Below are 59,910 nucleotides of genomic sequence, written 5' to 3' on the forward strand. Positions count from 1 at the left end.
AAGCACAATTGTGGATGTCGACATCCACGCACTTCCCGGTGGATTCGCGTCTGGCCAAGGACCAGGAGAGCAGTACTCCATCTGCCCTGCAAAACATTTTAAATTTTGAACCATCAGCACGGTTAACTTATTTACTATATGATATTTTCAGCTGCACAATAACTGCATTCAAGTTTTACTTGAACGCAACAGATGCTGCATTCCAGATCTACTGCATTCAAGTACGGTCAAGTACAGTTTCTCGTAGTCAAAGCATGGAATTTGAATCCGCGGTTTGGTTTCAGTTTTCACGCAGAAATAGTATACGAGAAAATTTAGGTGCCTCGATTTTCTTTTAGATCGCATAAAAAACAACTTGTTTGGTATTAAAATTCTTGTCATTTTTTTCTCTTTCGTTTGAGATATCGGTGGATAGTTTTCGTTGGGAAATGTGCAAGTTGCAACTGAAAATATCAGCAGGCGATGGCCAGCACGGAATTTGGCTGTTTGAGTACAGGTAAGTTCCTGGTTGCGCGCGTCTTGTGGGTGGGTGGGTTTTGTAACACCTTTTTAAATTCCATTGTATAGAACTTTTGTGACATTCCGTCCAGTAAAACCGGCCAAGGCATCTCCAAAACTGTTTAATTTTGATCGTAATTTTAAAACCGTCCTAATAATGCGTTTCATTATTGGAGCCGCTTAAGTTTTACCTTTCAAATTTTTTCACGCATTTGTTGCTCGAAGCCTGCATTCCGGTAAAATTTTAGACGAAACTAATTGATAACGTTTTCACTGGTTTTGCAGTTTTTGGAGGCTTTTCCGATTATGGTAAGGTGCGTTTCGGCTATGCCTATGAGTACGCAAACGTAGAACGTTTGTTTATTGCTCCGCTCGTGTCGCAGCCGGTGTCGGCTTTGGCGGTGCCTTCCAAGGCTAATGAATGAAACCAGGACAGTGGACAACGTTAGTTTCTAAATTCGAATTTCCTGCTTTCTCAAAAACTGATCTTTACAAAGACGAAATTTCTCATATCGTGACACCTCTGGCGGCTATCAGCTGTGTAGCATTTGGGAGTGATGTGGACGAGCGGTCATTCAGGCTTACGTTGAATACATATCTATCTTATCTGAATGAGCCAAGGAACAGATATTTGATGGCAAAAGGTGACTGCTGTATGGTCAAGGCCTCTAGGTATGTGTCATTGGTGTTTTCTCACCTCTGAATAACCATCGATTAGTCCTGATGTCATATGCTTCCATGGGGTTTACTACGGATCCTGAGGTATTCTGACCTGTAGGAGTAGATTGTTGAGCATCGGGCATACTTAAACGATACTGTATATCCGAGTACAGCATAGAATGTCTGAGTTAGGACATTAAGGGTTCAATGGGTTTAAACCAGTACTTAGGCCATGACTGGTTCTCTTGGTTTGAACCAAGTAAACCAAGTGAAGACAGCAAGCTGCCGTTCAACCACTCCCATGACAGTGGCCGAACTTTACTCGTTACACCCAAAAGCATCAAACCACCGACCGACAATACCATGCACTGGACATTTCTAACTGCACTCACCCCACTTTGCTTGAATCCAGTAAACCAAGTGAACCACAGTGAACCACCGTTGAACCATCAGTGAACCACCGGTGAACCAACATATTTCATGTACCGCGCATCTCTCCCTGCGCTCACCCCGCTTTGCGTGAACCCAGTAAACCAAGTGAACCACAGTGAACCACCATTGAACCACCAGTGAACCACCGGTGAACCAACATATTTCATGTACCGCGCATCCCTCCCTGCGCTTAACCCACTTTGCTTTACTGTAAAGTGTAAACCAAGTGAAACTTGAACTAGACTTTGAAATTTTACTGAAGTCACTCAACCCATCCGATGCGGGATGCATTGCCCATTTCGTAATTCTTTTAGAAATTGCACTGCTTTTGTAATTCCAAGGCAGATCTCAAAATAGGCAACCCCACTTTGGGCGGGATTTGCATTGACGAAAGCTCTAGTGTACCGCAGACTGCCGAAGAGCACTGTAAAAGTCCGAGTTCTTTAAGCTTTTCAAAGATTATTTGTGTTTCTTTAGTCGTTTTCACTCTTGTATTGCACTTGGGATTTTTTTTAATGTATAATAGTATGCAATGGGAAATGGAAGTACTGTGCTGCAGTTGCAGTTGCAAAAGCGGCTGTTGGCAACTTGATTTCTACCGGTATACGGCTAAATTATTGTTGCAGGAGTGGGTTTCTGTTGATTTATTCCAACGAAACATTTCAAAATCTATGAACGAAACGAATTAGAAGAAACTTGCAAAACGTGCAAAATTAAAGAATTAATAGTTACTAATTTACCGGGAGAATACCAAGCAAGATACAGTCACGCATCGGTGATTTATTATGAACAGTTGCACACAGTACCGCACACTGCACTCGTATGGCGAGATTATTAAAGAAATAGTGAAAAATTGATCTTGAGTACTGCGCATTACACATTTAAGGGTTTTCTATTTTATAAAAAAAAGAATTTAATACGTATGTTTTGCAGCTCGAATCCCATTCAACAGAAACACTAGAAAACCGATTTTCCGCAGCATTTTACTAGTGCCGCACTAATATGCGAACTACTCTAGTGATGACGTAACGAGACACTGGTATTGCCTGTACTGAGACCTGCCCTGGTAATTAGCTGCAGTTAATTTAATCGCTTTTGCCAACTGCTTCTCTTGCGAATAGTGCTAAACATCGTACAACCCTACCTAAGACTGCGTCACCTTTGCAGCCTTCCTGTGGGTACATTCGAAATACTGGATGACCTATTTCGGGAGCTCGCCGTGCAGCCGTGTCTATTGATAAAATATCGTTAAAAGTTCAATAAGCCTCTTTCTTAGGTTATTTATTCCCACACTTATTATTTAGCTTATTTATTGACCAAAGCGTAGCCGAGGTCCTCTATGAGCAGCGGCAATCGAAAAGGGATGTCTGTCCGTCGGTCACCGTCACCAAATGCCCGCATGAACTGGTGTGTTTGATACTCAATGCACACATGTTCGGTGGCCGTACGTACTCAGAACCCTTGTATTAAACTCATGATGCCTGTCCACCGTTCACTACCGCCAAATGCACTTTTGCACTGGGGTTCTGGTACCGAATGAAATACTTACTAAACATGGGTTCATGCATGCGCGTATTGACCAAGGGTTTTCGGTAAGCCCGGAGATGCCCCCTTAAAGTTTCTGCCATACTCCCTATACATAAATAAGATTTCCAGTATGCCATTTGCCTGTTAATGCAGGTCCATACGATAATATAAATTAAATTAATTTATTTTAATTTATATTATCGTATCGCAGGCTTGAAGCGAATCGAAAAACCTTTCATCAGACGCACCGCAGATCTTTCAGTAGAGTAAAGTGGTGCCTCCGCAAAACGCTGAAGGATCTGCTTTTCGTTTGGAGGCTTACTGCACGAGTAAGGAACGAAAAACGAATGTAGCATGTGGATTTATAATGTAGCGAGTCACAACTGGACTGCGGCACTGGCCGCACTGCTACAGTTTGCCCAACCGTGCACTGTAACTAGCAAACCCGTTTGAAGTTGTATACTATATCCGCCCGATAGATCTGCACGACTTTCAGGTCAGGGCGCAATCTTCCCCTTGCCGGGTACTCAGCACTAGCCTTTCCCCCACCGGTGTGCACTGCGCTTGAATTTTTCCTTATACCACACTCTGTGGTGCAAGTCGGGCGGATGCAGTAATTTTCTGCGAAATGACCCTGCGCTTAAACCGGTAAAACTGTTCGCCGGTCCAGAAAAACAATATTCGAAAATTTTGCCGCCTACATTATTTTACTTTGCGACACGGCCAAATGGACTTCACCAAGTCAAACTCCTAACAAAGCAATGTCACACAAAAGTGTGAAAGCGTGAACGAGCAGTTTTCCAAATACACTGGTGTGTCTTAGCGAAATGTGCATTTCCCGCCATGTCACCGTTACGAAAACGTGAACTTTTCGATCAGATGAAAGTATTACATAGGAATGTGGATTTCAGGCTATTCCGGGACCACATCGAAACGGCCACGTGTGTTACATTGCGCCACCACAACTGACAATTAAAAAAAACAACAGTTCAAAAAGGGATCATTGTTCCTCGGTTACCATTTAAATGCGTTCGAAAGGGACATTATTGCCGAAATATCACCACGTGCGTGAAGCATGGCACAGATCGCTGCAGCGTCGTACCAAGTTTCTGGTACATACAAAGAAATTTACATTGCACCTTGACAAAACCGTACGCTAGCGAGTACACTAACAACTGTAAAAAAGCGGTCAAGCAAGATTTACGGAGGTGGTGTTGTAATAACTAGAGCTTCATCCATCTGTACAGTTTTGCCGGTTACATGTGTGAGGCGAGGGATCACTAGCGTTCACGCCTGAGGCGCTAGGCGCTACGCCGATGGATTACGTGTCTGTGTTGTGTCTCGCTTCGGATTGGCTTGCGTTTTGTTAGTGGGCGCGGCATAGCACCGTGCTGCACGGCGTAGAATTGGCTCTACGATTTACGATCGAGCTGCGCCGATCAGTGTTGATTTTCTGTTGTCCAGACTTTCAATATTATTAAAGTCAGCAATTGGCGGTGCGACGTCTTGTGTTTCCACATAGTTCGCAATCCAGATCGCATTGCTCACTCCACAGGATCTACTCCGTTTAGGTCTCTGTCCCTGGATCCATTCTGGATCTAGCATTAAACATGCAAATACTGTACATCCATTTCATAAGCTTTAAGCTCCTAATGAAGGAGCATAAAGTAAAAAGAAAAGCGAACTATCCATGCAACTGAATTGCGCAACCTACAGCAACCCTTTAAAGCGTTTTTTCCATCGTAACCGTTTAATTTTTATTTGTCACAGTTTTTTCAGGAATATGGGGCTTGCAGCCTGATGAGTTAAACGTTGATAAAAATTTAAGCGAAACTAGTTTATTACGGTTTTTCTTATTTTCACAGTACTTTTCCGAATACTGTACTTTAGAAGCTTGCAAAAGCGCGCTTTGTCTCATAAACGGAAACTAAGAATGCTTGACTCGGGCCATGACGGACATGATTTCTGTGCCCTTGCTTTTTATTTTGCATAGCTTTTCTCTTACTTATTATCGGGGCCGTATGTATAGCCGCTCACATATCATTGACGCGAAACCGCTGCGAAGCCGAATAAGGGTACTGTCTGCGTGATCGGTCACCACAGCCATGCAAATGCTCGCAACCGTCAAAAACGTTAAGGCGTTAGAGACGTGTGGTGGATGATTTTGCTCATTAACCGTTCAAAAAGTTCGCCGCAAATGTTGCCCAACAATCGTTTTCTTCTGCTTTTGGGTTGTAAAATAAAATGGAAATGCGTAAAATTTTTTCTACGAATGTTGTGGATTGTTTGTACTCCGTATACGTCGAACTAGGACGTTTCGGCATACATTATTCATAGCAAATTTGTATCAAAAATGTTTGCGTAGCGTCGTACAATTTCGTGAAAATGTATCGAATGGGTGCGTGTTTAGAATTTGGCAGCTACAGATTCACACCTCAACACTCGAAAATTATTCGTTTAGGCGGTGAATTCACATCCCGACATTTTGACATTTAGCCTGTCGGGACATAATATATTTTGGTTCATAGTGGTTCACTAGGTTTATTTGGTACAAGCAAAGTGAGATGAGCGCAGGTAGGGATGGTGTGCACATGAAATATGTTGGTTCACCGGTGGTTCACTGGTGGTTCAATGGTGGTTCACTGTGGTTCACTTGGTTTACTGGGTTCAAGCAAAGTGGGGTGAGCGCAGGGAGAGATGTGCGGTACATGAAATATGTTGGTTCACCGGTGGTTCACTGGTGGTTCTATTGGTTTAAACCAAGTTATCGCTAATGTCCTAACTCGGACATTCTCTCGGAGAGTACAGTATATCCAAGACAGAGAAAGCACTTCAGTTATAGTAGCAAATTTTCCCCATATTTAAGCCTGTAACTGTTTACCGGAATTAATAAGGTAAATCAAGCCGCTCAAGCCAACACATGCGGATAGGGAGGACTGTGGCATCCGCATGCACGCCATTTCTGTCCATAAGTCCACGTGTGGATCGTAACGAAAACCGAATCAATATATCTTTCTGGTGAACTCCCCCCGAAAGTGTACAGACAGCCTTCGTGAGACACCATGGCGAAGGCGTCCATGGGAACAGGTAAATTTCTTACATAATGCCATTGGTCGAAATCTGGATCGTACATCTCCACTGCGTCCGTAAGATGACCAAGAAATCCTCGGCCACCCGCCACGTAGATACGATTGCCGAGTACAGCTGCACCAGCGGATTCGCGTGCTTGATGCAGGGGTGCCATGTCGTCCCATTCGCCTGTTGTCGCATCGAACCGTAACACTCTCTTCAGCACATTTCCAGAGTTGCAATGCGATTTCAACCCGCCACATACGAGAACGGAATCATCATCCATACTCACGACGCCAGGATACCTTAACGCATACGAAAGAGGCTTTATAGGTGACCAGGTAACCGAAACAGGATCGAAAGCGGTCACATCCGCTAAGAACTTGCTTTTAGCAATTCCGCCAATACAAACGATGACCTTTTTAGAATCTGCAGTGAGTTACACACGAAATGAGCTCAAAACAGCTTACATACGAACCAACTTAAAGCACAAATACCGAAAGAATACCGACCTTGCGCTAATTCATTCTGATTTGAGGAGACACAAACTGTCGGAGTTGTGGCAAAGTCAACATGTTGCAAGTTCTCGGCCTCGCTCACAGCATCTGTGCAGACCAGTGCATCGTCGGATTTAGTGGTTCTGATAGTCGCGTTGCGCTGGTTATATGGCGGGGAAGATGCAAAATCAGAACACGGTGGTATAGTCTGACGAGGTTCATGGTCAATGTTGGGCGCGAGGCTTTTCCACCGCGAGTCATTCTGCCCAGGCTCAGAACAGAACTCAGCCCACTGAAAAAAGAAATACTGAGAAAATTGAACATAAACTTAAGTTAATCATAATGCTATATTTAATGTTATGTTCAGCCACAATTTCCGGTTGCTGATAAAGTAAGATACATTTTGCAAAAATTTCTAGTTTAGTAATTCTATCGCCACATGATAAATTCAGCTGCTGATAGACGAGTTAAAATGAAGAACGGATTGCTATGCGTCGACCTTTCCCAGCTGGCCTTGAAACCCGATGAACTTTGGGTGTCGTACGCCTGAAAGATTGCCTTAATTATCGAATAAATGGCCCTGGCCGGATGAGAATGCTCGAATGTCCAGGAGAAATGAGAACTTTTTCAAGGAAGTAGCCGTTATTTCGGAGATGCCATTATTTTCTAATGATTCTTGAAGGGAGTTACTGTATTTTCACGCAGATGTGCTCCACAAATATCAGCAGTTCAAACCAAAAAACCGTGCCCGAGAACAAACATTGCACGTGCACCAACCGTGGAGCTTTTTAGTTACTCAGCACAAAATTTATTATTTAACTGAAACAGGCTTATAATAGCAGCAGAACGCATGTCATCACCACAAGATTACAATTTATTATTTGTGTATGTACGAGCTTTTTTTTAGAATACATACACAGTCAAATGTCTTATATCCAAATCTTTAAAAATTAACTAGACCGCAGGGAACCATGCAGAATTTTAGATAAACCACCAAGAAAATCGTAAACGTAGTTCTCCTGCACCTTGCGAGGGCATTTTTTGATAAAAAAATTTTAAACTCTAAAAACTTGAAAAAACACTTTTAGGGTTTCGATTTTTGTATATAACTTGAGTAAAAACGATTTTTTTTCAAAATCGCTCTCGCAATTGTATTTCCATGGCTTTTCTTAATCCAAGGCATCAAGTTTGAAAATTTTGTTATATCCCCTGAATTATGAGTTAGTTTTCAAACTTCATTTGGTGCATTTTGAACGGTAGCTTTCGAAAGTTCAGGCAAGTTTACATCAGTCAAAGGAACGTTGGCTGTTCCAGCCCACCACACAAACCAAACCATAGTGACTGTTCAGACAGCCGATTGTTCGCTTCCTACCACACTTCGGTGTGATCAAAATCTATTGCCTTCGGTGTTTGCTTTCATTCCACTGATCATTGCTCGGTTTTATGGCTGTCAGTAAAACAAAGGATGTGGATCACAATTCTGCGTTCTCCATTGATTTCATCGCAGGTGCGCTAACTTACATAAGCGTTTGTAATGGTGAGCCGGGCCAGTCACTGCTTGCACCATTATTCAGTTTAGGCATCTAACTTGAAAAATTCATATTTCTTAACCCTGCAGTTTTATAACTTTGATAATGTTGCCATCTAATAGAGCAGTCTGTAATCTATATAGCCGCTTCTTTTTGCAAAATGGCACCTTATGATTAAAGCCGAACTTGCCATGACCTTAAAACTAGCCGATGTACAGACTATCACATTTGCACTATGACAGCACTGCACATTAGTGTCCTGCATTGGACTGGAAAACCGAATCCAATCCGATCCAATCCATTATTTGGATCGGATTGGATCGGAGTAAGCCTTATTGAAATGGATATGGATTGGGTTTGGGATTGCGTTTAAGAATTTGGTATGGATTTGGAGTTTCGGTAGCACTCCTGAAACTCCATTATGAATAAATAAATTAAAATATTAAACCAGTTTTCTAAAAGGAGACAAATCCTTTGAGGCTCTTCTGTTAGCCAGTTTTTACTTTCTATTAAGGTGATAGAGCGCAGACCATCTCGTATTGCGGATGCCGGATACACAATACACATAGGCATTAGGTAACAGATCCGCATTTTCCTTACAGATGCAATTGTCATATAATATATATATGCGTTAAGCCTGATAAACTTGATATCGTTTTAACATTTTAAATGACTGGATTGGATTGGATATGGATTTTTAAAAAATGAATGGACTAGATTGGATTGGTAAAAATAAAACTGAAATGGATTAGGAGTGGTTTTGGTATATTTTCAAAATTTTTGGATCGGAGTGGAGTGCGTTTTTCAGTCCATTGCAGGACACTACTGCACATGTCATGTGATGTGCAGTGCACATCACATCTGTTATATAAATAAGCTTTACCTTCTGTTGTTCCAGTGGTGGTTCCTCTAAACTAGGCTCTGAACATATTTGTATTTTGTGGGGAGATAGGCTTGAATATCTCCATCGCGGCCAGAAATGTTCGTCTCCTCAGCTGAGTGTGTTCACATACGCCAAGAGTGGCCTAAAACTGGATAAAATAAATCATGACACTTGGTAGCACAATATTTTACATGATTGTAGGAGTTTTCAGTGATGACATTAATCACGCCTGTGTTGCTCTCAGCGTGTGCATCGCAGTGGCATGGATTGCCTTATAAACTGCTGAAAATGGGTGTGCTATTGGAATGCACGATTGTACGCCGTACCCTGCGCAGCAGCCACAGGCTCCATATGGCATATGCTCTCTCTGCGTGCTTCTTTACTTGCAAGTGCAACTGATCGTATTGGTTGCGTATAAAAGCTCATCATTCTACAGAATACAGATATAGTACTACTTGGTACAGTAAAACCTCTCGTTACATACACTTCTTTATTAAATACACTTCTCTATAGCATACAACCTGTAAGGAACCGAATTGGCTCGCATGTTATAACCTAGGGGGGATTCTCTTTATAACATTCACCTCTTTATAAGCCTTACATACACTTTCCGCGGAACCGAATGCAGTTTAAGTTAAACTGCATTCGGTTCCGCGGAAGAACCTTTGAACAACCTCTGGTGTAGAGAACCTCTAGTGTGGAGAACCTCTAAACAACATTCAGCTCCGGTTAAATATCGCTGCATAAAGGTAGCCGGATGCAATCTGATGTTATCTTAAGATCCTGAACTAATATGGGACAACAATAACGTTGTTTGTGTAGATGTAATTACAATATGCAGAAGTGTATGGGAATAAAATTATTCTGTTCAGACTGAACAGAATAATTTAATTTTACCACTCTTCAAGTATTAATCATACAGCTTAGGACAAAATGGTCGCATACCCAACATCTCCACATTCAGTACGAATGAAGCGCAGTGCAGTGTACGACTGAGTTCAAAATATCCGTTTCGTACCGGGTGGCCGAACAAAATGGCCGTCTAATTTACCAAGGTGCCCTGGCTCAGTCTACAGTCTGATTGCCAATGGGTTAATTTTATTCGAAAGAGCAGTCTGTAGGACGTACAAAATTTATGTTAAGTAAACCTTACGTCAAGGTCTGATTTTATAGTAAATTGTTTTGGAAAACTAGGTGGAGTTTAAGGATGTCCCGGAAACGAAAATTCTAGTTTCTCTATTTTAGAACAAAAATTCCTGTTATTTATAGAAGTACATTACTTTGTGTCACATTACAATTTTTGGAAGATAAGTTGTTCCTTGGTTTTTTACTGCTAAGAGCTATGACTTTCTTGTGACCGTGTTCGGCCAGGAAACGAGAGGGCTCAGGCCACGCACATGAAATTCTCGTGAAATGGGCAAGTAGCAATTTTGAAGACCAATTTCTTATGAACACTTGGAGAAAATTTTCTAAATTAAACCCGTTTTTGCAAGGCTACCCTACCCTTTTGTCTTAGCTACCCTTATCAGCTAAACCGACATTTTTGAATGCGTCAGGTCGTGCAACAAAAAATTATAGCGAAAATGTATAAAAAAATCAGGTAACAAACTTGCAGCTTTTTCGAAAAGTATCGAAACATTCTAACTGTATAGCACATTTGGCGCAAGGACTATGTCAACCAAGGACTATGTCAACAAATTTTTTTTGAATGGAAAACGATGCCATTCTCTAGATAAAACAGCTGGAAAAATGTAAAAAGCTCTTACGGGAAGGAAATGCCGCAAGATTCTGAATTCTGCGAGCTGGGACACGAGAAATTTTTTTATGATTTTGGTTGGCCCCCTTGTTAACGAGCGTTTCTAAATTTTTCAAAACAAATTTTGTTTTTTCGATAGTGAATAAAATTCTCTATCGAATGAGTTTAAACTGTTAGCGATGTGGTTAACGGTTCGCGAGAAACAAGCCAAAAACGAAGACGGCCATTTTGTTCAGCCACCCGGTACAAGTGCACTGCACCGCTTGCGTACAGAATGCTGGGTATGGGGCTATGCGACCATTTAGTCCTACATTGTACACTATGATGAACTTAAAACGAAGTTTGTATTTTTTAATGTACTCCTACGTAATACAAATTTGTTATGTACTACAGATTCTTGCTAATGCCTTATGTTGCATTTATGAAATACATGTACTGCGACGCCCCCCACCCCAAATTATAGCAGCGCCCCTGGGAGCATTTCCCCTTTATAAAACACACCCCGTTATAACATACGAAACTGATGGAACCGTGCCTGTATTTTATAGAGAGGTTTTACTGTATTGATCGAAGCTTCGGCTGTGCATCTCACTTCAACATTGCAGTATCGAGCGTAGAGACCGAAAACAGTACTAAATTTTTGTACGGCTACGTACGGTTTTGCTTACGGCTCCTACGGGTACGGTACGGTTACGGCAAAAATAACCGGATTGACCGTACCGTATACCGTATACGGCAGTACCGTATACGGCAAGCCCACTGTAAAATCGTGTTTTTGGCTTACGGTTACGGTACGGCAGTTATTTGCCGTAGTCTTTCTATACGGTTACGTACGGCAGACCGTACAGTATGCCGTATACGGCAGTACAGTACTACTGTTTTCGGTCTCTAATCGAGCGGCGTGTTGGGATTCAAGCCGATCAATTATCCCATGCCGCCAGCCAGCAGTTATGCATAGGAGCTACAATGAGCAAATTCTAAAATATCTCTGCACAGTCGCGCATTTCGGAATGTCCAGATATATTTATAGCACCCTTGAACACCGCATAGCGAGTTTTCCACAGAAATTTTTGCTCTGTAATTTGAACGAGCACAAGCCTCAGCTCGGAATTTGCTGGAAAGAAGTCATAGGAGAATTCGAGTATGTAATCCATACATATTTTTTTAATTTCTCACCGTTTTATAAAAACGATGCATACCGTTTTATGAAAACGGTGCTGGGTCTAAATCGGTGACCACCAAATGAAATGAATACGAAACCAATAAAGAAAATTAAAAGGATTGAAAACATGATTAATTTTAAACCTCAATTGTACAACCATTGAGGTACGATTAAGCTACCGACAACTATGTGTTCAAGACTCGAAGACGTGGTCGGCCTTACATATGTATCTGTTACTGCAGTACTTTCGACCACCGCATGCGCGCTCCAGTCACGTCGATACTAAATATCTGGACGGGTCCCGCGGCTGTCAGCTGTGCAGTCCCAACAAAAAAATGCTATTGCTAGTGCGTCAATAAATGCAGTTTACCTGCAGGTAACAGCATTGTAACAGTATGTAATACAATCATTACAATGTACTCATTTATACTGCATCAAGTGCCAAAAAACGTAGTCAACTACCCGTGTTTATAAGTATAAGTGTGAGTCTTCTCTAGACAACTTCGTCTAAAGTGACCCTTTTATGTTTTTCGATTTCTTCTTGGGAATTTTTGTGGATAAATAGTGAGCCCTGCCATTTCTGGTTCGAACCAGATTGGCAGGGACAAATTGTTCATAGGAACTACAGATACACTCTCCAGTATACGAACTGCCCTCGATTCTCGCAGCATCTTTTCGTGACTTTTATTCCTCTCATTATTCCTTACTTAACTTCATACTGCTCGAGTCATACGTGGGAACCCATTCTTGCCTATCTAATGGAGTCGTCAGGACACTGGAGCCTGTGCTGCGGGAGCGACTGCATGCGCCGTGAGGGGGGACATTCTGGGGCGTCTGACTGTTGTGCTTCGAGTGAACTGGGGGCTTGCCCTTATAACGCTTCGCGTTTGACCCTTTTAACCAGTGATCTCATCAGCGCGGCATCCGGTCAACCCCTAAATCCTGCTTTTATGGTAAATGCGGCCGAAGAACGTGGATCTGTGCTGTGGAGCCTTGTTGACTTCTGGAACTCTCACTGCGCGTTGGATCGTTTCATATCATTGTTCATGTCGTTGGGGTATCGTGGAACGAACGTGGATCTCCCAGGCTCTGGAGACGGATGGAGAGAGCGCGGATGTTTGCGGTCAGATGTTTCTGTTGTTACGCCCGAAGCAATCTGGGGGCTTGCCCTTACAACGCTCTGCGTTTGGCCCTTAACCAGCGAGCTCGTTGGTGTGGCACCTGTGGATTTTGGCTGCTTGTTTCTGTAGTTTTTTCTGTCGGTCTCTGTGTTTGCTAGGTTCGCGAATGTCGAAAAATCATCTTAATTGTCAGTTGTTTTCGCTTATGTTGGTTTGAACATTTTCATGTATGATTAGTGCCAATGAAGCACGATATAAGGGGCTGACAGAGTGGCAGTTGCTTAGGCAAGCACACCCTGTACTTGCTGCCGTCACCCGGCTGTTGTTTGACGTTCTAGCTAAACATGGCTACCGTTTCTGGGCTTTATTGACACTTTTACGGTTTATTATAAAACGATATCACACTTGAACATCTTAAAAAAACTCTGTGGTAATTTAAGCATAAAAAAATTTATTCAAAATAAGTAATTACACTATTTCGCACTTCACTCTGTACATGGGCATTATATATATTCCAGGTAAATGACAAACACGCACGTAAGAACTCCGGGTATATTAGCCATCATCATGTAGATTAAAAAATACAAGTGGAAACCATTACTTTACAGCTTTAAAAGTTACGCTTCAGTTTATAATTACAAATCCTTAAACAAACCTCATTTTCTAAACCTACCACTCTCAACGCAGTAAACTGTGTTTTAAAAAGGAAGGCCGTCGCGAAACATTTTTGCGTAACCTTTTTCGTTGTCCGCGGCGTCCACAAACCATTTTCCGTCGAACCTAACACTGAATCTACTGACATGATTAAACGAATTTAAACCCTTTGTGTCGCTTGCCGATGCACGATACTTGCATATGATAATGACGGATGTGCTTCTGTGTAGCATCAGTCGTACCTTGTTTGTAATCTTTATTTTGTATAACCACAAGGGCGAGGTGCAGAGGTGACTTCACCAGCAGCTGCAGCTGCTGCCGTCAGCTGACGGCACCCAGCGCATTTGATATTAGTGTTTGCTATGTTGTAATTTACTTGCCGCAGTAATATTGAAATGAAAGCAATAATTTCGTAAACGTCCACGCAAAAGATACAACAGCGCTAAAAATTCCGAAAATAGTAAAGTGCTTGACGGCATTCTGTTATGCAACGGTTAAAGCCGACGGTTAAGGTTATTTTAAACAGCTTTTCGGGGAAGGTCGATTAGGACGGTGAAGTTTTCGCGGCGGCAAAGGTAATGTTGAAAAAGGCAAAGTGAAAAGGCAAAGGCAAAGAAAAGGCAAAAGGTAAACTTGGCCGACCCTCAAAAACTTGCTCGCCTTCAACTCCGACAATGAGCTATCTGACCTCTGGAAGGTTCAAGCGGCCGAGTTGCTTCAGACGTGCGAACTTGTTTGGGAGTTACGGACATTATAGGCAGTTTAACGTAAAAGGAACGATAAATGTTAAATGATCGGTAATACGGGCGAAAAGTTTTACTGGCAGAAATTTTTTACCGCGACAAGTGACACGAGTTAGCGTAGTTTTTCTCTAATTTAAACCCTTTCATATGAGCATCTGAGCGAAACAGACAGAACACAACAAAAACACAGCAGCAGACAGATCAAACCAAAAAGGGCGTATTGTGGGTCGTAATACCCGGATTCCTCGGTGCCACCGCTTCCATCCCATTCATTTGCATTTCATCGTCGCACAAGCTGCTTCGCAGCCGGCTTCGGCAGCGCCGGCGAACCTGTTGCCACGAATACCGGGTCGGATGCAGTCACTTGTGCAGTCCGACTTCTTCTTCTCACAGTCTTCTTTTTATCCCTCTTCACGCGAAACAACCAACCTTCTGACATTACAGCAGCTTCCGCCGCCCGATTCTCCAGCGTTCTTTCCGCACCAGCCTCTACAAACAGCAAGCAGTCAATGTGGCCTGAATTTTTTCCCTTTTTACCTTTACCTGCAATCTAAAGGTCATAAAAACAGACGACCTACCATCGTCAGAAAGGGATAGTATCACGGGTGCGATGAGAAGAAGAGACAGGATGACTGCAGCGGTGTAGACCATGGTCGATACGTTTAGCTAATCCCACGAATATAAAACTTTGGCAGTTATCACGAAACGAAGCGTTTAAAATCGTTGAATGTCAAACGGCGGGCGAACGATAGTCAAACCGACAGTGTTTGGTGCTTAAATAGACATCTGTCAAGCGCCGACACAACTTGTCAAGGCAGGGCAAATCGGTTTTATAAAGACGCTGTCTGGAATCACGATTGCTGTTGAAATAATTCCCTAACAGACTTTTCCACGTATCTGAACTCGCTGCAGGTGTAATACCATTCACAACACTCGCACTTGTACGATTATCGTAATCGTGCTACACCGAGGCTGATTGAGAAGTCGTATGCAATGCAGTGAATTCAGCCTGGAAATATGTGGTATGTACGACGTACTGCAGTTTGCAAGGAAAATAAAAACAATGTTTTTGTGCTTTTTTTCTCCATTTGTACGGTAAAAACAACCTTACGTCGCGTAAGGCCGATAACACTTTGCTCATGGACGCCTCTGGATATTTTTATCTATGTATGTGGTAAACAAAAACACAGTGGTATTTCCCCGCGCAAACAACGGCGGCGCATGGTCTTTCTGTCACAAATTAGCTAATTGTTCTGCTGTCAGCCAACAACCGTTCCGCATGTAGAAAAGGTGAAAAAGACTACCTGAGACGCTGAGAGAGTAAGTTTTTATGAAGTATTCATAACTGGGGAAACGCGGCTGTATTATGCCTGATACTGGTATATGTACTGGTATATATAAACGCGCCTGTATTATGCCTGATACTGGTATATGTACTTCATGTGCTTTTTTGTTGACAAATCAGAACGAAAAGGTTGCCGGTAAACTGCACTACATCTATCGGCGCTATGTTGAAAGATTTCCGGATGCCGAACCACCCTTGTCGGTAAGAAAAATTGCAACGCGTGTTTATTTCCCTTTGACAAATGCGGTACGTTTTTAGGAGAAGGCTAACAGCTTCCTGAAGGAGCTGCGCATGACCGTTACGGATTCTGCTGACGAAGGAATCAAACTTCCGGCGGAATTGTGGGCGGAGGTCTTCTCCCACTTGACAACTCTAACGCAGACGGCGTTGCGCGCTGTGTGCGCCACGTGGGACCGGATCTTGGATGCGTCAGCCCTGCGTTCCAACATCTTCATCCGATATGAGACGAGCCCGGAGCGTCGATTTGGCTGCTTTCTACACCTGGCAGCGGTGTACAAACGCCTGAACCCTGGTACGCAACGCGTTGCCCTGCGCAGCTTCGAAGACGGATCCTGGACGCTCTCTGACTACGCGATGATGGTTTTCGGTATGATCCGGTATGTGGCCGATCACCAATCCGGCATCCGGCTGCGCACCGTGCATCTACGCCGGGTTCGCTTGGATTTGATTTTTGACTGCGGGCTCGACAAAACCCACGCTGCCGAATGCGGTCTGGCTATGACCAAGCCCAAGGTGGAATTCAAGGGTTTCTGGTGGCTGGAGGATTTCATGGCCCACTGCCGTCGTCTCCCGTGCGATACTCTCCACATAACCGACTGTCTGGTGTCACTGGTCTGGATACGAGATTCCCCTACAACAACAACAACAAGTTTCGAGCGATAACCGAGATCCACATTCGCACCGCTCGTTTGCCGCTGGATGGCGGTTTGGACTGTGCTTTGTGGGACGCACTGGAGGCGGCGCTGCCGATGCCAGATGAGGCTGAGGAGCAGGCGCTGCGCGAGTTATTGCAGCGGCTGAAAGTGGGCGGGGATTTGAAGGAAGAAAAGACACCGAAAAGCGCCGTCACCAAGGTAATGATGACAGCTATGGTTTCTCAAAGCTCTGAATCGTCATTCTACGCATTTGAAACACGCATAGCTGAGGTTAATTTTGCAGGCGCTGTGTCAGGCGCAGTCATCGGATCCGCGTCCGTCGACGCACTACCGCGGGAAGAAGTGGTGTGTGGTCGGGCTGGAAGGTGTGCAGCTGGAGAAGTTGTCGCGCATTGCGCTGAATTTCCTCGTTCACGTGCAAAATTATGGGCTGACTAAGAAAGCATAGTGTTCTTCGTGACAGCCTTTCCCGTTCTGTTCAACGTAAATTCTGCCAGTTGACACGGTCCCGCTGTGTCAAGCTGTAATTCCCGCTTTTCGTGCTGGCTATATAGAATTTGATAGGTTTGCTGTTTCGGTCGTTCATTCTTGTTTCATCACTTTCATTTACTGTAGTTCATCACTTTTGATTGGTTCGGCGCATTATCGACTTTTTTATCTGGATTCTGGGCGTTCGTCAGAGATCCAGCTTTTCTTATATGAAAAACAATACTTTCGTTGATAACATAAATGGCAAACGGTAATGACCATTAAGCGGACTGCAGCAGTCATGGCTGATGACTCTGCTATTGACGACTCTGAATGATTTTCGTTTGGTCAAAAATACAGTGTTGATTATTCCGTGGAAATCTCGGCTTGTGGTCAACTGCGGCAAAATAAACACAGTAAATGCAATTAATTAATGAAAACCTGAATAAAACTAATTACTCTGTAACTTTTATTGCTGAAAGGTTCGTCGTTTATTGTTGTTATTTTTCTTGTGAACGTAATGCCGTTTGATAAGGAACAAATTGGTGGGAAGTTCATCGTTTTATGGCTAGCGCAACCAACGACAAAATTAATGCGAAATCCTCGCTATTTTTGCTTAAAGAGTTACTATTGCGTACATACTTTTAGGCTATATTTTTTTTAGGCTTTTAGGCTATATTTTAGGCTTTTAGGCTATATTTTAGGCTATATTTTTTTATGACTGCGTTGTATAATGGTTAACAGCTATTAGAGATTTTTGCAGAAACAACCGGCTGCTTCGGTGCAGTACGGCCATTTCACCGGGTATTACAGTACCTGAACAACCAAAAACACATAACCAATTTTGACTTCTGCATGTTTCTGGTCCACAAGACGCTATGTGCCAGAATGCTAACCCATAACAGCATTACTAAAAAATGCTTTACCACCAAGTATTTGTTCTTCGCCTCAGATTTGTAGGACTGCACGAACGCATACATCAGCAACAGCCACAACTGCTACACAGCATAACTGAACATCCGGATTCCAGATATCAATAACAGATTCCCGGACCGCCCTGTACTAGCACCGAACGGCCGGCAACACATCCTTCGCCACAGACCATCATTCCAGACGGAGAGCTGCCCTCGCTTCAGCCGCTGCGGCGTGGAACCTGTTCCGCAGTTCCATTATAACAACGCGGCTATCTGGGTCGTTCTCCGGGTGACACTGTTGTCGTCTGGAAGCACCCCTCCCTCACACAGGGCCGCCGCCTCTCCAGCATCCCCTTCACACTCCCGTCCCCCACATCACAGACCGCCGGCCGGTGCACCCCGATACACAGCCGCCGTGAGATCTCCGTTCCGTACGTCACACAGTCCCGTGCTGAACATTTCGACCAATCGGACCATTCCGTCCACACCGCTTGCTGGGCGCCGCTGACGCCGGGGCAGTCCACGCCCAGGCAGTCCTCCCGCTCGAAGGCATCGCCCGGGCAGTAGGCGCCACCGTTGGCCGGTGGGGGATCGCTGCAGCGGCGCACGCGGAAGCGCTCGCCGATGCCGCAGTCGGTGGTGCAGTTGGACCACGCCTCCCACTCCGACCAGCCGCCGTTGATGGGGCAGCCGATGTAGCGCTCCACGCAGTGCATCGACAGCCAGTATTGATCCTTTAAATTAAGTAGTTTAAATTAGTAAATTTAAAAATTTATAAGAACTGTGTAGAACCACTAAATCTCTATAATAGTGAGACTTTATTACATAGTTTAATACTATAATACTATAAACAAAATTACCATAATACTGTCCTGTATAGAACTAATATATTTTAAAACAATCATTAAAGTTATTTATAACAAAATTAGGCAGTAAAAATTATCCCACTGGTTGTCGCAAAGGTCACCATCAATCTGTCACGATAAATTTATTTAGAAATCAATGATACCAGATTTGTACAGTACGTAAATAATACGTAGTAATTACGGTAGTATTATTAATCAGTCAGAAGGCAAGGGTCACATTCGGTTAAGCAAATACGTCTTTACTTTCTGCGAATTCTAACTCAAGAGTTGTTTTTAATTTTCAGTTAATTAGTTAATCGGAACCTACAGCGGCTTCCTGATCGGGGATGAGCTCGTGAACTTCATGGTATGTGCAGTGATCCCGGTGGCAGGCATCGCGGAGACCGGTATTCTGAGATTCAATACTGTGCATCGTGGATAGCGCTTGCTGTTTCAGCGGATCGCCTTCCACCATCGCTAAAGCCAGGAAAAACTCAATAATACTTATCTAGAAATATCATTTAGAGCGCATTAAGTTCACCGTGCTATAAAAATTAAAATTATCAATTTATTGAAAGTACTGTATTAATTAAAGGTCACTTCTATGCGCCAGGAAATTTCATGGCGCATAGTCAATTTTCTATGCGCCAGGAAAAATTCCTGGCGCATAGTCGTTTTGCTATGCGCCCGGAAATTCGCCGCCAAAAATCAAAATTTATTGGTTAGTTGTTAATAACCTGATATTTTCAATTTTGTGAATGCAGGTTTAACATTCCAGCCTAGTAAAACATAAGATTCATTACGAAAAGTACAAACTACGATTTCCAAGAACTCAATGTTTACGAAAAAACTAAGGACTACAGTATCGGCAACAACTGTGTTTTCAACATTGTATTAGCAGCACAGTGGTATTTCAGCTGTTCTGAAAATCGGAAAAAATTCGTACACGATTTTCTTACTTCACCACGAAAGATTTGTTCTTACAGTGGACTTCTTAAATGTGGTTACGCATAGCCACCCGTATGCATAGCGCTATCGGCTTTAAGTGTATCCACATTTATGAAGTCCATTGTAGTTCCTCATTCGTTTTTGTGCACATCATATCTCACTACAACGGAAGATAGTGTTCAAGAGCCAGCGCTGCAATGCAGTTAAAGTCTTACCATTAGAACGAGCTTAAAAATTACATGAAGGCGTGTATATGAAGCAGATTCATCAAATGTTTGGAAATGAGCGTCGCGTCATTGCTTTCTTTGAAAGCAAGATAAGTTGAAAAAAGGCACAAATGTTACTTCATCCAGTACGGCTGCATTCACCGCCCAAGGGAAGTGCTGAATTCCCGCCCAAAAAACCTCTTTTAAGCTGGACTGCCCTGTTACACGAGTGGCAAAGCTGGTAAAAAGTAAACCCCTACGCCGGCATATTAATTTACTTTCACCAATGAATAATCACACAAAGACCGAGCCGCAAAAAATTAGGTGTGTGTTTCCGCCAAAGAGATCGATGCAATTTAAATGCACAGAAACGTCCCGGAGAAAGTCCGTCTTAACAAAAATAACGATATGCCGTATTAACGGTGTGAAGTAAAGTTTTAACAGCTGAAATTACCGCGCATATGATCTAAACATTACAGCTGATAAAACTTCCTACCAGCACCGTTGGTGACTGTATTAAAAAGCGATTTTCGAAGTAGTGATAAAGAAACGGACTGTAGTCGCAATCAGACGTTTTGGTTACAATTAGACTTCGTAAAGTGATATTGACAACTTAAAAACAACCAAATTTTACTTTTGCGGGAAATTTCCTGGCGCATAGCAAATTGACTATGCGCCAAGAATTTTCCTGGCGCATAGCACTTTCGTTAATTAAATTACTGTAATTAGCAATTATAATAGTTATTATAATCAATAATTATTGCATTGATAAAATAGTGTAATCATTAATTTTCACATTTGTTAATTATTAATAAATAAATGTTAAATAATTCTTGTAATTATTGATAATTAAATGTTAAGTAATTATTGTAATTATTAATTATTATACTTGTTAATTATTATAATTATTAATATATTATTATATTATCGTGAGTATACATTTTATGGTGCAGCAATCGATCGTGCCGACCAATACACGAAGTCAACGAAGTGACTCAAGTGAGTTACGTTCTAGCGACACTTAACGGGCTTACCAGTGAAGTTTTTGGGGCAGGTGTGCTCGCAGTGCTCTTTGTCGACGGATTTCCCGGCACACTGCTTCCCATAGTTCGCCGGCTGGGGACTGATGCACTTTCTCCGTCTAACGCGGGTGCCGCGTCCGCATCTCGCGGAGCAGTGTTCCCACGCGCCCCAGGCGCTCCAGCCGCCGTCCACGGGACAAGCCATCGGCCGGTGATGGGCATAACATTCGTACACCTGCCCACAAATCAGCTGCTGCTTATTAAGGAAAATATTATTAAAGATTATATTATTAGAAATTATATTTAAAAGATTATTTATTAAGATTATTTATAGATTATTTATTAAGATTATTAAAGTTTATTGAAGATTATATTTTTATCATAATTCTACGTATTTTTGCCAAAAATTATATGCACAGCCGTACAGTCCTTTTTTTGCATTCACGAAAATCCATATTTGCACGTCAAGTATTTAAGCGTAATTGTCAATTTGTAAATTTTAAATACTTCGATTCCATATGAAAAACAAAACTAAATAACAGAATTGGCTTTCGGTATAATTCTTGACTTTTTCAGTGATTTTATTCATTACATAATAATTATTAAGGTTTAATTTTAGTGTGAGATAACAAAAGAAGTTTGTATATATGCTACTACAACAAACGTAAAAACGTTTATACGTAAAAACTGGTAATTATTTTCCAGCAAAATATTGACTTTTCAGGGGCTTAGAAAACCAACTCAATTTATTTTAATGTCGAGTTGGATTTTATTTTTGAGTGGATTTTCTGTTACGCATTTGAACATTTAGATAGTAAAAATTAAAAACCAACGGAGTCAATCTTGCTTTGCACGTAAAAAATCCTTCCAAGAACAACAAATATCTGTTAAATTTCCCGTACAATTAGCATCTGAACGAATAAAGCATAAATAAATTATTAAGGATAAAACAATTCTCGATAAATCAAAAACCAGTAAATGAAAGCCTGTAGAACGCTGTAACGAAAGATATGCGAAACGAATGTGGAACTATTTGGATGGTCTTGCAAAGGATGACGTACCTGCCAGAAATGCATGAGACTGCGCTGGTGCTTAATCCGCCACTTCCACCGCTTCCCACCGATTCCGTTCAACACCTGCTCGTGACTGCACAGTGCCTTCTTAATGCAGGCCGCCACGAAGGGGCCCACGTCGCTCTTCTCCAGCGTCAGTACAATGGCCCGTCGCAATGGAGGCGGAATGTTCTTAGTAAGGTGCGCAGCAACGGACGGCTGGTTGTCGAAGTGATGACCTTGGGAAAGGTCAGCAAGTTTCTTATGCTTGGCCAAGGTCACTTTAGATAATGATAGCACGCTGACAACCAGTATGAGACAGCATCCTTTCATGGCGCATTTTGTCGGGATTTGCGAGAACCATGCTTTAAAGGGCACTACGTTAATGTATTTCTTTTAAAGTCAGTAGAGTACTTAAGTATCACCTTGCACAGTTTAATAAATGCAAAACGCTTAGCAACTACGATCAATGTTGCAAACGGTCTTTCACCGTTCACGCTCGGTCATTCGCAGATGTTATTCTCCAGTAATACTGAAGCAAACACTTCTTAATAGTTGACTAACAGAAACAGCTTCGGCTTGGCCTCCGCGTTTCTTGTTGTCTTCGGCCAGATTATTCAAATGATTTTCATTATTTTAAGTTTCGGCGAAGCATAATTAATGATATCCATCAATGCAAAAACGAAATTTTTATAGAAGAATTGGTTTCTGGTTTCTGGCGCTCATGCGTATTCCTGATTCTCAATTCCCGAAGCGAAAAGTGACCGAAATCAAACTACTGTCATGGGTCAGGTATTTACAAATTGTGTTCAGAACGGAGAACGCATAAACTCACAGGCAGTGAGTTCATGCGTTCTGCTAGTACTGTATCTTGAACTGAGCAGCGGTGTGGTGGTAGTTTGGTCACCTGCTTTACCTAATGTGTTGTGTGGGATTGTGGTGGTAGGTCAGCCGTTAATCACGAGCGGTTGCGTACAGTGGACAGTAGCTATAATTCGATCACCCGTTGTTGTAGCGAGTGATCGGCAGCCGTTTTGTCATCTAGCGGATTGTGCGCACTTGACCGGAGTGGTATTAAGCACTTAGCTCAGCTACTCACTCACCTAGCCTGTGTGCAGTGGACATAGTAAGGAAAGTATCCCGGAAACGCGACGCCAAAAAGGTGTACTGTACATGCACGCGAACTTTCTATTGCGCTTCCTCCCAAATATTTTTACCTTGTTTTTAGGTATTTTCTGTAGCTATGCATACACCGGCATGAATGCTTGCTACATCCGATTGGAGAGTTATGAGCGAAATGAAATCCAAAAAAAAACAGATAAATGCGCATTTCACGAATATCGTTTTTACAGCGAGCCAACGTTCTAACTTTAAATAAATTTTTGAAATAAATTTCCAAAATTTATTTCAAAATTTGAAAATATTGTCCATGAAGATCGTTTATACACGATCCAGACTTCCACGATTTTTTTCAGATTTTAAAATGAATTTTGAAATTTTTGAAATTCATTATAAAGTATGAAAAACATGCTAGAACAGTGGATCGGTGTAAAACGTTCTTCGTGGTTATGTGCATTTACTTGCAAAATTTTAGGGAGATGGGTCCATAATGAGGCTTTTGGTACACCGGAATGCATTTAAACTTTTTGGAATTTTCTAACAGCCATAACTCCCGAACCGGATGTCGTGCGCACAAACGGTTTTCCCATTAGAGTATTCAAATCGTCTGTCTACAGAATGTCATAAACCGAAACAAAAATGTTTTTGGGATTGCGCGAAAGTGTAAGTTTTGCGCATGTCCACGAATTGGCTACCATGTACCGGCCCACATCCCTTAATTAAGATTGCTAAAACGTTATAGAAGTTGATCATTTCCTTTGCTCTTGAAAAAATGTGCGCGCATATTTTATCGACCAGTGCGTAGCCAAGGAACTCTATATTTTTGACTAATACTTTGGCTGATTTCTGTCCGTTACGAAAATCCGTTACGGACATTTGTTACCGAAGTGTGTTACGGAAGTGCGTTACGGGAGTGAGACTATGACTCATGCAGTTGTATTCGCAGCCAGTGTTTACAACGTCGTAGTTGGCTGCCGTTGCTCATGACGTAGCTAGTGAATATATAGCGGTACTGCAACCCTGATTTGTTTTGGTTAAAAAAATGACTTTACAGGATAACGCTATGACGTCAGGGTATCGAACCTAATGCCATTAGTGATGCCTGTTGTGGGATAAAGGAAATCACGGAGCTCACCAATTTGGCGTCATTGTTGACTGCCGAAATGCAGCGTAGCTTCACTACACAAATATATTCATTCCATCATTTCCATGTATCTGCATCGTAGAGATCGTAATGGTTATGATGATGAAACCAAGGACCGGCATGAGTTTTCGGTTAGTTTATGGCATACACAGTAATTCTGCAACGCATACTTATACGCCTTTGCTCGTCCGTATTTTCTAGAATATTAATCCAGTTTACATTTTTAAGAAAATCACGAAATCTGGTTTGGCGTAAGAATATCTTTATGCCCATGTGCGCTTTCGTACAAAATTCGAAAAATCGGTCCATAATGATCGAGGCTTTTGGCCTGTGCTCAAGCTCGGACTTTGACTCGGACTTGGACTACTAAAACATGGACTTGGACCACAATAAACTCGGACTTGGACCGCTAAAACTTGGACTTTCTTGGGATTTTTAGAACTTGGACTTGTAAACTTCAGCTTGGACTATTCATAGGTTTCTTAGGTATCTCAGGGTTCTTAGGTTTCGTAAGATTCTTAGGTTTCTTAGGTTTCTTGGGTTTCTTAGTTTCTTAGTTTTCTTTGGTTTCTTACACTTACTTTTTTTTTCTAAGCAAAAGTCCAAGTTTTGAAGTCCAAGTCCAAGTTACGAAGTCCAAGTTTTGAAGTCCAAGTCCAAGTTACGAAGTCCAGGTTTTAGTAGTCCAAGTCCGGGTCCAAGTCCGAGCTTGAGCGGGCCGAGGCTTTTGTATACTTAAACACATTCGACCGTTTTGGAATTTACCTGACCGAATGTTGCGCGCAAAAACGGTTTTCACGCCAATCTTTACAAATCCCTACTTATGGTTAGTCTACACATATACAGAATGTACAAGCTTGTCCCGTAATTTCCATCGTAAAGGTACAGCTAGCGCGAAATTTGCGCTTGAAACGATGGCCACGTCACTACACTTATCTGATTGCCTAAATCCGCTCCGTAGTTAGATTGTCCATTACCACACCGACTGTTCCTTAGCCACCTTACGCCAAGCAGTTACTGTTATTCTCATTGAATTACAATCTGACTAAATGAGGAGACTACGGTCTATGTTAAAAAGCCAGCGAACAGCCTTTTTTGCCCGCTGAGGCTGGTTGATCAATGCAGCCTCTCTGTTGTGACTATAAATAGACCGAAGACAGCGCATTCCAGTGCTGTCAAAAAGCGCAAGCGGAGTGCTGCCTTGCTGTATCGATCGATCGGCACATGTGTGTGTGAGTGGGTAAATCCGCTCGCATTCACTTGCACACGTATCAGTGTGGCTGTCTGTGCGCGTACTAGCTGTACAAACCGGTTTTCGCTGTCTTCGCTACAACGCATATCCTAAACCCGTAGCTTCCTTTCTTGCTCGCATTGTATATGGCGTGTACCAAGCCACCAGCCAGCCAAATGCATGTTACGTGTTTAAACAGTGTGGCGTGGCGCGCCGTAGTACGGATTTACGCGCAACACGTAAATTTGTAATGTTCGCTGTTCTGATGCGATGGAAATTACGGGACAAGCTTGTAGATCAATGCAAATGTTTTTTGAGTGCGCGAAGACGGACTGGGACACCTGCCAAAATTGCAATTGCAGTGAAGAAAGCCCATCTGGATTTGAACCGGGAAAATGCCCGCGCGCAAGCGGGTGCGTGGGATATGGATTTGCGCAATATCCTTAACTTAGAGCATCCGAACTTGGTACGTCATCTGGCGCATCAAAATGCCCAGGAGACCGGCTTAGTGGACGTGCCGAATTATGTTATTATCATGGAGTATTGTTCAGGTATATTTGTACAAACTGGGAAAAAGTCTACGGTTAAATTATCCCATGTTATAGATGTATCTATTGTCACTTATACTGGGTGAGCTGACGCGCTGACGTCTGTATGTCTTAATAAAATGCCCACGTTACTGTACACATAAAATTAGGCCTCGTCCCGAATTCAAATCGAATCTCGTTGCGATACAGCTACTCCACCTCGCGAGGTGGCTTCGCGTACCGTATCTGTAGGCGTGGCCACTGCGTACAGCCACCTCGTGCGGTTGAGCAACCGTACCAAAGCGAGATTCGCTTGGAATTCGGAACAAGGCCTTACTCTTCGTTTGGTTACCTTGAAATAGGTTTGTTATATGTGGAAGAATAAGCGTTGCTGGCATTTATGCAAAGCCCAATAAACTTCCCAATTTTATAACCTTTTGTTTTAATTTTATTTCTGTATACGTAATAATAATATGATTTTGTTTCGATTTCAGGTGGGACACTCCATGCGGCGGCAAAATATAAAATTCCCGCCGCACTTTTCCAGAAATGGACCCACCATATTGTGGACGGCTTAACGTATTTGCACTCCAAAAAGATCGTCCACCGCGACATTAAGGGCATCAACATCCTGCTCAGCAGTGCCGACTGGAATACGTGCCAAATCAAGATCGCCGATCTAGGCGCCATCAAGCGTCTGTTGGCCAACATGACCCAAGCGAAGGAGGTCTCGCACGACAAAGGCACGTGGGCCTTCATGTCGCCAGAAATGATCATGGGCAACGACATCGGCTTCAACATCGGTCGCAAGACCGATATCTGGAGCTTCGGCTGTGTGGTGCTGGAGATGATCAGCGGGTTCCCGCGTTTTGTCAAGGAAGTCGACGGGAAGCAGATGGACCTGAAGACCGACTTGGCCGCCATGTATTACATCGGTAGCGGAGGGTCGCCCATTATTCCCAGCGACATACCAAACGAATTGCGGGACTTTGTGGCGGATTGTCTGTCACGTGATCCGGAAAAGCGACCAGGCGCCAGTGAGCTGTTGGTTAAACCGTTCATGACGATGACCAATGCACCGCAGTGGCCGGACATGCGCCCACCAAGAATATGAACGGCTGTTGCCAGGGCGACTTGTTTATCTCGTCTAGTATCTTGCGGACTTTTTATAAGCATCTGTATTGGGTTGGTCCCACTTTTCTAAGTTTTCGAAGACGAAAGCAGTGTGCGCCGACTTTGTGCGCGAGTTCAAAAGGTGCAATCCGCATGGTTAACAACCGGTCGCGAAACGCTTCGTTCAGCTCATTCATAAAACTTAGTAGCAACATCTGTATCTGTATGTACGTAATTAATCATAACGAAAAATCCAGGATAAATTAAAATAATGAACTGGCGTCAGTGAGGTGCTATAACGGCCAGTGTCAGTAAAAATATCCATCACAATACATTCTAAAGCTGGTTGTAACTTTTGTGACCGCGCTGTCGTTGGCTTTTCCCAGATTATCTGGTGCTTCTTTTCCTGAAACCGCAAAAAAGTGTATCCCACGCATTTGGAGTGCACTGCACTCAGTGTAGTACCGCTTCAGCGTTGGGAATAAAGATATAATTAACGACTTAAAAATTCGATGATTTAGCATCCTCTTGCAACGGAACATAATCCATGGAAGGAGGACAACAAAACTTAAAAGAATCACAACAGCAAACGCCGTCCAAAGCACGGTCTAAATACAAAGGCTGTGGTAATTGGTAAATGGGGTATCGCACGCTGACACCAGCATAATCTATAAACCTCGAACAAAAAAAGCAGATCAAAACCAGACACCTTAACAAGGCGCATGGGAAGGCTCCAAATTCAGAGAACTCTAATTCCTGCGAACGCAGGTGGTATACGACTGTGCTTAAAAATTTTCCTTAACCACTGGTCATCTCGATGACCATTACAATACACCCATCTTGAAGTATTCGTTGAGATCTGTCCTCTGAGCTAATGACATATTCTATGCGATGTTTTTATCAGTTGTTATAAACGGCAGTGTATAACATGTCGGCGCAACATGGTTACCATGGCCGACATGGTCATCTCCTGCTTGACCTATGGCCACTAAAATTTTGAAAAAAGTATTTTTCTCTTAATTAAGTTTTTTTGTCCCAGACTGCCAATTTTCAAAACTGTAGTCCTATCCCTTCTAGTACCCGGTTTTCCTGGGTTAACAAGTAATTTTAATCAGCAATGGTCAATATGGGGGTACCAAACAATAATCAGAAATACACAAAGTACTAGGTGTACCACTGTAATACGAATCGTACAACCAGTAATTTGCTGTTAAGGCATGTTAAGAATCATAGGAGACCTAAGAAAACTAAAACTAACCAGAGAAGCATCTTTTCTCAAAAACAGTAGAGTGCCATAAGCATTTTATGTTGGGAGAATATGTGAGGATATATACAAGGCATTAAAATACTAAAATGTCCAAGTTGACAGATTCAGCTGAAGCAGTCCAAGTTAAGAAGTCCACGATTTGAAATCCATCTCCGGTTACGTCAGATTTTCACTGGTTTCAATTTTCTCCTATATTAGTATCGCCCTGAGTCGGCTATCTACAATATGATGTAATGAATACAAATAATATTGAACTAATAACGATATCACCGGCTTAACACAATCAAGAAAGAGATGTGCGCTTATCATCAGATTAACCGTGATCGCGCTTTCCGGCGGTTCTGTACTAAATACACCGGCAGCGCTGTTAGAAAAGCGCTGCGTTTCGAGTTTTCTGAAGGCTAAAACTAGATGGGAATAGTGCTTGGTAAGTTGGTGGTAAATGTATTATGCACAACTAGTTTTGATTGGCTTAAGAGATACTGTATCATGGCCAGCGCAGCAGATCCAACATGGCTGCAAATACCGTATCCGTTCGTAGAAGTTCTTAGTGCCACTCCCGTTGTCTATCTGGCCCACCGTACTGAAGGCCTTGGACCCGGAGAAATTGTGATAAAACAATCCCTTTTGGGATCGAACAGGGAAAAAGCCAATGAGCAGGCGGATGCGTTGGACGCCGATCTGCGGCATCTTCTGAGTTTAAACCATCCATATTTGGTGCGTCACCTGGCGCACTGCCATTCTTGGGAGGGCAGCCCAGTGGACGTGGCAAAATACAGAATTATTATGGAATACTGTTGCGGTAAATAATGAATGCGTGTGTGCTGCAGAACCCTGCAGTAACAATAACTGCGGCTTAGGCAGCGCAAATGGGCATTAAAACTTCGTTCTCCGTAGTTTAAAATTTAAAGCTAGCGTTACGAGCCAGATTACTTAGAAACTGTATGTGGTTCGACGCTCTAAAAAAAATTAGCAATAAAATTTACATATAATATTATGGAAAAAACAGTTAAACAGTAGATTTAGAATACAGTAAAACCTCCTCTTACGTACACTCCCACGTTACGTACACCTCTAAAATAAGTACGAAAAATTTTGTACCGAATTACTCCGTAAGCTAAAGTACAGGGGGAAACCTCTACGTGACGTACACCTCCAGGTAACGTACGATTTTTTTTGAAAGGAGATGTACGTATCTCAGAGGTTTCACTGTACGTAAGTATTCGCTACAATTTCTCAGTTTATGGGTGTTTGTTCTCTTAGGCGGGAATCTGCACGCTGCGGCTCAGTTGCACATTGCCGCGCCCCTCGTACAAAAATGGACGAGCCAGATTCTCGCCGGCTTAGCCTATCTGCACGCCCAACACATTGTGCACCGCGATTTAACGGGAACCAATATTCTGCTAAGCAGCCCGGACTGGGACACCTGCCAAATGAAGATTGGTCGCCTGGACGCCAGTAAACGTCTAGTATACGATACGATTGAGGCGAAGGAAGTCCCGCGCTACAGACGTATGTGTGCTTTCATGTCACCGGAAATGATCAATGACGACGATACCGGCTTCAATATCGGTCGCAAAACCGATATATGGAGTTTTGGCTGCGTCTTATTGGAGATGGTTAGCGGATTCTCGCGCTTCGTTAAGGAAGTGAACGGAAACCAGGTGGACTTGAAGAACGGTCTGAGCATCATGTATTACGTCGGCTGTGGCCGGTCGCCTGTGACCGGCAAAAATGTCCCCCCTGTCCCCCCGGACATTTTTGCCGTGTCCCCCCTGCCACCATCTCCAAAACGGTAACCCTTTGGCCAGAATGGTAACATGGGGGACTTACAACGGAAAGTTGATTTTCAGGTCGATCGGTGACCTTTGAAAATGTGCCACAAGCGTTACCACGGCGTTACCTGTCCAAAACAGTTGAGGAACATCGGTCACCTAAAGACATTACAGCAGAACAGAACTTACTGGTTTCCGGCAAGGGGGTAAACGAAATTACTGGTGTCCGCCATGGGGGACATTATTGCCGGAACAAAATTACTGATGTCCGACAAGGGTTACATTATTGCTGGAACGAAATTACTGGTATCCGGCATGGGGGACATTATTGCCGGGACGAAATTACTGGTATCCGGCATGGGGGACATTATTGCCGGAACGAAATTACTAGTGTCCGGCACGGGGGACATTATTGCCGGAACGAAATTACTAGTGTCCGGCATGGGGGACATTATTGCCTGAAAGAAATTACTGGTGTCCGGCATGGTGGACATTATTGCCGGAACGAAATTACTGGTATCCGGCATGGGGGACATTATTGCCGGACAGAAAATACTGGTATCCGGCATGGGGGAAATTATTGCCGGAATAAAATTACTGGTGTCCGACATGAGGGACATTACTGCCGGAACAACATTACGGGTGTACGACATGGGGGACATTATTGTCGGAACGAAATTACTGGTATCCGGCATGGGGGACATTATTGCCGGGACGAAATTACTAGTGTCCGGCATGGGAACATTATTGCCGGAACGAAATTACTAGTGTCCGGCATGGGGGACATTATTGCCGGAACGAAATTACTAGTGTCCGGCATGGGGGACATTATTGCCGGAACAACATTACGGGTGTACGACATGGGGGACAATATTGTCGGAACAAAATTATTGGAGTCCGACATGGGGGACATTATTGCCGGAACAAAATTACTGGAGTCCGACAAGGGTTAAATAATTGCTGGAACGAAATTACTGGTATCCGGCATGGGGGACATTATTGCCGGAACGAAATTACTAGTGTCCGGCATGGGGGACATTATTGACGGAACGAAATTACTAGTGTCCGGCATGGGGGACATTATTGCCGGAACAACATTACGGGTGTACGACATGGGGGACAATATTGTCGGAACAAAATTATTGGAGTCCGACATGGGGGACATTATTGCCGGAACAAAATTACTGGAGTCCGACAGGGGACATTATTGCCGGAACGACAATATTGGTGTCGAGTGTTGACGTTATCGCAAACATTCGCAATAAAGCGGAAATAAGTGACCGATGTTGCAGAACTGCGGTTAAAATGCTAGACCTTATACTGTACAGTACTCAACGAAAGTCCTGTCAAAGATCCGAGCGCTTTAGTTGATGTTATAATTACTGATTACCTTTAATGCATGCTGCAGAGCGCGTAGTAGCAGCGCATACCGGCTACAACGGCTGATCAAAATTAAGTTACTAATTACGCTTAGTTATTACTAACCCCACTTATTACTAAGCCCTCACCCACTTATAAGTGTGTGAGTAATTACTTTCTTGCCAGGCTATCACAGTAATCCCACCTATAAGAATACATCGCATAAGATGAGCTATGATAATTTTCAGGAATTTTTTGAAAATTCGCTAACGACTTTGTGTTGTCAATTCTAATTACATATACATGTAACTGTTAATTATTCTCATTTAAATCCGCACTACTAGTACTGCCCCGCACATGAATTCTTATTCCTCGCATTAGCTGCAGGAACGATGGAGATCATGGCGTCAGACTAAGAAAAATATTTGGTTAACTTACTGCATTTTTTTAGCTTGAAGAAGCAGCACCCTAGTGTACTTATCAAACACTGCCGTTACAGTATCAATGTACAGCTCATGGGGAATAATATTTCCGAAAATAATGACCAAAAGCCAACGAAAGATTAGCTGCAATTCGAGCTTCTGTAAAGCTATGGAAAGTTACGTAATTTCAGCGATTTTTGGATCAGCGATTTATTGTGGCGCTGGTTCACCATTCGCTTTATTCAATGGGATCCTGTTGTTCAGTCGCCCAATCCGTCTACCGCGCCTACAGTTAATTATGCTACTACTACATTGGAAGTCACACGCAAAGGAGCCCCAGCCGGTCAAAGAGAGATCAAAGCTCCTCCGTATATTCCTAATCGGTCAGCATTCGGTTTTGATATTGATCCGAAGAAGACCCGTGCAACAGCGACGACCGCTCCCTAATCTGTATTTCAACGTTATCCGGCAACTGTTCCGATGTTGCTTCCCTCGGAAGGCTGTTACCTCACCGATGCCACCGTAGAACTATCTGTAATACGCTGTATATAGGCAGTCCAGATTATTTTTAGGCGCTACGGCCAAAATTTTTCTCTATACGTTTTTTCTGGTGTTTGTGCGTTTACTGCGCCTGGTTCAAAATGCATTAGGTGGAAACGCTGCAGTACTTTGAGTTATGCATATGACCATATCTGTGCATACCTGCCGAAATAGAGCTTCAGGTAGCTGCCAATATGTGGAGATTATCAGAGCTGGATACCGGTCTTGATTTCAAATTTAGACATGTTAAATGTTTGACAGGTAGTTCCTACTTGTTCGTTCGTTTGGGAGATACAAACGTTTTTTACCACACACGATTACCTCGTTTGCGGAATCGGAGATCATTAAATAACTGGTTTGGGTTTTTCAAATGGCTTCTAAGCAGCATGTTGATTTGCAAGCAATCAAAGAGTATCTAGAGACTCAGAAGTATCCGGCAGGAGTAACGACGAAAAATCAGAAATGAGTTTTCCGCAGACGCTCCGATGGATTTCATGTGGGCCAGAACAAACTGTACCGCAAGAAATCGAGCGGAAAGGTTGTTGAAGGTGCCACTCAGAGTGCTCCAGACGTAATTGTTGTTTTATGCCCTGAAGAAGCAAAAAAGCTAGTGACTGGGTTGCACAGGTAAAATACAGCTTTTAAAGCTTCTCCTTCCAAATTGTCTTTCTGCTCTCATTAGAAAGGTTCGAAAGAACTAGAGATTTCACGGAATCAGTTAGAAATATTACTTGTATTTAATTACGGGAAGCAAAGTTTATGCGCGCATCTCATACGATTGAGGCTTTTTCATATTCTAACGACGGGTATCTTTTGGCTCCCTGACTACCTTTTACTTTGTCTGAAGTTGCCATTCCCTAGCCTGTTTTTAAATGAGAATTAATTTTTCTGCGGCAAGTCATGAGTTTATCTTGCAGTACACTTGGTCACGCTCGTCGAGATGCACTGGAGGCATCTGTCAACCGGTTGTATTACTGGAATGGAATACGTCAGACGATAGACGAAGTGGTAATACCACTTGGCACAAAATATTAAAACAACCTGATTGCAGCTGCCTAACTGAACATGCATATTTTAGACAAATTCATGTTCAATCTGCAACGAACAAGGGAAAGGTTTAGACGCCGTGAAGGAGCCTTTGGCCTCCACAGCTGTACCCGGCCGACCATGGGCACTTATCGGATACGATCTGATTGAACTGCCGAAAACGAAGCAAGGGAACGTTTACGTGTTGACCGTCGTGGACTATTTCACGAAGTTCAGGATGGCTTTCCCGATTCCGGATAAAAAGGCCGAAACCATCGTAGAAAAGCTCTACCACGTGTACTCTCTTTCTGGGATTCCCGAGAATATAATTTCCGACAACGGTAGGTGCTCACTGAACGGCGAAACGATATTAAATGATCAGCAATCAACAAAATCTCGCTTCTATTAATTTTAAGTGAGATCAGATAATTTAAAATCTATTCCGTTAACTTGCTTGAAATTTCGAATAATAGTAGGTAAAAATAACCGCAAATTATTGAGATGGATATTGTGTTTGCTAGCTCCGCTTAACGCGAGCCTTTTTTAGGCACGGAGTTCAAGAACGATCCCAACAGGAATATGGAAAAAATGTTAGGCATTCGACACCGTTATGCAAAACCGCGCCATCCACGCACATGCGGTCAGATAGAACAGGTCAACAAACAGCTGAAAACGTAAGTATGACTGGTCGCGCATTCGCCAGAAACGTACGGATACACATTGAGACTGATATTAACAGTTGCGTAATCTTGTTTACTGCCGAGCACCATGAAAGATCAGGTTAACTAACTGGCGATTACTGACCACTTGACAGCCGCACACACGCTTATAGCAGTCCCTGTAAAAAATTGGTAAAGCGATACTTTCGCGAGTGCTTTTTATGAAACTAACAACCATGCCAAGTGGTACTCGTAACACGTTCGCAAAAAGGTTTTGCGCGATTAGACCAGGATAAACCCGAAAACAAATTGTTTATCCCATAGACATGTATGTTATAGCGAACCTGCGGAAGAACGTTGTTGCCCATCGCACAGACGCAGCACCTCGACCATAGATACTTTATGGATAAAACGTTGATCACATTAACCAATTTATAAGTTGCGATGGAAATATTTTAGGAGGTTGACAAGATAGAACTGCTGGTAAAATGGCCAAAAAGCCTAGCAAAGCAGTAGGAAGAAAAAGTTACAGTTGCTGTTCGTGTTGTTAAAACGGAAGATATCGGGCTTATCGAGTTACTGAAGGTGTTTAAGTTGGCGTTCATACTTAACTTATGAGCTGTTTTCGACAATGGTCGTTTACAACATGTCGCGGTTGTACGGCGAGCTTGTAGAACAGGGCCACCTGCCCTTTGATAATGTCCGCTGTCACACAGAAGGTGGTGGTGCGAATAGCTAGAAGGCGGCAAAAGGGATGAGAAAAGCCAAAAGGTGGTGTAAGGTGGTGGGAATAGCCACACCCAAAAATATAATGCACTTTAGTTCTTAAAGGGTAACGTGGCTGCAATTTTTGAGAAGAAGCTTTCGATTTTTTCTTGACAGAGCTGTAACATTAAGTCGCTGTTCTCTTCTTCTACATGTTATCTTCGGTTACCGAAATTAGTCTGTAATCCAGGCTTTACACCAACATCGCCTTTTCCTTATGCGAAAATAGGGCTTGTGCGCGCTGTTGAGTGCAAGATCGTGTGTACAGAACGTTTCGTCAGTTCACGTTGGGAGATTTCCTCGTGCTCATGCATGTAAAATAGCCATTGCTAGAAGTACCTGATAACAAGCTTGAATAATTTTGAAATTTTCTTAGTGACCTAACACAATACACCCTGGAGCGTGGCGGTGAATGGGATAAATGGGTGGATGCTGCAGTATTTGCTGCTAATGCAACAGTCCAAAGCACGACTAATTTCCCACCATTTCGCGTCATGTTTGGGCGTGACCCTAAACTGCCAGACAGTTGCACCTACGATGGTGATGGTTCTGAGTCTGATGTTGACTGTCGCGAGTTTGATGAAGAGGATCCATTTTCCGATGCTATGCGCGACGACTTTACGCATTTACGTCAGGCTGACGAGAAAACCTTATTCGCAAAAGTTGCAGAGAACATTGGATTCGGTCAAGCCCGTCAGCAGCGGAAATATATGAACGCAACCAAGAAAGGTCGCGATATGGAGATGGGACTGCAGGTGTGGGTGCGAAGCGCTATGGCACCGAAAGGGTCCTTAAAATCCAAGCAGTTTGGCAAAGCAAAGTACACGGGCCCTTCGAAATTGTCGGGATCCAGCGAAAGGTCACGAGTTGAAAGTCCGTTCGGATGAATTTAGTGCCCCGTTTCCGGTTAATATTCGAGACGTGAAAGCGGTGAAAACGAAACGACACACCGAAAAGGTCACTGGTTACCGATGCAAATCAGACGGCAGGTTCGTGCTCAACGATGACTCAGATTCCATATTTAAGTTTATGTAATTGCCAAATTTTCCGGGGTACGGATTCCGCTAAATTTTAACGTTTTAAATTGTGAATCTCGTTAGAAAATTGCGAACTATTTTAGAAACCAGACATTGTGGTCTGAGTTCATCTTGCAGTTGGAAGAAAAACGCATATGCATTACTCACTTCATGATTTCAGAAGCACGGGTCACGCCAGAATGTCCGCCGGCCATTCCGCGAAATACGAACGGCGCTTCTGGTGCGCATTCACCCGAACCAGGTGCAGCGCACCCCGTAACTGGAAAAAATGAAGTGCATTCCTTCAACAATGAAATTTCAGTTCTTTACGCCACTGATTACCAGTCCATGCTGAAAGGAATTCAAATTCTGCGGCCGCTTTTTACGGAATTATCCATTAGCCTTCTTGAGGCAAATTTGATGCTATTGGACACAGACAATCAAGGATTTGAGTCCCTAACCGGCGCATTGAAATTGCGTGATGTGTTGCCACGACTGAACGCCCTGGACATCAGCCAAAAAAGGAAACTTTTCTACACCGACCTTGCGGCACTTCCTTTGGTGGTATTGCAGTGCATTGAAATGGAAGCCTGGCACGCTATCAGAGACGCGCTGCGAATTTTCGAAAAACTAAGCTCCGAAAACGAAAAGAACGGTGAGAACTTTCACAACATACAATATAAGAACAACTACAAGCAACGTAACGGTCAACCGTGGACGTTTGCACTTCAACAGCTGCGCAACAGTGGCCGTGGGAATTGCATCGTTTGCTTCCCAACCGCAGCTGTTAGTTCGTAGTTTAGTAATGGTTGCGCTTCGACGTCGAAGCGCAACGCTTACGCGGACAAGTCAGCTGTAAACCCATCCCAGATTTTGTGATTACGAATCACAATGTTTGCTTGCTTACGCGCTGTTACGTCACATTTTTACGCGTTTTCCCGTTACCCGTTGCGCAACGGTTACCCAGATGTAATTGACCTCCACCATTGTATGTTATAATTAGAAATCGCCATACAGAATACGCTTTATGTTTCCTATTTTCTTTTATAGAGAGAGATATGGATAGAGCAATCGTCTGGTTTGCCATCACGGAACCAGTGAAACTGGTGTTGACCTATGAAGACTGGATATCTATCTACTACACTGCCGAATGGCTTACGGATGTAACAATCTTTGCCGCCCAGATTTTATTAAGAAAACAGTATCCAGATATTAATGGACTAGAAAATCCGGTTCAATACAGCATTCCGCGTGCGAACAAGGGAGATGCTTTTGAAGGAAACGGTGATGGGGCTGCGAAGAAAAAAAGAACGGAGCAGCGATAACAACTTTCGGAAATCTCAAATCATTTTCACCCAAGGAAATCACTGGATATTCGTGACCAACTACCATGATAAAGAAGCAAATGAAGTGATGGTTTATGACAGCCTCACTCCGCGCCTGGATTTTGTCCTCGACCAAGAAATCGCATCCATTTTCAGATTTCAATTTTGTGACTCCATAAGGATTTGCTATCCTCCCATGATACATCAGGAACACGGGTGTGATTGTGGAGTATACGCCATCGCCTACCTTACTGAAAAGTGTTACGGTGGGGATCCGGAAAAGAAGCGATATATCAAAAGGTAAGTACCATCAGTTCCAGTTTCCAGTTTAGAAATTAGAGCCTACCTAGAATTACGTATATGGGGTAACCACATTCCAAATTTGGGAGTAAGAACCGTTTTCAATTTCAAAAACTTTTCGCTTTACTTAGGAAATGCGGAAACACTTGATTCAGTGTTTAAGAAATGGGCGCCTTACTCCCTTTCCGAGCGTGCCTGCAAACCTAAATGGTTCGTCTTTGACAAGAAATACGCTCTTGTACTGTGTTTGCCGAATGCCTGTCGGCTTCAACGGGAAATTATGTGGACCTGTGCAGAATGCAAGCGAGGCTACCACCAGTCTTGCGTGACCGCAAAGATGACAGATATCCACAGTCCAGCCGGCGAACTGGAAATGCCCAAATTGTGAAGGTGAAATACATCAAGTAGCGACATTGCATTAAAACATTTTATTCCGTTAAAGCTAAACAGGAAAACTTTGCATTTCAGACCAACCGGAAAACCTGAATTCAAATGACATCATTACCGCGAGCCAAGAAACAAGAATACAGAGAGTAGCCACGAGACGCCGGCTGAACCCAGCCACAACCGAGGATTAACTGTTTTGCACTAGAACAAACAGTTTGCTGTCTTGCGTTCTCACTCAGTCGAGCTTCCCAACGGATTAGAGCAATTTTTGTAACTGGCACTATAAATTGTGAAACCATCTACAGTCGGTCTTCAAGAAGAAAGCTAGTTTCGAAAAAACAATTACATTGACAAACAATCCCGCAGCATTGTCCCCATGTCGGACACCAGTAATTTCGTTCCGGCAATAATGTCCCCATGCCGAATACCAGTAATTTCGTTCCGGCAATCATGTCTCCATGCCGAATACCAGTAATTTCTTTCCGGCAATAATGTCCCCCATGCCGGATACCAGAAATTTTGTTCCGGCAATAATTTCCCCCATGCCGAATACCAGTAATTTCGTTCCGGCAATAATGTCCCATGCCGAATACCAGTAATTTCTTTCCGGCAATAATGTCCCCCATGCCGGATACCAGAAATTTTGTTCCGGCAATAATGTCCCCCATGCCGAATACCAGTAATTTCGTTCCGGCAATAATGTCCCCCATGCCGGATACCAGAAATTTTGTTCCGGCAATAATGTCCCCCATGCCGGATACCAGTAATTTCGTTCCGGCAATAATGTCCCCCATGCCGGATACTAGTAATTTTGTTCAGGCAATAATGTCCCCATGTCGGACACCAGTATTTTCTTTCCGGCAATAATGTCCCCATGCCGGACACTAGTAATTTCGTTCCGGCAATAATGTCCCCATGCCGGACACCGTATTTGTTCCGGCAATATGTCCCCATGCCGAATACCATAATTTCTTCCGGCAATAATGTCCCCATGCCGGATACCAGAATTCCGGCAATACCATGCCGAATACTAATTTCGTTCCGGCAATAATGTCCCCATGCCGGATACCAGTAATTTCGTTCCGGCAATAATGTCCCCCATGCCGGACACCATAAATTCGTTCCGGCAATAATGTCCCCCATGCCGGATACCAGTGTTTCGTTCCGGCAATAATGTCCCCATGCCGAATACCAGTAATTTCGTTCCGGCAATAATGTCCCCCATGCCGGATACTAAATTTCGTTCCGGCAATAATGTCCCCATGCCGGATACCAGTAATTTCGTTCCGGCAATGTCCCCATGCCGGACACCATAAATTCGTTCCGGCAATAATGTCCCCGCGGATGCCTGGTTTCGTTCCGGCAATAATGTCCCCATGCCGGATACTAGTAATTTTGTTCAGGCAATGTCCCTGATGTCGGACACCAGTATTTTCTTTCCGGCAATAATGTCCCCCATGCCGGACACTAAATTCGTTCCGGCAATAATGTCCCCATGCCGGATACCCGTAATTTCGTTCCGGCAATAATGTCCCCATGCCGAATACCAGAATTTTGTTCCGGCAATAATTTCCCCATGCCGAATACCAGTAATTTCGTTCCGGCAAATGTCTCCATGCCGAATACCAGTAATTTCTTTCCGGCAATAATGTCCCCATGCCGGATACCAATTCGTTCCGGCAATAATGTCCCCATGCCGAATACCATAAATTCGTTCCGGCAATAATGTCCCCATGCCGGATACCAGAATTCGTTCCGGCAATAATGTCCCCCATGCCGAATACCAGTAATTTCGTTCCGGCAATAATGTCCCCATGCCGACACCATAATTCGTTCCGGCAATAATGTCCCCCATGCCGGACACTAGTAATTTCGTTCCGGCAATAATGTCCCCATGCCGGACACTAGTAATTTCGTTCCGGCAATAATGTCCCCATGCCGGATACCAGTAATTTCGTTCCGGCAATAATGTCCCCATGCCGGATACTGTAATTTGTTCGGCAATAATGTCCCCATGTCGGACACCGTAATTTCGTTCCGGCAATAATGTCCCCATGCCGGACACTAGTAATTTCGTTCCGGCAATAATGTCCCCATGCCGGACACCGTACTTTCGTTCCGGCAATAATGTCCCCATGCCGAATACCAGTAATTTCGTTCCGGCAATAATGTCCCCATGCCGGACACCACTAAATTTCGTTCCGGCAATAATGTCCCCATGCCGAATACCGTAATTTCGTTCCGGCAATAATGTCCCCCATGCCGGACACCGAACGTTCCGGCAATAATGTCTATGCCGGATACGTCCCCCATGCCGGATACTATTAATTTTGTTCCGGGCAATAATGTCGATGTCGGACACCAGTATTTTCTTTCCGGCAATAATGTCCCCCATGCCGGACACTAGTAGACTTCGTTCCGGCAATAATGTCCCCCATGCCGGATACCGTAATTTCGTTCCGGCAATAATGTCCCCATGCCGGATACCAGTAATTTCTTTCCGGCAATATGTCCCATGCCGGATACCAGAAATTTTGTTCCGGCAATAATGTCCCCATGCCGGATACTGGTAATTTCGTTCCGGCAATAATGTCCCATGCCGAATACCAGAATTTCTTTCCGGCAATAAATGTCCATGCCGGATACCAAATTTTGTTCCGGCAATAATGTCCCCATGCCGAATACCAGTAATTTCGTTCCGGCAATAATGTCCCCATGCCGGATACCAGAATTTTGTTCCGGCAATAATGTCCCCCATGCCGGATACCGTAATTTCGTTCCGGCAATAATGTCCCCATGCCGAATACCAGTAATTTCTTTCCGGCAATAATGTCCCCATGCCGGACACTAGTAATTTCGTTCCGGCAATAATGTCCCCATGCCGGACACCAGTAATTTTGTTCCGGCAATAATGTCCCCCATGCCGGATACCAGTAATTTCGTTCCGGCAATAATGTCCCCCATGCCGGATACTAGTAATTTTGTTCAGGCAATAATGTCCCCGATGTCGGACACCAGTATTTTCTTTCCGGCAATAATGTCTCCCATGCCGGACACTAGTAATTTCGTTCCGGCAATAATGTCCCCCATGCCGAATACCAGTAATTTCGTTCCGGCAATAATGTCTCCATGCCGAATACCAGTAATTTCTTTCCGGCAATAATGTCCCCCATGCCGGATACCAGAAATTTTGTTCCGGCAATAATTTCCCCCATGCCGAATACCAGTAATTTCGTTCCGGCAATAATGTCTCCATGCCGAATACCAGTAATTTCTTTCCGGCAATAATGTCCCCCATGCCGGATACCAGAAATTTTGTTCCGGCAATAATGTCCCCCATGCCGAATACCAGTAATTTCGTTCCGGCAATCATGTCCCCATGCCGAATACCAGTAATTTCTTTCCGGCAATAATGTCCCCCATGCCGGACACTAGTAATTTCGTTCCGGCAATAATGTCCCCCGTGCCGGACACTAGTAATTTCGTTCCGGCAATAATTTCCCCCATGCCGGATACCAGTAATTTCGTTCCGGCAATAATGTCCCCCATGCCGGATACTAGTAATTTTGTTCAGGCAATAATGTCCCCGATGTCGGACACCAGTATTTTCTTTCCGGCAATAATGTCTCCCATGCCGGACACTAGTAATTTCGTTCCGGCAATAATGTCCCCCATGCCGGACACTAGTAATTTCGTTCCGTCAATAATGTCCCCCATGCCGGACACTAGTAATTTCGTTCCGGCAATAATGTCCCCCATGCCGGACACTAGTAATTTCGTTCCGGCAATAATGTCCCTTATGCCGGACACTAGTAATTTCGTTCCGACAATAATGTCCCCCATGCCGGATACCAGTAATTTTGTTCCGGCAATAATGTCCCCGATGTCGGACAATAGTATTTTCTTTCCGGCAATAATGTCCCCCATGCCGGATACCAGTAATTTCGTTCCGGCAATAATGTCCCCCATGCCGGACACTAGTAATTTCTTTCAGGCAATAATGTCCCTCATGCCGGATACCAGTAATTTCGTTCCAGCAATAATGTAACCCTTGTCGGACACCAGTAATTTCGTTCCGGCAATAATGTCCCCCATGCTTGACACCCGTAATTTCGTTTCGGCAATAATGACCCCCTTGCCGGAAACCTGTAAGTTCAGTTCTGCTGTAATGTCCTTAGGTGACCGATGTTCCTCAACTGTTTTGGACAGGTAACGCCGTGGTAACGCTGGTGGCACATTTTCAAAGGTCACCGATCGACCTGAAAATCAACTTTCCGTTGTAAGTCCCCCATGTTACCATTCTGGCCAAAGGGTTACCGTTTTGGAGATGGTGGCAGGGGGGACACGGCAAAAATGTCCGGGGGGACAGGGGGGACATTTTTGCCGGTCACAGTCGCCGATAATACCCAGTAAATTGCCGTATGAGCTGCGGATGTTGATTGCTGACTGTCTGCAGCGGGAACCTGTATTACGGCCACTGGCTGCTGACCTCTTAAGCAAACCTTTTTTGACGATGTCTAACGTGCCGCAATGGCCTGATGCGCGCCCGCAGCGAAATGCATGCAGCGTAGATTGAAAACTTCATTGCACCAGTTTACATTGCACTACGCGTACAACTAAACGTAGATGCGGTGTTCATAAGCGAAGCTGCAATAACAGATATTTACTGCGCGTTTGCAGTTTCTGAGTATTTTTTTCCTAATGATGCCATACTCTAATGCACGCAGCGTTATTAACGCAAATAACAAAAGTACCAATAGCGGCTGCACTAAACGAAAACTTTGGTTTTTGAGCACTCGGAAGCACATTTCTATATTGTTTTATGATCATTTTGGAGACAAGATATGATCAGTTATTTATCTGAAAATCATTTGCGCGCTCAACACCCGGTTGCCAAGACACAAAATAAAAGCGGGAAAAATGCTTGAGCGCGTCGTTGTGTACTTATCAATATTAATACTTAAGGTAGTAAGTAAGCAGACCTCTGCCGGTTTTAGGACTTTATAAAATGATACAAATGAAAGATTCGCGGGGAACGTCAACAACACGCACAAGTTAGTTTGCCTTTGCTCTTTCCTAACCACTCACAAAAACAGAACTACTTGCTTATCGTTACTGCGCGTTGATTAATACTGAGGACTAAAATTATTTCGGAAAGTGGCGACGCCATCGGTAATAATCGGCTGAAACGTTCTGAAACGGCTCAATTCTGTTACTTAATGCTCATCAGATTGTCGCTGGTTTCTGTTTACTCCTATCAGCTGCCTCTCCCTTCCGCTCTCAACCGGTTATCGTTGTGATATTATTATGATGAAATAATGATACAGTAACGCTGCAACAGTGATATAATCGGCTTAATAGAGGAAAGGAGGTTCGGTTATCAACAGAATAATCGTTATCGCTCTTTGTGGCGGTTATTAACTGAACAAACACGCGCTGCATTTTGTCCACACATTCGTATGGCGATCGGTAAAGGTTTGGCTGAAGATAAAACAAGCTGCTGTGGCAAACTGGCAATACTTACGCGTTCATTGAGCCGTGCACATTCAGTGTTGATTAGTCAGATAGTGTATAAACGACAGTATCATGGCCAGCGAAGCAGTTCCATTACCTCCGCAAATCCCGTATCGCTTAGCAGCAAAGCTTAGTCATAGCGAAAGAGCCGAGGTCTGGCTGGCTCACCGCACGGACGGAATTCGACCCGTAGAGATCGCCGTGAAAGAAGTCTATTTGGGTTCTAACCGGGAAATTGCCCACGTGCGGGCCAACTCGATGGACACCGATTTAAGGCATATCCTTAGTTTCGCTCATCCGAATCTGGTGCGTCATCTGGCACAGTACAATCCTCCGGAGGCCGAACCGAAGATTCTGCCGTATTACATCATCATTATGGAATATTGTTCCGGTAAATTGTCTTCGGTCTGTGTTGCGTGCTGATCGTTCGATTCGAATTTATGCTTTAACGCGGGCTTTTGCATCACCTCTGCTAATTATGCAGCGTGGAAATCTAATGAGGCTGAGTGCTAAGAGTTATATCATACGTCTCGGCAGCCATATTGCTTATACTAGGAAAGGGCACCTCTGTTGGCTAGCACTGAAAGACCGAAGCGAAGCAAACCAAATTTTATAAACGGTAGGAGGTGCATGTTTTTAAGTTTATATATTAATTTAAAATTTCCGAATTATTGTTTTTTGTGTTAAAAAAAACAGTTTTCAAAATTATTTTCTATTATAAATTTTATTCAAAATATGAAGGCATGACCGACGTGACCGACAAAAGTCCTGTTTATTTGAACATAGAGGACCTTTGCTTAGCTTCGATCGATAATAATAATTCAATTTTTGCTTTCATTAATCGTAATTTTATATTGAAAGCTAAATAAAACGCAGAAACAAAAATTATGGCTGCTTTAATCGACCGAAACATTAGGGTTTGACCAAACAAAACATTTTTACAATAACTTTTAGAATTTTTGAAATTTTGTAAGTCCTCCTAGTGCCAGAACGGATAATATTACGGCCGACATATTATTGATTCTGCGTTTTACTTAGCCTAAAACATAAAATTAGGAACAATGAAAACAAAAATCACATAATGACTTACTTAATGGTTATGATTACTCGGCTTATGGATAATTATTTTCTCAGGCGGCGATTTACATGAGGCGTCTCAATTCTACATTCCCGCGCCACTTATTCAGAATTGGACACGGCAGATTGTCGACGGTTTAGCCTATCTGCACGCCCTGCACTTTGTCCACAGTGAAATAACGGGTAAAAATATTCTGCTGAGCAGCACGGACTGGAACTCCTGCCAAATGAAGATTGCCAATCTGGACACCACTCAGCGTTTCCAAAGCAATATGGCTCTGGCGAAGGAGATGTCGAAGAGTGGATACGAGGGCGCCTTCACGTCACCTGAGGGGCTCGTGAGCGGTAATGTCAACCACAAGAGCGATATCTGGAGTTTGGGCTGTGTGCTGCTGGAGATGATCAGCGGATCGCCGCGCTTCGTCAAGGAAGTCGACGGGAAACAGGTGGAATCGCAAACGCACCTGATGGCCATGTACTACATCGGTACCGGCGGGTTGCCGAAAATACCGAAGCAACTGTCGCATGAATTGCGGGCGTTCGTCGTTTATTTTCTGAAACGCGATCCTGTATTACGGCCAATGGCAGCCGAACTCTCGTACACGAACTTTTTGACGCTGGATAATGTGTCGCAATGGCCTGACTCGCGCCCGCTGCGAAAGTGATGAAGATTAGACTAGCGACCAGCCTAATTCAGTTCTTAATAATATTCACACGCGTAATTAAGGTTACAAGCGGTGATAAAAAGAAGAATCGACATAACATGTACCTATTACCTAGATATTTAAAATAGCGTTAGCAAAGTTTCGGACAATTCTTCACTAGTATCACTACCCAGGTGCAAACAGCGTTATTAACGGAAACCGTTTGCCCCAGGGTATAAAGATTTAGACTGCACTTGATGAAACTTCCGTTGCGCGCTTTCCAGAACAGTGTTCTGCATTAATTCATATTACTTTGGCAGCCTGTGATCTCTACCCAGTTTTCTGAAAGAACATTTGTGCGCGCAACTTTCGGTTGATGTGTTATAAAATTAAAGAGGGCCAAAGTGCTACCGAATATTTAAGGTACTGGTTTTATCTGGTCTAGTGAAAGTTTTGTTGTAAGAAAATCGGCAAACCAATAGTACATATGTAACAAAAAAATTTTCGCTGGTTTCCGGTAGCTCCCATATTGAAATTGCCATTATGCCGTTCTCTACAGCCCTGAGTCAGTAATCACGGATGTGCCAGGAAAACATTACCAAGATGGGCCGCGCATATGTGCCATCTCCTAACCACAAGTTCGTTATAGTTTGCGGCAAGAATGCAAGTTCATAAGTTTGCGGTTCTTTCATTAACAGCTAAAAAAGCTGGAAACTCCTCATATAAGTGAGGCAATCGTTACAAACCGTACCGCAGACAGATTACGCTACATAAATACGAGTAACTGCTTAAAAACCACAAAAAAATTCAGTCAACACAACACGCAGGATCCCGTCCATTAATATATCCGTGGTGCGCCATTGTCATCTCGTCAATCTTCGACCAACCAAAATAGCCAAATGAGAAAAAAATGATGATTCTCGACAGTTTCTCCGGCTGTGCATCTTCTAGGCCGTCCACGCACCACTTCTTCCCGTGAAAATGCGTCGATGGACGCGGATCGGCCGATTGCGTAGAACACAGTGTCTGCAAGACAACCTTAGCACAATAGTTATCGACGCCAAACAAGAAGGTTGAGGTGGGAATTTACTGTTTTGCAGGCGTTGTTGCGGAACCATTGTGCATCACACCAGGTACTCCGTTGCAAATCGATTAGGTCCAAGAGGTCTTGCCACTCCCAAGTGGGCGGTGTCGGCAGCCCGGCCTCCAACGCATCCGACACTGCGCCATGGAAACCCGGACCCAGTGGTAGCCGCGCTCTCGGAAGAATCCGTATCTCCGTACGTCTCCGTTCGATCGTCGTACCCGTAGATGCAAGTTCATGCAACGGCAACACAGATATACAGCGCAATCGGTCAGATGCTCTGTATCACGCACCAAATTATCGCAAATGGCCAGGAAATCGTCCAGAAGATGAAGACGCCGCATTCCATCCGGGTGGAGCGATGCCGCAGCCGACTGATGCAAGGGACAACTACGATCAACGACATCGTGGTTAGGCTGCAGATTCAGTCGGAAACCAATCAGGTGCAGGCTGTGTAGCCGGATCCCGGAGTGCTGCTGCCCCACATAGCGAATCATGTGGTAGAGCAGCAGAACATGGTTGTCTTCGCGCCCATAGTTTATTTTGTAACTCCGCAGTGTCACCACCAGATGCTGCGTTCCCGGGTGCAGATGTTTGTACACCGTTGCCAAGTCCACGAATCGCGCCCTTTGCTCCATGAAGCTAGCGCTTTCTTGCGTCAGAATTCGACTACGGAGGGCTCCATCATCTGGTTCCACGCGGCACATACCACGAGCATCTTCATTTGTTGGACAGTGTCCAAGTATCCAGCCACAATTCCACCGGCAGCGGCATCTTGTCGTTGGCTGTCGCTGTCTGGCCGGATAAGTTTGATATTCTGGCCTGCTCTTCCTGCAGATAAGCGACGGCCTCCTGAAAATTGCACAATATGCAACGCAGTCCATTTGAAGCAAAACCAGATGGATTTGTTAGTACCAAAATCCGCTTGTCCATGTCATCATATCCAGAAGCGTCAAAAGGCATCACGTAGTCCAAGCGACCATCCACAAGGTCCATCACGGAGACTACATAACCATTGTAATCGTGGTCGTTTAGTCTCTTGATGAGTTCCTGTGCCTTTTCGGTGGAAAACGAGAGGAAACCATCGTCTAGCTTCTCAGTGCGTTTGACAATATCCCCGGGACAAATAAGACACTTCAGTGCAGCGTCATCATCGGACACACGATGCCAGGTTTTCGTCGCTGCCTGACGGAACACCATCCGACGCAGTATCAGTGCTTTGCCAACTGGATAGCGGATGCGTCGGAAGCTGAGAAAATCATTACACGTCACTCCGCTGCTCTTCTCTTGCCACTGCAACAAGGCCCCTCGGCAATCCCACTGCGCCTTGCCGCAGCCGAAACTGACAGTTACTCCCGCACCAGGACCTCCACGGGAATGTGGGAAGCTTGTTCAGAGTAAACATGAAGGGCGTCGTCTTCGGTCATCGATGTGCGCCAAAAGACGCTACCGAAGGGTACGAATTCCCGTCGTCGGTTGGGGCAGAGCAGATCGATGAAGAGACCGTTGTCCGACACGTCCACTACCCGCCCGTAGCGCATCATCCCGTCGTCTCCCAGAACTTCCACGCCGATACAGTTGAGCATGGCGGAATGGAACATTCAGCGGACCGCAAAATTCCGAATCACAGCGTGCACACTTGTTACGATCGTGGATTACGACCGTGGACACTGGATAGCGTGGATTGCATGGCTGTATGTATCTTTATGGTTTTGTTGGTGCCGAGTCTGAGCTGTATGGTTTATGATCATATTTGTGCGGGACATTTATGTCTTTATGGTGTTATGCATTTATATGCATGAGTGTTTGTGACCGATGGTCAAGTGGGAATGAGAGGAAGGCAGGATTAATCTGGCCTGCAGGAGCGGATGTGCAGTGGTCAGATTGGTGCGTGTGTTTTTATAGCTTTGTGGCTGTATGCGATATGAGCGTGTTGTGCGAGCATGCATACTGATGTGGTAGATAAGTTGATGCAACTGTGTGGAGACGGCACAGTTGTCGGGAGTGCAGCTGTCATGAAATAAAAGTTAAGCTTTTTCCCTGTGGTGTACGTTGTACGAGGTAGACGTAGTGCTGCAGGGTTTTAAGAATGGTGCCGAAACCGTGGATATTGTCCGGATATTGGGAGGATATCTGACAATATAACGGATGTGGAGGAAGAGGTCACTGTTGTGGGAACAGTGGGCCGCATTGTTGGAAATTAGTTTTTCATTGTTGCCGAAAATCGTGCTGTTTGACATTGTCGGCGTATTGGGATATATTCTGGCAATTGACGGACGATGCTGGGAAGGTTACCGCTTTGGATGTGGTGGACCGTGTTGTTATATATTGTTGGATATTGGGACAGTATCCGATAATGTAAGTGAAGGTCATTGTTGTGGAAACGGTGGACCGTATTGTGGGATATTGTTGGATATTAGGGTCTATCTGGCAGTATAACGGGTGAGGAGAAAAGATCACCGTTGTGGAAACGGTGGATCGTTTTGTGTAATATTTTCGGGATATTGGGATAATATCCGATATTATAGCAAAAGGTCACCGCTGTGGATACGGTGCACTGTGGATATTGTTGAGATATTGAGCATATATCTCTGACAAAATAATGGGCGACCAGGAAAAGGTCACCGCTGTGGGAGCAGCCGGTGCAAAGTATACCGTGAATGTGAATTCTCGCCAATTAGCGAAGGAGTTTACGAATCTGAAATTGGCCAGTGACACCAAGCCACCGTTGTTTAGTGGGGAAGCTAAAGAAGTGGTGGATGAATGGTGCAGGCAGTTTCAGCGTATTGGTAATGCGCTAGAGTGGACGGATGCTGTCTTGCTGAAGCAGGCGCCGATATACCTGCGTGAATTTGCAGCCAACTGGTACGACAGGGAGACCAGTGATGGAGCGAGGGTTCCATGGGCTGACTAGGCGGCATTTAAGAAGGCATTAATTGCTCGATTTCGTCCAAAGGATATGATTCAGCGTTACAAGCGTGAGATGAGACGCCGGAAACAATTGCCAGATGAAGACGTAAGTACGTACTTCAACGAGAAAGTTTCGAAGTGTTATCTTGTTAATCCGAAAATGGACGATGCGGATGTTATCGAACATTTGAAAGATGGATTACTGGAATCGTACTACGGCTATGTGGTGCTTTCTCAAGCGACCACGCCTACGGAGTTTTATGCTGATTTGGTGCTTGCACAGACTGCTGTGAAGCGCAATAAGCGTAAAGGAAATCAGTACGTCACTGGGCCGGTGCCGTGCAATGAGGAAGAATGGGAAGAAAGTGGGCATTGGGAAAATCGTAAAGAGAGTGACGACAGTGCTGACAGCGCGCGGGAGCGACAGGTTGGTGCTGTGGGTCATGACGATAGTGCTGATGAAAATAGCGACGACGCTGTTGAGGACAATAGCGTTGTGCGCAGTAGCGGTGCGGGCAGCACTGTGTATAATGCCGACGGCCGGGATGAGCCGGGTGGCAGTGGCCGAAGTGACAATGGTACATGGGGTCACCGTTTAAGGATGGCACAGCGTGGTATGAAGTCGTGCTACAAGTGTGGTAAAGTTGGACATTTGATGGCCAACTGCACGAACAGTAAGCCGCGGGTGGATTAAAAGAGGTGAAGGAAGATGTAGCGACCATGCACGAACAATAGTGGTCAGTTAATTGGGACAGTGTAGCCGGGTTGGCTAATGTGCCCATTGAATTGTATTCCGTGCAGTTAATTATGGATTCAGTGCATTATCGTGCTCCGGATGGCAGTGATCTTGAGGGTGCATTCAGATCAGCTGATCCATTCTTCGGGACGAAGAATCTAAGCGGAGGGTAATGTTACGATCGTGGATTACGACCGTGGACACTGGATAGCGTGGATTGCATGGCTGTATGTATCTTTATGGTTTTGTTGGTGCCGAGTCTGAGCTGTATGGTTTATGATCATATTTGTGCGGGACATTTATGTCTTTATGGTGTTATGCATTTATATGCATGAGTGTTTGTGACCGATGGTCAAGTGGGAATGAGAGGAAGGCAGGATTAATCTGGCCTGCAGGAGCGGATGTGCAGTGTCAGGAGATTGGTGCGTGTGTTTTTATAGCTTGTGGCTGTATATGAGCGTGTTGTGCGAGCATGCATATTGATGTGGTATATAAGTTGGAGAGTGCAGCTGTCATGAAATGTTAAGCTTTTTCCTGTGGTGTACGTTGTACGAGCTGGGCGTATGGGTTTTAAGACACTGCACAGCAATATGAGCGTGTTGTGCGAGCATGCATATTGATGTGGTATATAAGTTGGTGCAGCTGTGTGGAACGGCAGTTGTCGGGAGTACAGCGGCATGAAATAAAAGTTAAGCTTTTTCCCTGTGGTGTACGTTGTACGAGGAGTAGACGTAGTGCTGCAGGGTTTTAAGACACTGCACAGCAAATTGCAATGCAGGAGGGAGATTTTCAATAAGCGTAATCCACGGTCCGAACGAAATGGCAGGGTATTTTTATTTAAAAATCGTGACGCTCGTATTTTGTAGCAGGTACAATGCGAGCAAGAAAGAAAGCTACGGGTTTAGGGTATGCGTTGTAGCGAAGACAGCGAAAACCGGTTTGTTCAGCTAGTACGCGCACAGACAGCCACACTCATACGTGTGTAAGTGAATGCGAGCGGATTTACCTCACACACACACATGTGCGCGATCGATCGTTACAGCAAGGCAGCACTCCGCTTGCGCTTTTTGGCAGCACCGGAATGCGCTGTCTTCAGTCTATTTATAGTCACAACAGAGAGGCTGCATTGATCAACCAGCCTCAGCAGGCATAAAAGGCTGTTCGCTGGCTTTTTAACATAGACCGTAGCCTCCTCATTTAGTCAGATTGTACGAAGCGGATAAGCAATGGCGTCACTACGTGTTGTAAAAACCACCGAATAGCGTCAGCCGATACTTCTGGTGGCAGAGCCTATGGCTCCCATCCTAAATTTAAGCAATCGAGTATCGGCACCGAACCGATCGGCTGTGGGGCTGACTCAGCCGGTTAGCAAGATACAAGGAAACAGAGAGATCCCGCCAATACCGTGACTGTATGAAAGTGGAAGCACGCACAGGTCGTTATTCCGTCAAGCGCGTCCTGTTCGAGGAATTCGAACTTGACCGGTGTCATGTGCTGTAAGACTATAAGAAAACTTCTGAAAAGTGACCTAATTAGCCGTACTGGTTAACAAGCGCCGTACGAAGGGTTGAACGCCTCCCGTGGCGGGTGCCCATAGTACAGAGCCTTGGTAGAGAATCGGTTATCGCATCTGCAGACATTTTCTGCAGTTCGCATTGGTTTGTATGGTGATAACTGAAGTTCTTTATTCGGTTATTTGTGAATTTCCTTATCGAAACTATCTCGGTGATAACAAAATTCAATTTTCAAGAAGTCAAGCTGTTTTGTGAGAACTTGGACACAACTGGTTAGGTTCTGCTGTGCAGCATGACTGAGTCACAGTGTACAGCAAAGCACGACTATAAGGTCTACAATATTAACAACTTAATAACTTTGTATCAGGATGTTAATCCCAGCCCAGTTTCCAGAATTTTGTTGATCCTGTATCACGATCTCCAGGTTCGGCAGCAATCCAGCAAGTCGTAAGACCGCATTGAAGACAATCGTCGTAGCCTGTAAGTCGTCAGTGATGCCAGCTAGGGCCTGCTGGCTGCTAGGCGGATAATTTTTTTTAACTAATCACTAGTTATACTCTGCCCTCACCGACGGTCTTACCGCTTGTTGTATTGCTGCTGGATCCCGGAATACTGTTCTTGGAACATTTGAGATACTGATGTAAAAATTTTAGATCATTCAAAGGGATTCTGTACTAGTACGAGACTACGAGTACTGGCTGACGCTGCACAACCTAACCAGCGATATTTACAGATTTGACTTCGTGGTGGACGTAATATGATCACGTAACTTCTTCAAAATCCAGTTTTATTATTTTCAAAAATTAATAATTTCGACAATTCACTAAAGCTCTAGAAATGCAGAGTAAAGAACCACAGTTATTAGCATACAAACCCGTGCGAACTGCAGAAAATGTCTGCAGATGCGATAACCGATTTTCTACCAAGGCTCTGTACTATGGGCACCCGCCACGGGAGGCGTTCAACCCTTCGTACGGCGCTTGTTAACCAGTACGGCTAATTCACGGGCAGAAGATGTTGCAGTCTGCTCCCTGCCTGAATCTTAGTAGGTAACCTGAAACTCCATCTCAACTGTAAACAGCGAATATGAGGAATAGTGCAATCTGGTCAGGAGCACGATGAATCAAGAATCCCTAAGCAATTGTGCTGACACTCATAACATCCGGTCGTAGATGTGCGGGTCAAATAAGATGCAAGCTTACTGTGTTTACCACGCTATAATCCGTATTTAATTATGAACGTCGACTAACACAGAAATGACCTTATCTCATCAACTTACAATCACATTCACAACACATGGAAAGGTAAAAGCAATCAGTCTCAAGATCAGAAATCGTAAGACTGCGTGTAGAGGTGACAGGAAATTTATAGGCTAGCCGTTAATGCATCAAATACACTGCTCAGCCATTGACGGAGAGATCAGTACGATAGGAATAATTACCGTAATAATCTATCCTACCGACCTACTCAACGACAGAGTATGAGCTAATAATCTCAATGTGGCATAGCTAAGTCTACGAATCTACGCGAAGCAAGAACTGCATCTCCGACGATATTTTAATTAGAAACTCCGAAACTGCCAAAACTCGTAATGAGAGAACTGATCCAAAAGTACTGCCACTCACGGACTTATATAGACACGGCGCATCCGTGTAGAAATAACCAAAAGTAAATCCGAACACAAAAGAGAAACGTCGAGAAAGTAGAATGTACGAGTAAAGCCGTCACTTTACGTACTACATCGCTACCGTATGCTATATCACGTCACCCCCGCAAACGGCTCTTGGGGAACCCAACACAAAAAGAACAGAAAAGGAAAGCAAAAAACAGGAACAAAAACTAAATGAGTTCTCATGCTCACGACTGGGCAAAGGCGGGCATTCCATCCACCGTCCACAAACTGACTGATCCTCCTCCACGGGTGACTGAGTGAGATGTTGAATGAGGAGAGGATCCTTGACGGGATGGAGAATTGAGCGTAGGCAGAAAGACTGAATAGGATGGCAGAACGGCAGTCGGAGTAAAACAAACAGGAAAACGTCGGAACGAAACAAAGTTCATGTTTTTTCAGTGGCAAACATTAAATTAATGTAAATCGCCGATGAAAAACTAAATCGCCGACTAATGTAAATCGCCGGTGAAAAACTAAAGCAAAAAACATCCGCGATGAAAAATGAAAATAAAAGGAAACACCACTTTGAAAATTGCGAAACACAGTCAAACGCAAGTAGTCAGCATAACACCCAAAGGCGGTCACCAATGCGACTCTGTCAGTAAACGTACAATCACCGTATGACGGCATTTAAAAAGGATATCTTCGGGAATAAAATCCCAAGAAATTCACAGGTGCATTTGGAAGTTTGTCCAAATCACTGGGCCTGTCTTCAAACACCATTTTCAGTTCTTGATCATCAACAATTATCGCATTACTCAAGTCTGCTACAGTCTGATTAACCATTTTATGTTTCTCGCAATTATCTGCGTCGATGCGTCTACCAGCCAATTCATACTCATAATGAATTGAGTTCGTAATACAAGGGCTTTCTCCCTGCGACTGAGAATTATTAATTTCAACTTTTTTATTCGGTGAATTACCGCAGACTTCAGCTACGCATTCAGATTTCGGCGCTCCCGCACAATCTGACCCATTTTTAAACGCCTTTTCAGTCATTTCAGCATTTTCAAACTTTGACAGAACACTTTCAATTGTTTTCACCATATTACACCAGTAATACCTGGTGGTCAGATACTGTTGAACTGACACTCCGCACGGTATTAATTCGTTCTTTACACATTGTTCACTTACTGATTTCACAAGTTTTACTTGCCATTCTTTAGGCACAATAATTCTGTCAATACCATTTACTGAGCGCTTACGACACAACAAACCATTTTTCACAATCATGTGATAAATTTCCTCGTTTTGAAATTTATTTTTCGCTTTGATGGGATTTTTGTACAAGTAATACCAGTGTTTGGTATCTTTGTACTTGCGCTGCTCGGCTTTCCAAAATTTTTCGTTTACAAAATTTTCAGCCATTAAGGCTTTACCAGTATTAACGGGCTTACCCCCGCAAACTTGACTGGACACAGTCATTTGCGACATATCGGGCGGTAGCTCACTGGGCACCGTTCGCCCCCGCAAACTTGAGTGCTGCTGCACTTCAGTTTCCACATTTTCAACTGATTTTAATTCGCACTGTACAGTACGAATTTCCAGTGACCGCATTTCCACTCGCTTCATATTGTACCGTTTCAACACGTCAAGCGGCGGTTCTTTAGTTACATCCTTCCATTTACCAGTAAATGTACAGTACTTTGCAGGATGAAGCTCATGACATTTAAAACAGATCGGCTGACCGCTATCGGTTCGCCATTTGTTAACGTCAATTTCGACATTTTCGATCATGTACGGCTTATTACCGTTATTATTATAACATTCATAATTTTCATCATATTCACATTCGTCATTATTCAAACTTTCAGTTTCATATTCATCGTATTCATTTCCACAGTCATCTTCATATTCATACATTTCTCGTTGCACTTTCAGTACGTACAGCGTTTTTAGCTGTGCCATAACATCTTCAACAGTTTTCGGTTTTGAAATAATCAACTTTTCGTACCACTTCATACGAGTATTTTTTAGTCCCTGAATGAGAACTGATACTCTTTCTTCTTCTTTTGTATTCAGTGTATTAAACCAATTTAAGAAACCATCAACATACGAGTTTACCGTGTCTTCCTCTGTGAAGACACGTGCATACATTGCTTGCCGTATTTCGGCCGGGTCACTCTCCGATGAGAAGTGATTAATTAGCATGACTTTCCATTCCTTCCAGTCCCTATCGGAATTTAATTTTTTATGTTCCGCATACCACAGATATGCATCACCCTTCAATGCATATGACAGTCCTTTTTCAATCAATTGTTTTTCGCTCCAGCCATTCAAATCTTTACATCGTTCACAATCAAGAATGAACCGTTCCACTTTACCACTTTCCTCTTTCCTGTGTACCTTCATACACTTGCGGGTACTGAATTTTTTCAGATGCTACAGGCATTCGCTGCATTTCCTCCATTTTTAACATATGCGCTAGTTGACGCTCCATCAGTTTATCGGCTCGTGTTCTTTCAACGCAACATTCGTTTTCAAACCTTTCAGTTTTATTGCGCAGTTTAGTAAGTTCAGCTTTAAGCGCACTATTTTCAATTTCCATACTCGTATTACGGCCATTTAACGCATGGCATATGCGACTTGCATTACTGTACTTCCTTTGAAGTGCAAGTGCGGCATACAGAGATGCCCAAGCAATCTCTTTTAATTCATAAACATTTACTTCTTCATCAATTGTAATATCCCAATTTTCAATTGCTGCTTCAAACCTATTTTGGTCAAGCGAAAATTCAACTAGTTCCGACTGCAACGGGTGCATGTCATTCCACAATTCTTCATTATCAGCGATGCCGCCAAACTGTACGGCGTTTTCATTTTGCATTGCTGCATTATCGTATGCAGTTGACGATGCGCTTTCCATTTGTGAGCGCAGGCGTACATGCGTACACCCTCGCTTGGCAGTCTGTTGTGTGTTCATTGCGCGCCCGCCTTACGCGTGGCGAAAGCATGGTGTTCTGCGCGCACCCGCACTGTGTGGCGGCTACGTGCGCATTTTCCTCGCTTGCTGCAGTGAGCAATGCGAAGTTGTCGAAGAGGAAATTCTATCGAATTCAGTGTTGTCATAAAGTTCTAGCAATCACGCCATTTCTCGCTTTCCATAGCGTAGGCGCTGTATAGCATTGCCAGATCTGTTTGGTAGGCAGAATTCCGTTAATTCTGTTCCTACGCGTGAACCTTCATCAGGTCCACGCTTATATGGTAGCAGAGTCGTGTTCTCCAGGATAATCCTGAGTTTTCCCGTCCATCTGACGAGAGTGGAGGATTTCTCCCGAGAAAGGGCTCGCGTACGGTTTCGTGGCGAAGGGCGTTGGATCCACTCAGCAGACTTGAAAACGGTGCATCTCTACTGCGTAGAGTGCACTGTATCAGTCTGACGCGGTCAGGGCTTCTCTCGTAGCTTTGACTGGAGGGCACAAGCGCCGAGAAAGATCGCAGAAGAGGCAGAAGCCCGAAGGGGGCACGAGGGCAAGCCACTTTGGACTGCGGGTGTGGAGTTTCAGGTGCTACTCTACCGTAGAGAGCACATAATACGCGCTCCCCAAAGGGTGATCGAGCGCCCCTGTCGTTGCCAACGTCAAGGCGCGACAAGACCACAGCCAGCAAGTCTTTTGGTCGACGCACCGCTGCGTCCTGCTGATACGAAGCAGGGGTGGCTGGCCCAGGAGAAGTCAGCAATCGCTGGAGGAGCATCAGGAGGATTCGCGGAAGGACGCAGGATCGATCTGGACTTGGGAGACGAGCAGGTCAGAATTTCGGTTATTAATTTTACCATTGGTCGATAGGTAAAATCTCCATTTTCATTCGTCGGTTCTGGCTGGGCAGAGAAGTAGGCGGTACTTTGCGCACGGCGCGCTAAAATTTTCGGTTTTGGTCGTGACGTCACTCTGCCTTATAAACAGAAAACAACGCTTCTGATTGGTCGGTTATTCGCACTGTGATTGGCAGCAGCGTAGCTAAAGTTAGCTAGGAATCAGCCAATTAAAAGCTGAGATTTTGTAAGGAGGCGGAGTTTTTTGCGCACGACGTTCAAGATCGTGACGTAGCTAGCTAAGAAAACTTTCTGTGACTGACGAGAAGTTGACCTTTACCAAAAATTTGACGAGAATGATGGCCTTTAAAGTTGAAGCTGAATAAATAACGTTTATTTTGAGGAAATCTAAGTTGATTTCTCAATAAAATCGAAAAATATTCCAAGGTTAGACGTTCTAGACCGAAGTTGATAGTGACCTTTAAACAGAAAAGTTTTGAAGGAAAAAGTGACCTTTAACGCGACGGAGTAAGCTATTAAGCTGAAACAGTGGGAAATTAATCTCATTTCACTAAAGGAAGTGACCTTTAAAAGGGACTTAGTTAAATTTTTCAAAGGAAAAAGTGACCTTTAGAAAAGACTTAGTTTTTTGGAGGCAGAGTGACCTTTAGTAAAGTTGAGCTGACACGAAGGAAGGTGACCTTTAGGACAGCGCTTGTTTCTGTTTACGTGTAAAGGGGCTTACGTAGCTTAAACTAACACACGTGTCAGAAACATTATTAGCATCGTCCAAGTTATCCGATCATCAACTCAAGTCAAGACAAAGATATGGATCAAGACACAGACGGTAATGAACCGATCTCATCAGGGTCCCAGGAAAACGGTCAGGGACACGGAAAACCCGTATAGTAAAGGCAGCCGTACACACGGCCAGTTTAACACGAAAGACAACTCGAGCTCAGAAGACCTTTGGGAGGAAGGACACCAGAGGCTCAGAGGCCACATACCAAACGGCCTGAAACTCAGAATGAGAGCTCAGTGATGGTGGAGAGAACTCCGGCGACATGCCGGAGATAACACGGTAGACTCAGCAAAGGTCACCGATGTGAGAATGGTTACAGATGGAGAGAACAAAGATGACCTGAAGGCCGAGACCGGAGGAATGGCACGGTCGGCCGAAAAGGTCAAGGAGGAAAACGCGGATCAAGTTGAGAAGGGAAGTGACAAAGTCAGTCGAAAGGTCACCGAAGGTGGTGGCGCCGTCAGCAGCAACGAGCTGATTGACGAAGGAAAGGTCAAACAGGACGACCTTTCGGATAACTCATTGTTCCTACAAGAAGAGATGAAAGAGAATGGTACCAGCCCCATGTCAAGTGACAAGTTTTACACTGACGATGAGGACGAAACGACGGTTCAGATGTCCTTCCACACTGCAATGAAGCAAGCTGATTTGGCAGAGATGACCTTAAATGAAAAGCTAGAAGAGACCTTTGAGGGGACGGCGCCAGGAAGGACTGACGAACGGGATCAAAGGTCACCATCACCAAAAACATCCGTAATGAATGGATTAAAGCAGCGTGTCAAGGAGCTGGAACAGCTACTTGACGAGAAGGAAGCGCAAGCTTTTGCCGCGATACGAGACCAACGCAATAAAACCTTTGAAGTCGAAGCCAGACTGAGCGTGATGGAACAAGAAAAGGTCACGTTCGAAGACGAAGCACAACAATGGAGAGTCAGATTCGAAGGTCAGAAAAAAGCTGCGGAAGATCTAAGGAAAATGGTCGAAGATCGAGACGCGGAAGGTATGCTCACCGCAGAAGACTACGGGTTGTCCGAGGAAGCAGCTGAAAGGTCACGAGAAATAGCGGAACTGAAAAAGGAGCGTGACCTTTTACAGTCAAAGGTCAAGGAGGCCGAGAAGAAACGCGATGAATCGCTGTCAAATGCGACAAAGTTCACCGGAAAGGTCACCAGCCTGACGGCTGATATCTCGAAACTGAAGGATGACCTTAAACTACGTGAAGAACTTGTGAATACGTTGCAAACGGAACTACAAGAGAGGAAAAACAAACAAAACGAAGCAGAAGGCCAGAGAGATCAAGCGACAAAAAGGCTCCTTGAACTGGCGGAAAAGACGAAAACGGAATTCAAGCGACTCAATGATGAAGTCGAGAACCAAAAGAAAGAAGCAAAGAAATGGCTGACCGTAGCACAACAGCGTGACGAACGGGTCACCGTGCTAGAGGTCGCAAATAGAGAAGGGCAGCAAGAGAATGAAAGACAAAAAGAAGAGATCGCCAAATTGAGCGATGAACTTGTCGAATTGGCCACTACAATAATGGAAAAGGATGATAAATTCAAGACAGTTGAAGAGGAATGCGAAGCGAGAGGAAGGACCCTCGCAGACAGAGCGGATCGTATCACACGGTTGAAGCGGCTGAGATCTAAAAACAGCAAAAATGGATCTCGATAAGACTCTCGATAACCGAGCAAGTACAATCCTCGAACAAATGAAAAAGGTCACTGAAGCAAACAACGATTATGAGAAGCTCAGAAAGACGCAAACGAAACTGTAAAGCAGCTGCAGCAGGCAGTCAAACAAAGAGAGGAAGAAACAAAGCTTTAAAACGGTCGGCAAAACAAAGGAAGGAGAGCCAAAACAGCCGGAACGATCGAATCTCCACCCCGGATATGGCGAAGTCCATACCGTCGAAGGTAGCTTCCATTTCCAAGTCCCTTAAAGACGGGGACTGGCCGAAGCGACGGCCGTGATAAAGATAAGGCAAAGCTGAAAAGGTCACCG

General features: G+C 44.0%; 5 protein-coding genes across 7 annotated transcripts; 4 read left to right on the top strand and 1 right to left on the bottom strand.

Moving 5' to 3' along the window:
• The first annotated feature begins 15,796 nt into the window (after positions 1-15,796).
• LOC129589531 (uncharacterized) lies at positions 15,797-17,384 on the top strand. Of its 3 annotated transcripts, XM_055484324.1 has the most exons (4): positions 15,797-15,851; positions 15,997-16,077; positions 16,135-16,970; positions 17,056-17,384. In XM_055484324.1, the coding sequence occupies exons 3-4, from the start codon at positions 16,602-16,604 to the stop codon at positions 17,218-17,220; spliced, it is 534 nt and encodes a 177-aa protein (XP_055340299.1). In that variant the 5' UTR covers positions 15,797-15,851; positions 15,997-16,077; positions 16,135-16,601; the 3' UTR covers positions 17,221-17,384. The 3 variants fall into 3 exon arrangements, 2 of the variants coding, with proteins under 2 accessions (XP_055340299.1, XP_055340298.1); XR_008690615.1 differs by lacking the exon at positions 15,797-15,851 and having other exon boundaries at positions 15,892-16,077; XM_055484323.1 differs by lacking the exon at positions 15,797-15,851 and having other exon boundaries at positions 15,892-16,077; positions 16,135-17,074.
• A 736-nt stretch (positions 17,385-18,120) lies between these two features.
• LOC129589520 (semaphorin-5A-like) lies at positions 18,121-22,598 on the bottom strand. The gene is made up of 4 exons (XM_055484314.1): positions 22,237-22,598; positions 21,188-21,410; positions 19,328-19,476; positions 18,121-18,888 (listed from the first exon to the last, which is right to left on the bottom strand). Exons 1-4 carry the CDS (start codon positions 22,558-22,560, stop codon positions 18,424-18,426), a joined length of 1,161 nt encoding a protein of 386 aa, XP_055340289.1. The 5' UTR covers positions 22,561-22,598; the 3' UTR covers positions 18,121-18,423.
• Positions 22,599-22,780: 182 nt separating this feature from the next.
• On the top strand, positions 22,781-31,091 carry LOC129589499 (uncharacterized). The gene is made up of 7 exons (XM_055484276.1): positions 22,781-23,019; positions 24,401-24,621; positions 26,040-26,272; positions 26,743-27,345; positions 29,050-29,430; positions 29,892-30,423; positions 30,482-31,091. Exons 2-7 carry the CDS (start codon positions 24,581-24,583, stop codon positions 30,498-30,500), a joined length of 1,809 nt encoding a protein of 602 aa, XP_055340251.1. The 5' UTR covers positions 22,781-23,019; positions 24,401-24,580; the 3' UTR covers positions 30,501-31,091.
• A 12,588-nt stretch (positions 31,092-43,679) lies between these two features.
• On the top strand, positions 43,680-45,848 carry LOC129589509 (uncharacterized). The gene is made up of 2 exons (XM_055484299.1): positions 43,680-44,107; positions 44,851-45,848. The coding sequence occupies exons 1-2, from the start codon at positions 43,789-43,791 to the stop codon at positions 45,456-45,458; spliced, it is 927 nt and encodes a 308-aa protein (XP_055340274.1). The 5' UTR covers positions 43,680-43,788; the 3' UTR covers positions 45,459-45,848.
• A 12,370-nt stretch (positions 45,849-58,218) lies between these two features.
• On the top strand, positions 58,219-59,580 carry LOC129589500 (axoneme-associated protein mst101(2)-like). The gene has a single exon (XM_055484277.1). The coding sequence runs from the start codon at positions 58,219-58,221 to the stop codon at positions 59,578-59,580; it is 1,362 nt and encodes a 453-aa protein (XP_055340252.1).
• Positions 59,581-59,910: the final 330 nt, after the last annotated feature.

Source organism: Paramacrobiotus metropolitanus, unplaced genomic scaffold, assembly GCF_019649055.1.
Source record: "Paramacrobiotus metropolitanus isolate TYO unplaced genomic scaffold, Prichtersi_v1.0 Parri_scaffold0000035, whole genome shotgun sequence".
Lineage (NCBI taxonomy): Eukaryota > Metazoa > Tardigrada > Eutardigrada > Parachela > Macrobiotidae > Paramacrobiotus > Paramacrobiotus metropolitanus.

Excerpts from the sequence above, each read along its gene's own strand:
- LOC129589509 (XM_055484299.1), top strand. The coding sequence starts at position 43,789 with ATGGCCAGCGAAGCAGTTCCATTACCTCCGCAAATCCCGTATCGCTTA. Across the intron at positions 44,108-44,850 it reads CATTATGGAATATTGTTCCG|GCGGCGATTTACATGAGGCG; the intron begins GTAAATTGTCTT and ends TTATTTTCTCAG.
- LOC129589531 (XM_055484323.1), top strand. The coding sequence starts at position 15,898 with ATGCCTGATACTGGTATATGTACTGGTATATATAAACGCGCCTGTATT. Across the intron at positions 16,078-16,134 it reads ATGCCGAACCACCCTTGTCG|GAGAAGGCTAACAGCTTCCT; the intron begins GTAAGAAAAATT and ends GTACGTTTTTAG.
- LOC129589520 (XM_055484314.1), bottom strand. The coding sequence starts at position 22,560 with ATGAAAGGATGCTGTCTCATACTGGTTGTCAGCGTGCTATCATTATCT. Across the intron at positions 19,477-21,187 it reads CTGCCCCAAAAACTTCACTG|CGATGGTGGAAGGCGATCCG; the intron begins GTAAGCCCGTTA and ends TCCTGGCTTTAG. Across the intron at positions 18,889-19,327 it reads TCCCCGATCAGGAAGCCGCT|GATCAATACTGGCTGTCGAT; the intron begins GTAGGTTCCGAT and ends CTTAATTTAAAG.
- LOC129589500 (XM_055484277.1), top strand. The coding sequence starts at position 58,219 with ATGGTTACAGATGGAGAGAACAAAGATGACCTGAAGGCCGAGACCGGA.
- LOC129589499 (XM_055484276.1), top strand. The coding sequence starts at position 24,581 with ATGGTTATGATGATGAAACCAAGGACCGGCATGAGTTTTCG. Across the intron at positions 24,622-26,039 it reads AGGACCGGCATGAGTTTTCG|TGCGCGAAGACGGACTGGGA; the intron begins GTTAGTTTATGG and ends ATGTTTTTTGAG. Across the intron at positions 26,273-26,742 it reads TATCATGGAGTATTGTTCAG|GTGGGACACTCCATGCGGCG; the intron begins GTATATTTGTAC and ends TTTCGATTTCAG.